The sequence below is a fragment of the Rhinichthys klamathensis genome, unplaced genomic scaffold, assembly GCF_029890125.1.
Source record: "Rhinichthys klamathensis goyatoka isolate OS25496 unplaced genomic scaffold, OSU_Roscu_1.1 h1tg000102l_1, whole genome shotgun sequence".
Lineage (NCBI taxonomy): Eukaryota > Metazoa > Chordata > Actinopteri > Cypriniformes > Leuciscidae > Rhinichthys > Rhinichthys klamathensis.
Window position 1 is genome coordinate 1,351,873 of NW_026606641.1, and position 72,089 is coordinate 1,423,961.

Below are 72,089 nucleotides of genomic sequence, written 5' to 3' on the forward strand. Positions count from 1 at the left end.
CAGGGTTGTAACATTCTTTACCATGATTAATCACATTGCTAGCATGATTTACCATGATACACCATGTAATAATATTATTTACTGTGATTTACCATGTTTCTATCGTGATTTACCATGATTTACCACGTTGCTAGCAATTATGTGAAGCTTCAGAACAGTAAAGTGAATTGAAAGACAAAATATGATTGTTATTATAGTAATTGTCACATAAGGTTATTTTTTAGTGTCTAAATATATGAATGCAAAAGCACATGTGAAAAGACTATTAATAAGTATAATGTCCAGCAGAGGGTAGTAGAAGACCACTTATTGCTATAGTACCACTTTTATTTTGAACTACTTGGTTTAATCAATATTGTGCACTAAAGCAAACCAGTCTTTCAATGTGAATTCCATTGTGCATGCTTACACACACACACACACACACACACACACAATTTTGGGTTATGATATTGTGAAAATCTCTTTTTGTGGTCCTTAAGCATTTCAGATATTTATTTGTGATGTAAAAATATTAAACTTTCTAATAAATCATTATTTAATATTATATTATTTATTACAAATATTATTTCCAACATAATAAATATCTTTAAGCATTTGTTTGTTAGCCATTGCTGAAAACTGGTTAAAAAGATTAAAAACGTCTAATGCTGTTGCTCCCTCTAGTGGACAACAGCGGTTTTACAGCCTACATAAACGGTTGAAATGAATGACGGGAAATTCGTTTTTTTTTTTTTACTTATATCTCGGGAACGAGAAAGTGAAAAAATCTGAAACTCAGAACTTAGATAGGGTTAGAGGAGCTCTGTTGATCAAGACCATTCCGGTGTTGCTGGGTGATTGGGGGCGGGAGTAATGTCCGTTTAAATGCATATCTTTGTGGGCTTATATTTTGGGAATGCCCAGGCCAAATCGCACCAAACTCGAATCGAAGCTAGATGAGGACGGGCCCTTTCCAACAAGAGCCCCCGAGCCCCGCGACGATAGATTTGGATCAAGATCCCCGAGAGGACCTTACCATCAAAATTTGAGCGCGCAGAGACTTTCCGTTTTCGAGTTATGAGTGAATTTGTACTTGGGGGGCGTGGCCCAATGTTTTACTTTCGTTTTGAGGCTTCCTGTGACAATTAATTATAGAGGCAAATTTTGTCTGATTTGTCTGAAATTTTTCAATGCCGTACAGAGTGATATTACACATGTTCTTGACCGTTTTTAAAGAAGATCTGAGCATTCATTTAAGAGATCAGCATTTACAGCCAATACAGGCAATTTACCATAGGAAATGTATGGTTTTAAAGCTTTTTGACAGTTTTAGCGCCAACTATGGTCCGATCTCCATGAAACTTTGCATGCTTCTTCACCATGTTATGACACATATGCTCACCAATTTTTGTTTAGTACTGAGTTTTTATTTATGATTTATAGGCTTTTGTGTGTATTTGACACGCCCCTTTTCTAAATGACCCTGTTATAGCCATACGAAAAATGCAAAAGTTCAACTTTTTTTCAATGATTATTGATCTAGAGAGTCCAGAGAATTGTCCTAGACTGGTCTGGTTCCGATCGGGTGAAAATCCAGGGACTAGTTCACAAAAGTAGGTTTTTAACATATTCGTGAATATTTAATGAACGATTTGATTGACAGCAATGGTTCTAGAGGCAAAGTTGTTCAACCTGAGGAGATGTATCAAATGATATGCATATTTTGGGGATGTGTGCAACACCACGTGATTACAGAGCCGTAAAACTCGTTAGCGCCAACTAGTGGCCAATTTCTTTCAAAACTCTTACAGACCTCTTTGGCCATGAGTCGAACATGCCCATCGAGTTTCGTTCCGATTGGCCTCCGTTAACCTCGTCTAATAGGTGCTCAAATTCATTGGCCGATGGCGGCCATGTTTTTTTAGTTACGCCAATTTCCTCATACACATACATGGCACCTTGGACCAAGACACTGCATACCAATTTTCAAGTCAATCGGACTAACGGTCAGGTTGTCATAGCCCCATTTAGGTTTTTTGTGTGTTATAGCGCCACCTAGTGTTAGGTCGACGCGATTTTTTTACTGTGACCTCAGATTGAACTCATACACATGTGTTCCAAGTTTGGTGAAGATATCTCATTTCTTTCTCGAGTTATAGCCATTTTAGTAAAATAGGCTCCTCCCACAACGATCATTTTACTCCCCCTAGCGACCGTGAATCGAAAATTCAACTTTTTTTCAATGAATATTGATATTCAGACTCCAGAGAACATGTATGCATTTGTCTGGTTTTGATCGGGCAAAAAACCAGGGACTAGTTCGCAAAAGTAGGTTTTTGACAAAATTCAAAATGGCGGAAAAATTTGCATACCGGAAATGAAATCGGAGATATACGTTTTGTTCTTCAGGCCTCCAGCTTTCCAATGATATAAGACACTTGAGTCTACGACATACGGTTTAGGAGTTATGAGCAGTTTCGCGCAATTGATTGCTGTAGCGCCACCTATAGGCCAATCGGGGTCATACTTTCTGAGGCTCTCCTCGATTTTTGTACTACCATCTGACAAAGTTTCAGAGCTCCAGCACTTACGGTTTGTTCTGCACGATGCGTTTTACGGCAGAAGAATAATAATAATAATAATAATAATAAAAATCAGTACAAATACAATAGGTTTTCAGCACTTCGTGCTTGAACACCTAAATATTAAATGTCCCCAACTAAGCAAGCCAAAAGCCAAGGCAACAGTGGCAAGGAACCAAAACTCCATCAGGTGACAGGATGGAGAGAAAAACCTTGGGAGAAACCAGACTCAGTCGGGGGGCCAGTTCTCCTCTGGCCAACGAAGGAACAGTGCATGATTCGGGCAGCATTACAAGTCAGATTGGATCGGAACATTTAAAGTATTTATCCATTTCCATCTTTTGGAAGTCCAAGTAATCACGCCGGTATTAAGACGAGTTGTTGAGGATCAGTGCCGTCCACCATAGAGAGTCCATATCGCCCGTGTTGAGTCGTCACTTCACAGGCTTTGTGATTGGGGCATCTGAAGTCTCCGTGAGAGGCTGGATACAAACTGAAGCTGACGAACGCCATTTTCTCGGGACTCGTGTCCCGAGATAACAGCAGGAAAGCAAAAAGGGAAAATAATTAGTGTAGCTGCTGTTCATAATGATGATTTCAATAACACAGGCGTAAATGATAAAACATGAAGACAGTGACTCTTGCGTCCCAAAATCACCCCCCTCCGTCCCCCACTCAACTCAGCCTTGCTTACTGACCTCTACGTCCCTCCTGCTGCTGAGACCTAACCACAATCTCTCCGCAACCCAACCATACGCGCCAACCCGTTTGACTAAGGCTGTCGAGCCCCACTGGTGCGTTAATGCAGTTTCAGTGGCAACGGTTCCGTATGGCATACCACCTACCGCAACACAATATCTGCCCAACCACCCGTCATTCACGCAATATACACAGGAACGTAATGACTGTAAATACTATGCAACCTATACAAATAACCTACAGTCTCTTCAAGTTTTATAGTATTAAATGCATTTGATCTGATTCAGCAGTGGTATAAAAGGTAAGCATTATGTAAATGCTTGGCTAAAGAGATGCGTCTTTAATCTAGTTTTAAACTGGGACAGGGAGTCAGAGCCTCGAACAATATCAGGAAGGCTATTCCAGAGTTTTGGAGCTAAATGTGAGAACGCCCTCCCTCCTTTAGTGGACTTAGATATCCTAGGAATGACCAGAAGCCTCGAATTTAGTGATCTTAAAGAACGCGATGGATTGTAGGGCGATAGAAGGTCCATTAAATACACAGGAGCTAAACCATTTAGGGCTTTATAGGTCAGTAATAGTACTTTGTAATTGATACGGAACTTGATAGGTAACCAGTGTAGAGATGATAAAATTGGTGTTATATGATCATATTTTCTTGACCTAGTAAGAACTCTAGCGGCTGCATTTTGCACTAACTGTAGCTTGTTTATTGAGGATGCAGGACAACCGGCTAATAAAGCATTACAGTAATCTAGTCTCGAGGTCATGAATGCATGAACTAACTTTTCTGCATCAGAAACAGATAGCATGTTACGTAATTTAGCAATGTTTCTAAGGTGGAAAAAGGCTGTTCTTGTAACATATGAAATATGATTTTCGAAAGACAAGTTGCGGTCTAGTATAACTCCCAGGTCTTTTACCGTAGAGGATAAAGTAACAGGACATCCTTCTATATTAAAGTTGTATTGTAAGTGGTTTTGTGGGTAGTTTTTTGGACCAACAAGTAATACCTCCGTTTTATCTGGATTTAGTAGCAGGAAATTACGCGTCATCCAGCATTTTATATCTTTAAGACACTCTGTCAATTTTGATGAGTTAGTGTTTTCATCTGGCCGTGATGAAATATATAATTGAGTGTCATCAGCATAACAGTGGAAATTAATTCCATGTTTTCTTATAATATTACCAAGTGGCAGCATATATATTGAGAATAGCAGAGGGCCTAACACCGATCCTTGCGGCACTCCATAATCTACTGACGTTATCTTCGATTTTTCCCCATTTAAACAAACAAAATGGTAACGGTCCGATAAGTACGATCTAAACCAGCTTAATGCCTGTCCCTGAACACCAGTGTAGTTTTGTAGTCGATCCAAGAGTATTTTATGATCGATAGTGTCGAACGCAGCACTGAGATCGAGTAGAACTAATATTGAGATACAGCCTTGGTCAGAAGCTAAAAGTAAATCATTTGTAATTTTAACTAGCGCAGTTTCTGTGCTATGATGCTGTCTGAATCCTGACTGAAATTTTTCATATATCTCATTTTCTTGCAAGAAAGAGCACAATTGAGTGGACACAGTTTTTTCTAGTATTTTAGACATAAATGGAAGATTTGAAATGGGTCTGTAATTTGCTAAGTTATTTGGATCTAATTGCGGTTTCTTAATGAGAGGTTTTATTACTGCCAGCTTGAATATTTTTGGAACATGACCTAAAGATAAAGACGAGTTAATAATATTAAGAAGAGGCTCTTCCACTACAGGTAACACTTCTTTCAGAAATTTAGTTGGTATTGGATCTAATAAACATGTTGTTGGTTTAGATGCAATGATAAGTTTATTTAGCTCTTCCTGTCCTATAGTTGTAAAGCGGTGTAGTTGTTCCAGAGGGGCCATAGTTGAGGCTGAATCATAAGACACCATAGAGGATTGTAAATTTACAATTGTGTTTCGGATGCTTTCTATTTTCTCATTGAAGTAGTTCATAAAATCATTACTACTATACTGTAACGGAATATTTTGCTCTGGTGATGTCTGTTTATTTGTTAGTCTAGCCACGGTGTTAAATAAAAACATTGGATTATTTTTGGTTATTTTCTATTAGTTCGCGGAGATGCTCTGCCCTGGCTGCTTTTAGAGCCTTTTTATAACGTGACACACTGTCTTTCCATGCGATTCTAATGACCTCTAAATTAGTTTGTTTCCATTTACGCTCTAGGTTACGAGTTTCTCTCTTGATAGCATGCGTAGCACTGTTGTACCATGGTGCTTTAGTTTTCTCTCTAACCTTTTTTTATCTAATTGGTGCAACAATATCTAATGTACTAGAGAAAATGGTGCTCAAACTGCTAGTCATTTCCTCTAGCTCATCTGTTTGTTTGGGTTCTCTGAGCAGCTGAGATAGATCAGGTAAGCTATTTGAGAATCTATCTATAGTGAGAATCTATCTACACTGTGTGCAGGACCCCTGCGAATCGAGGTGGCCGAGACCTGAACTGTATAGCGTAACTGTTTTCGATCGTTTGCAGGACCCAACGAGATATTTTTGGAAGGCTTTTCCACTCTGCCAGAAAATCTACTAAGGGTACCAGTCTCTCGAGACTGGCCTCTGGAGTATTTTGAACAGCAAACACAGCGCCCTGTAACGGCGCACCAGCAGGGAACAACTGGTTTGACCGCTCTGTGACCCTCCTCAGAGGGAGCGAGCGCCCCTCGGGAAAGCGCTCGCTGGGACTGTCTACGCCCTGGCATAAAGGCAGGGTTGGCAGAGCGGGCCCCTGAGGGCACCGAGAGAGAATGGGCACTGTGTAATGCGGTGAACTCCTTTCTCTCACGGTGGGGACTACCCTCAGCACCAGTGTCAAGACTTCTTCGAAGCCTTCTTAGCGATAAGAACTGTCCTCAGATCAGTTTTACTCTTCGAAGACTTTGCGCCACGCCGCGTCCCATTCTTTCTTTGGGGGAGCGCGAGATGCGACATTCTGTTTCTGCTGCGCCCGATGTGAGGAGCTTGTCGACGGCCGGGACTGCTCCCACCCAGCAGTCCCTGAGACATGAACACGGAGTGGGAGGAATTTCTGGAACGCCGCCGCCTGCTTTTTCTCTTCTTGAAACCTATCGATGTTATCGGAGTTAACTGAGTCACCGAAAAGGCCAGCAGGGGAAAGCGGGGCGTCCAGAAGGAATTTTTTATCTTTTTCTTTGATCCCAGAAAGATTCAACCACAGGTGCCTCTCCGTGGCCACCAGGGCTGCCATAGAACGGCCCACTGACTTGGCCGTCTCCTTGGTGGCACGGAGAGACAAATCTGCTGCCTGACGTGAAGTGTCTCTTCAGCTTTGGGCATCGTCGTGTAACCATGAAGTCTAGCCCCTGAGATGTTAGAATACATAGAGGTCTGGGGACTAAAAATACGGTAGGAAACCGGCTTCTTCCAGGACTTCGACACCTCAGTGTGGAGGTCGGGGAAGAACGGTAAGCACCGGCGTCGAGGTTGCGTGCGGGAAGGCAAAAATCTTTCATCTAATTTAGATTTCACTTTAGACTCCTGCCTAACAGCTGGCCACTCAATGCTTAACTTAGATACTGCATGAGTGAGCACCTCCATCAGCTCCTCACTTTCAGGTGGCAAATCCTCATTATCTCCCACATCAACACTGACAACATCCAGCTCCTCAGAACTGGATAGTTGCAATACTGGGGCCTCAGCCTGGGCGGAAGAAACCGCAGAGCGTGCTTCCGAACCCGGGACTGAGGCACTAGACCTAACAGGTAAAGGCTGAGATAGGGCGGGGCCCGTCTCAAACCCCACTGTTAGATCCATCTGCGATCCCCACGAATGCCGGCGCCGCTCTGCCTCGGCAGAAGCGGGACCCGATCCGCGGGGATCGCGAACCAAACCACTCTCCTCAAAGAGTGCTCGGCGGGAGCAGAGCGTTCTAAGGGAAAAACGCTCGCAATGCTCGCAATGCTCGCAATCAGCTCCCTCGAGAGCTGACTGGGCATGCTGAACTCCCAAACAAACAACACATAGATCGTGTGTATCCCCGCCCGTTAGATAGCGCGTGCAGGGAAGAACACACTTTCTATAGAGCTGTTCGCTGGCCATGTCTCTCAATATATATATATATATATATATATAAAATAGTTTTTTTTTTTTAAATAGTGAAAAACTCCTGCCCAGTGACAACTAAGGACAGACAAAAACACTTGAGACAATGATTCACATATAGCGCTTGCTGAAGGCACAGAAGCTGTCGCGCTTGTGATTTTGGGGTGCTAGTTTCCTGGTTGATGACGTCACCCGCCTATGACGTTCCGTCTCTCCATTGGACTGATTCCATACGTGCTTCAGGACGCACACACGCAGGGGCGTTCCCACATCGTTGACGCAGCTCGAGTTCCCTTGAAAGGGAACTGTTGCCGCATGTTTCATTAAAGCTACAATATGTAATTTTTTTCGCCGCCAGGGCTCGCTAACCTCTTACAATAACAAAGGCGTAGACTGATGACGCATACCGTAAAACTTCAAATAATAGCCCGGGCTTTTATTTTCCCAAATCGCCGAACTGCACCGGCTTGTATTTGAGACAGGCGTCTATATGAGACAGGCCTTTCATTTTAGATAACGATCCAAATAACATAGGCTGATAGACGGAAAGCATGACAGTCGGAGGTTTCCAGTTACCACATTATATTACATTTTATTTATAATTCGAATGTGTTTAACAAATCAGTTAATGTAATGTAAGAATTAGCCTACTACCGTATGTCTAAAGGGAGTCACACACCGGACGAGAAGCGCAGTGATGGCAACGGCTCAGGACCTTGTTCAAAATCCTGCCCCGCCATTTACATAGTTTTATATTAAGTTTACATTTATTTGTCTCAAATCATCGTTATGTATACTGACTTCACCCTGTGCTGCAATATACATTTAGTTTTACATTCATTTACAGAAATCAGCTGGTTGAATGAAAATTGCTGATGTTATCGGATTTTCAAGTGATATTCTCAATTCATTCAGTTAACGGACGCTCTGAGATAAAGTGAATTCAGACAGCAGACTCAGCAACGATTGTAATTAATTGTACAGTAGCCTACAATCATAACATGTACAGACATGATCTTAATTCCATAATGTCCTTAAACTTAACAATATTGCTGGCCATAAACTGACAAAGTGCGCGTCCGGTGTGCGATACCTCGAGTTGTCATAGACGCATAGATGCGCTGCGCTTCTCGTCCAGTGTGCGACCCCCTTTAGATTATTGGCAGCATAAAAAAAAGGAAACGATGTGACAGCCATGGGCTGAACAATACAAGTTACAGGTAATATCCATCGACCCTATGTATGAACTTGTTGCCCGAAAACACATCAACAAGAAAGAATGAAGGCTACCCTGTAAAACAACTGCAATCATATGATACAAAATGACCCTATTCATCACTATCATCATCACCGCGATCCTCAACTACAAGTTCATTGGTGAATTCCTCCTCCTCGTCGCTCTCCTCCACTTCTCCCCCTCCGGCCTCCGCTAACTCTGCCTGCCTTTCTTGCGCTAACAGCTCCCGCCCAGATTTGCAGGGCTCTCTTGCGTGTGCAATCTCCACCATAGAACTGGCTTAAACAGACGATCTGACGGGTTTTAGAAGATTAAATACAATCCGAAACTAAAAATTTGAGACCGACCTTTATTTATCCAAACCTGTAGCCACACCAGGCGTGTAAAAGAGGCAGGCGTCTATTTGGGACTCGGCTATTATTTGAAGTTTTACGGTAAGCGGAATTATGGAACTCGTCGTCATGCTGATGGATCTAATAATGTTTATGGATGAGTGAATACAATGATGTTTTTAACATGACTGTAGTATAAAGCAGGGCATGAAGCAGGTATAAAGCAGGGCAGGGCTTGTTAGTTGCGCCGTATTGGCCCAACCGGACCTGGCTCCCAGAACTGGTGCTCCTCGCGATAAGAGACAGATATCAGCGCCACACGTGAGTCCCGCGGATGACGTGCTACCGGGAGGTGCTACCGGGAGAATGGGGACTCCATCCCCAGGTGGTCCAGCTGATTTTCAGCCGCTTCGGGACAGCACAGGTAGATCTGTTTGCCGCCCCGGACACGTCTCACTGCCAGTTGTTCTATTCCCTGACCCCTACGCAAGTATGCGTTTCCCCCAGTGAGTCTTCTTGCACAGACCTTGTGCAAGGTCAGGGAGGACGAGGAGCAGGTCTTGTTAGTTGCGCCGTATTGGCCCAACCGGACCTGGCTCCCAGAACTGGTGCTCCTCGCGATAAGAGACAGATATCAGCGCCACACTTGAGTCCCGCGGATATAAAGGAATAAGGACATTTCATTCTACCGAACTACCGGGAGAATTCATTCTACCGAACTACCGGGAGAATCGCGACTCCATCCCCAGGTGGTCCAGCTGATTTTCAGGTGCTTCGGGACCGCGCCTGAAATATTCCTAATATTCCTAGATATGGCCATGTAGCTAATTGCTAACGGCAGCTAACGTTTAGTGTAGCCTTTAGTTATCCTTGTTAGCCTACTATCTGTCTGACATGAAAAACACTTCAAGGACCACACCTGCCTTCATACAAGTGTATTTCCAATGATTCATCACTCCAAACGTATCCCTGTAGCAGCATTTATTCTCATATCTATTTCTTTACCTAGCAAGTCCAGTTGAAATTTTCGCAATTTCTCAACTTCCGGTCGAAGCAAAGTGGAAATGTAGGACATAAGATTCTGAGCATTAAAAAAAAAAAAGTCTCTACCCCATTCCTGTGAGGAGTTATGGCCGTCTAAAGAAACCACAGAAATTAGCTAAAACTGCTAAAGCTAGCTAAGTAAACTAGTAGAGAATGAATGCTGCTGCTACAGGGATACGTTTGGGATGAGGAACCATCAGAAATATACTTGTTTGAAGACTGGCGTGGTCCTTTCAGTTAATTACCATTACAATATCCATATTACCATTCTTTTCCTAAAACGCTGGGGCAGACCTACCGGTATTCACTAAAGTCACTGTCACTTACCACAGACAATGATGAGCAGCTTCGAAGTCCGTTGGTAACCGTTGGTTGGTTGTTCCAAACTCATTAAAATAACTAAGATTATGTGTGTGTGGGTGTGTGTCTGTGTGTGTGTGTGTGTGTGCAAGTGTGCCATGATGCTAAATATCCAGCATGTTTTTAAGAATTTTGAGAGTAGTCTAAAATTTTATTGAAGTTCTGAGCCTGTTGATCGCCAACTAGTAGTGAAATCATCACAGATCCATTGATTTTGGTTGGATTTTTATATTTTTTTCTGTGGAATGAGTATAGTGTTTGGTGAAAAGAATGGCATATTGACTGATGTCATAACTTAGGGGGAATAGTTGATTGCCAGTGAAGTAAAGATGAAAATATTGGACAAAAGTGCAAAAACGCCTAATTTCTTTGCATTAAATTGATGTAAAATCATGTAGAAATGTGTTTTAAGAGTTATTTTTTCAGTGGATGTTGTCAGCATATGTGTTCTGTGTATCTGGAATGCATTTATTGACAGCCTACCCAACCCACTAAGGATTTGAGGAAAAACATTTTTTTTTCACATTTTTCTGATAAAAAATAAAGGGTGCATACACTAAAATGGCCACAATTTTTTTTCGCGATATTTCCAGCAGAGCAGACTCTCCAATTATTGGTTCTTAGGGTCAAAATTAACAGAAAAAAACACAAATAAAAAGTATGGCAGACCATGTCAGGTTCATTTTATTGAGCTTTTGTGACTTTGGCTCCCCGACTATAAAGTACATGCAAGAGCGGCGTCTCTGTCAAGTCGAAGTTAGTCACAGATGTGGAGGTCTTGGCCTCTCGAAAACGCCACGCTGATATTGATCCTCATTTTAGTTCGCCCTTTGTCCCAAAGTCTGCTTGCCATGGTCCATAATGTTTGAACGAAACAACAACAGCGTGAGTGTGCCGCTAGACGCAGAGCCGGTCCGAGCCTTTTGGGGGCCCTAAGCAGAATTTGATTTGGGGGCCCCCTCCCACTACGCGGAGTCACATGTGCTTGATGATTATTGACACAAATATCACGCAATAATGATACATTATAAATTAATACAGTGAGGTTATGTATTAATAAAAAATAAATACTTAATAAAAAATAGATAGCCTACTTAAATAAAAAAGTTTTAACTTTTACTTTACTCTTTACTAACTCTTTGAAACTTCTTAAAACAAACTGTCTCAAAACATATCAAATAATTTATTTGCTAAAATAATGACAAAACTGAGAAATCAGAAACATAATAAGAGCAAGGGTTCAACAATGACAATTATTGTTGAAAACTGTAAAAAATATTATTATTTCTCAACTGTCTCAATACAGTGTACGTTTTTTTTTATTATTATTGTAACAGACTTGGTTGGATTGTACATGACAGAATCCAAAAGTCTGTTACTATAATACCGGTATGTACTGGCGCTCGTTGTATGTGTGTATGCAATGTATTTTTCCCCTCGGGGCTTGCCGTAGATAGGAATGGGTCAATTGCTGCACAAAACATACCGTAAATAATCATGCAAATATAGTTTTATCTTGCTCTTTTTTTTCTCCTCCTCTGTCCTTTTCTTCTTTCTATTTTCGGCACCAGAGGGATACTTCCTTTTTTGTTACATGCCTTAACATTACCGTGACTATACGCAGTTGCGCAAGAATTGTCTATACACGCGCGAGGTGTCTAGATTATGCGCATGACTTAAACGCTGGCAGACACAGCAGCAGTTGTAGGCAGGTATATTGATCATGTAATCAGAATTCTCTTGTCTCGAATTATTTGTTCATTCATTCATTCATTCACATTCATTCATTCATTCATTTATGTCACTTGTTTAAGTCATCTAAAAAAAATATTTTTCGATTTTTTGACTCGATTGGGGGGCCCCCTGGTGGCCAGGGGGCCCCAAGCAGCCGCTTAGTTCGCTTATGCCTCGGGCCGGCCCTGGCTAGACCTAACGCAGTTGCCCACGTCTGTCACCATGGTTACTATGGCAGTACGAGCGGAAACCAGGGATAACACAGATATTACGTCTTTGACAGGCGACAATGACCAGGGACGAGCCATTATTTAAAATTGGAATTTCTCTGAAATTAAAAATCTTTGGGAACTTTTGGGATATTGTAAGTACACAACTGCAGAAAATATTTTTGAATATTTTATTATAAAAATCTTACATATTGTACCTTTAATGTTAATTTAAAAAAAAATCACTCTTTCGACTGAATCACTTTTGTATCTTTAATATGAATCAATTTATATCAAATTTCTACAGTGAAGACTATAGAGTGTTTTATATTAAACAGGTGATTATTCAATTTCTGTATTTCTAACTACATGTTAAATAAACCTAGACTACTGTATCTGAAAAACTTAAAGTTTATTTAATTTGTATTTTTTTTAAAATATTGTATTTGTCCTATTGTTTGTAATTTGCTTCTTTGTTCCTATTTTTAATATATAAAAAAATAAATAAAATTGCCTTCCTTGCTTTATTACAGAAGACTGCCAGTCATACATGTATAATGATTCCAGTCAGCTTAATATTAATATTGGGTTGAATAAAATGGGAAGAAAAACTAAATAAATTTCAAGGTTCACGTTTAATTCAGTGGGATTTTTTTCTTCAAGACCTATTAAACTGTCTACCACAGTCAAATAGGAAAAGTAACACAAAACAGTAAATTAGAATTAAATCTATGCATATATCGAATCGAAATTGATTTAAAAATGAGAATCGATTTTTAATCAAATCATAACCTCAAGAATTGACTATGAAAGGAATTTAGTAAGTTAGTCAGAATGCTTAACACCACTGAAAACGCACGTTCAATGCAAGCTGCACGCTCGCGAATCCTTTCATTATAACCAACAAAGTATGCACAATAGAGTCACAATATAAATCATCAAATAAAGACAACTGAAATACACAATCTTTCACTTAGAATCTGCTATGGAGCTTATTTATTATTGACATTTTTTTATTTTACTAATTAATTAGTTTGATGCACAAATTACACAAACAAATAAAATACCGATACAATAAATTATGACTATAACAAAAACAGTCAACTTAAGGTAGCAACAAGTATTATGCAGTTCAATTTTAAAATACTTAATATATCTTACACTAGAGTTGTGTGGGGTGGGTGTAAATTAAGCACAATCTATCCATCACAATAGTGTTGCACTGTGATATATAGAGCTGATTTCGGGTCAAAATTAAGGGGTCGAGGGCCTGTCCATATAAACTTTCGTCCACTTGACACTAGGGTTGTCGCAGTACCAAAATTTCAGTAATCGCTACCAATACCAGTAAAATTGGTAACGCTTCCTTTTACAGTACAGTACTTACGTGTACTTACAGTGTACTTACCTAGAAAGTACTGGCTAATATAAGGTAAGTACATGGGTTAGGGGTAGGTTCAGGGTTAGTACCTAGTTATTACCCAGTAATTGTAATTACTATAATAAGTACATAGTAAGTACATGGGTAACAGGACTGTAAAAGGAAGCGTCACCAAAATTTTGTGGTTCTTGGTACCAATTGGTACAGTCAAAAACTGTTGAATTAAGCACTTTTAAAAACTGTCCTGCAGTTTCCGTTTCAATTGCACATTTAAATACAGTTGTCAATCCAGAAACTTTGCAGCATGGAAAAACTAAACTTGTATTTAGATTGTGAATGCATAATAAACAGAAATCAAGAAAACTTGCAGAAAACAGAAAGCAAGAGAACCGTTCCTTTATAATCACTAAAGCCTGGGCCAGACTACAGGTGTTTCAGGCTGATTTATGCCTGATTTACCCCTCCCCGACAAACATAAAAAAAAAAATCACATCCAGGGAATTGGTTGGTTCCGATGTTCGGCCCAGATTATCTGGCAATGTGAGGCGTTTACAGATCAAATCTTAAACCTCACGATCTGCTCGCAAACACACCGAGGCCGCCCCGACAATATAAAACATGTTTGATATTTAGGATTTAAAATCTGGATGATTACGACTATATGATTACGTCAGTACTTCCACAATAGCCAATGAGAGACAAGTCTACAAGGAGACAGAACTTTGGCAACAACAAGCAGCTGTAACGGAGACGGAGGAACGGCTGGTCGAAATGTGGGAACACGACTGCCTAAATGTCTACTCAAAAGCATATCACAACCCCAGCGATAAAGAGAAGAGCTGGGGAAACATTGCATCGGTTTTGGTTCGTACTGGGTGAGAGTGTAGAAAGTTGCTAGCGCACTACTGCAAACAGATTAAAAAATCGTACCTCCTCCAGTTCTCGATAAGGAACAGACAATCTGTGCTGATCCCGTCTCCCCAACCACTTTCTCATTCGTTTAAGCCGTCGTTTCGTTTATTTCACACATCATCATTATATCATTTACACACAATTTCAGAAGGAACAATGGTCATATGTAGGTCGCGTGAAATGGGGAACCCCAAAGAAGCTACTAAAAGCTTTTAGGAGGGGGCCTGATAACATAAACATACAACATATAATATACAAACCAAAAACTCAATATACCATAGACACAAAATAGACAAATACATAAATACAACAGAAAACAAACACTACAAACAAACAGACGATCCAAGCACAAGTATAACACTTACGGAATGTTCAACAATCATGTTATGAGCAATTTTTCCTTGAAATTTTTCTTGAAAATGGAGAAAGAACGCAACAATTTTAAATTTTCTTCAAGCTCGTTCCAAATTTGCGGTCCCCTACAAAGTACACTCAGGCTCGTACATTTTAGTCGTCTTTTTTTGCCAGTGATTAAATGTTTTTCCCTTGTGTCATTTGCGTGCTGGGGACGACTGATTGGAACAAGCTCACACAATCGGTAATTTAACCTATGAATGACCTGGAATATCGTACAGGCATTATGAAAGACATTATATTCGGTAAGCCTTAATAATCCAAGGCGACGAAACAAAGGACGGAGTGGGGGTATTGGGCTCAGACCACGTTAATACCCGTATAATTTTTTTTTGTAAAGTCTGTATTTTTTTCTGGTGGCTGGTAAAAGTGTTACACCATATGAACAATAGTTTAAATGGGGCTCAAACAAAGTTTTATATAAGGTGAGAAGTGCTGACTGGGGGAGAAAATGTCTTACTTTAAAAAATAGTCTTTAAAATAAAAAATATTTTTTTTTTATTAACTGATCAATATGGCATTTGAAGTGTAAACATTCATCAATAAAGACTCTGAGAAATTTAGTGGTGTTTACTCTTTTATTTTAAGACAAACCAGCTTGTTAGGGCCCAAGCCTTGAAAAGGCGAAGGCCCTATTGTTTTCCTTAGGATTATTATTATTAGGGCCCAAGCCTTGAAAAGGCGAAGGCCCTATTGTTTTCCTTAGGATTATTAGGGCCCAAGCCTTGAAAAGGCGAAGGCCCTATTGTTTTCCTTAGGATTATTATTATTATTATTAGGGCCCAAGCCCTGAAAGGGCGCAGAGTCCTATTGTTCTTCTTAGGATTATTAGGGCCCAAGCCCTGAAAGGGCGCAGAGCCCTATTGTTCTTCTTAGGATTATTTGCTATTCTTCTTTATTAGGGCCCAAGCCTTGAAAAGGCGAAGGCCCTATTGTTTTCCTAAGGATTATTTATTAGGGCCCAAGCCCTGAAAGGGCGCAGAGCCCTATTGTTCTTCTTAGGATTATTTGCTATTCTTCTTTATTAGGGCCCAAGCCTTGAAAAGGCGAAGGCCCTATTGTTTTCCTTAGGATTATTAGGGCCCAAGCCTTGAAAAGGCGAAGGCCCTATTGTTTTCCTTAGGATTATTAGGGCCCAAGCCTTGAAAAGGCGAAGGCCCTATTGTTTTCCTTAGGATTATTATTATTATTATTATTATTATTATTATTTTATCGACTATTCGGGCACTTTTGGGGCTCTTAACGTGCACGAAAACTCTTGAAACTTTGCACACTGGTCAGAACCCGCGGCCATCAGGGCCGGGCTGAAGCTGGTACCCGGGCGTGGCAGGGGGGCTCGACAGCGCCCCCTGGAACGGGGTCCGAAAACTTGGTCCATAAATCAAACACGCTTCCATGTAATAATATGAAACTCGGTACACATATAGATCTCATCGGTTCATATATCCTTTGTACTTTTACTTTTTACCCCAGCCCAACAGGAAGTCGGCTATTATGGTTTGTTTGGAAGCGTATGCCCCTGGAATTCGATATACTCCTCCTAGAGAATTCAACCAATCGCAAGGAAACTCGGTCAGCATGATGTCAAGACATTGAGGATGAAAAATTGCCAGGGGATTTTTGATATCTCGAACGGTTTGGCCGTGGCGAGGAAACGAATTTATGGCGAATAATGGAAACAGGAAGTGTGTTATAACTTCTGCATACATTAACTGATCTTGATGAAACTTCAACAGTGTGTTCGCTGTAAGAGGCCGATCACATGGATGTGACTATTGTGAGTCAAAGTTATAGCGCCACCAACTGGCAGCAGGAAATGTGTCACTTTCTAAATGCTTTTGACAAAAGTGGGGGGGTTAGTTTTATCTACAGTAACAAAACTCGATATGTATATTGTACTCTTCGAGCCGGACAACTTTCTAATTTACCGTAATTAGCTACGACCAACAGGAAGTCAGATATTTTGGTTTGAATGTGGATTTCAGATTCTGAGTTTTTAGCTACTCCTCCTAAGTAGTTTATTTTATTCATGCCAAACTTTTTCAACATGATGAAAATACATTGAAGATGCTAAATTGTGAACAGATATTGAATATCTCAAACGGTTTTGCTATGGTTGAGGGATTCAAGTAATGTCAAAAAAAGAATCAGGGCATGTCTCATATCTTTCTAAACTGTAATTATACACCATTTATTTTTATATAAAATTATACAAATATTAGAACTAAACCCATTTTATTCCTTTTTTTCAATTTAAGAATTATTTTTAAGTTTAAAACAGCCAGAATGGTTGTTTAGTCAAAAATAATAATAATCCAAATCATATATAGTGCTATACTGCCCTCTTGTGTTCAAAATCAGGTAGGCCTATTGAATTTATATATATTTATATATTAGGGATGTTACTATGGGAATATTTTCCCACCGGTTAATCAACGTGTGATTGTGTAAACCAATTGTGTAAACCTCCCGCTGGGGGGTTTAAAAACACTATCTTGAAAGCGAAAGTATAATATGGACGTCCGCACGGACATTGAAATGGTGGCGCTCGAATTAATTCCTATGGAAGTAGAAATTAACTAAACGTTCGCTCTGTTCTGCTCGCTCGTCGCCATGGACGCGCACCGTTATGAATGCCAGTGCAGCCGCATACTTTTTAGTGTCACTAAAATTAGTGCAATTTCGGGGGCCGATTGCTTGAATTGTGAGTTCAATAGTCTATTATTTTTCACGGAAAACACAACAATAAAAGAGTACAATGACAGATTCGCTTAAATAGGCGTTTTTACATAAAATAGCCTATTCCGTCATCATCTTTTCAGTCAGCTCTTCACTCTCGTGATTAATGAAATTTGACTCCTGTTGCTGATATTTGCTGCAACTTTCGTTCAGCTCACAATTTAGTAAGCAAACACGTTTCAAATGTGTTTTTATTTTATTTTTGTGTATGTGTGTGTATATGTATGTATATATATAAATATAGCTTATGTTTCAAATATGAGTTAATTAACAATCGTTGGAAAGAATGATACTTTTAAACATAACACTAAACCGTCATTAGGTGTCGCCAGGCGACCGTCTTAATGAGCGAGTCATTGATTCATTCGTTTGAACGACTGAGTCATTCATGAATGAGATAGATGTTTATGGATTGATTGGTCATTGAATCTTTGAGTCAACCGATTCGTTCAAAATGCTGAATCATTCAGTAATGAGAACGCGTTGCTGTGAGATGCGCGATGGTTCTGCTGTGATCTTTGTTTAACTATTTTCGCTGCTGAAACAGAAAAAAAGTCAATATTGCATCTAAAATGTAAGTGATTTGACATGTGTGTGTGTGTGTGTGTGATTGTGTGTGTGATTGTGTCTGTTACAGTGATAAGAGTTTAACCCTTGTTAAACTTTAGGCCTTGTCTTTTTGGATATATATCTTTTTATATTAAAAAATAGTCATACAACCCATATATTTTAAATGTATTGTTTGCTTTAAATTACATTAAGATTGTATGTTTGGTAATCGAACCTAAATGAATTTTACATGAATGTGCTATATTTCAGATCATATATTTGTTTTCCTTAAAATTTGAACTAACACTAACTTTATTCTCATCTGAATGATAGATTATTTATTTCTGTATAAAATAAAAACACCTTTGATTTTTCTTTTTTAATCAATGTAGAATGTGTAACTGAAAAAATAAACAGATTAGGGCTCTGTTTGATGACAAGAAATGAAAACCAATGCGATATGATGAATGTCCAAAAGATGGCTCCCACAGACTGTTTTTAAATAGGATTGTTTGATATTTTTTGCTTTTAAACTGTGTGTGTGTGTGTGTGTGTGTGTGTGTGTGTAAGAGATTTTGGTTGGGTGACAGTTGTAGTTTACAGTTTGACAAGAGTTTATAGTTTGACAAAAGCACAATGTTGTGTTTTATTGCGAGTGTACACAAATATAAGTAAACACTTTGCAGTTTGAATAATGTCCTGTATGAACAAAAGGACGGAGTATGTCTTTATGTCTACATTGTTCAATTACGCCACACACACACACACACAAACACTATTTTTCTAATCAGATCAGGCAAGTAATATTCTGTCTTGTCTCTTAAAAAAACAATATATATATATTTATGTATATATATATATATATATATATATATATGTGTGTGTGTGTGTGTGTATATATATATATATAAATATAGCTGCGAGCAGCGATGAAAGGGCCAAAGCCGGCGGCACCGCCACCCCGGTTATAGCGCCACCAACTGGCAGCAGGAAGTCTGTCACTTTCAAAAAGCTTTGAAATCACCTGATTGCTTCAAACTTCACTACTATGATGTAAACACACGGCAGATGTAGACCTGGATGTAGACCTGACCTTTCAGAAGGTTGCTCTCGCATACTTTGTGGTTGACATGTGCCCTCAATGCACACTTTTGCAGAGCCCACACTGATACAAGCTCTACAGCACACTTCTTTTCGACAGTCAAAGCAGGGTTACGTTTTTGCACGTCGTGCACAATAACCCTAAAGGCACCAGGGTGGCGGTGCCACCGGCTTTATATATATATATATATATATATATATATATATATATATAAATAAATATAGCTGCGAGCAGCGATGAAGGGCCAAAGCCGGTGGTACCGCCACCCCGGTGTGCCCTCAATGCACACTTTTGCAGAGCCCACACTGATACAAGCTCTACAGCACACTTCTTTTCGACAGTCAAAGCAGGGTTACGTTTTTGCACGTCGTGCACAATAACCCTAAAGGCACCAGGGTGGCGGTGCCACCGGCTTTATATATATATATATATATATATATAAATAAATATAGCTGCGAGCAGCGATGAAGGGCCAAAGCCGGTGGTACCGCCACCCCGGTGCCTTTAGGTAACTAAAGGCACCGGGGTTGCGGTGCCACCGGCTTGGGCCCGTAATCGCTGCTCGCAGCTATATTTATTTATATATATATATATATATTTATTATTATTATTATTATTATTATTATTTTAACGACTATTCGGGCACTTTTGGGGCTCTTAACGTGCACGAAAACTCTTGAAACTTTGCACACGGGTCAGAACCCGCGGCCATCAGGGCCGGGCTGAAGCTGGTACCCGGGCGTGGCAGGGGGGCTCGACAGCGCCCCCTGGAACGGGGTCCGAAAACTTGGTCCATAAATCAAACACGCTTGCATGTAATAATATGAAACTCGGTACACATATAGATCTCATCGGTTCATATATCCTTTGTACTTTTACTTTTTACCCCAGCCCAACAGGAAGTCGGCTATTATGGTTTGTTTGGAAGCGTATGCCCCTGGAATTCGATATACTCCTCCTAGAGAATTCAACCAATCGCAAGGAAACTCGGTCAGCATGATGTCAAGACATTGAGGATGAAAAATTGCCAGGGGATTTTTCATATCTCGAACGGTTTGGCCGTGGCGAGGAAACGAATTTATGGCGAATAATGGAAACAGGAAGTGTGTTATAACTTCTGCATACATTAACTGATCTTGATGAAACTTCAACAGTATGTTCGCTGTAAGAGGCCGATCACATGGATGTGACTATTGTGAGTCAAAGTTATAGCGCCACCAACTGGCAGCAGGAAGTGTGTCACTTTCTAAATGCTTTTGACAAAAGTGGGGGGGTTAGTTTTATCTACAGTAACAAAACTCGATATATATATTGTACTCTTCGAGCCGGACAACTTTCTAATTTACCGTAATTAGCTCAGACCAAGAGGAAGTCAGACATTTTGGTTTGAATATGGTGAGCCTCTCTCTGTCTCTCTCTGAGCCAATATGGCAAGCCGTTTTAACATTTAATCATTTTAACCTACTAGTCTCTATTTTCATGCTACTAGTACTTATTTTTTAGATACTAGTATTTATTCCATTAAGTACTAGTACTTATTCATTAGCGACTAGTGCTTATTCTTTAGTACTAGTGCCTATTCTTTAGATACTAGTGCTTATTCTTTAGATATTCTTTTGAATACGTATTAGTAGCTAATGAATAAGTACTGGTATCTATTTAATAGGTACTAGTATCTAATGACTTAGTACTAGTATTTATTGAATAAATACTAGTAGCTATTAATAGGTACTAGTATCTAAAAGGTCATTTTCTCTTTCTCTCTCTCTGAGCCAATATGGCAAGCCGTTTTAACATTTAATCATTTTAACCTACTAGTCTCTATTTTCATGCTACTAGTACTTATTTTTTAGATACTAGTATCTATTCCATTAAGTACTAGTACTTATTCATTAGTGACTAGTGCTTATTCTGTTTAGAATATTCAAAGTGCTTATTCAATTTTTTTGCTTATTTATATTTTCAGAGCAGAAAATCCGATTTTTCTGCTTATTCAATATTGCATCTAAAAATGTAAGTGACTTCACATGTGTGTGTGTGTGAGAGAGAGAGAGATGTGTCTGTTACAGTGACAAGAGTTTAACCCTTTAAGGCCTTGTCTTTTTGGATATATATTTTTTTTATTAAAAAAAATGTGCATACAACCCATATATTTTAAATGTATTGTTTGCTTTAAATTAAATTAAGATTGTATGTTTGGTAATTGAACCTAAATAAATTTTAAATTAATGTGCTATATTTCAGATCAATATATTTGTTTTCCTTCATTTTAATCAACACTAACTTTATTCTCATCTGAATTATAAAGAATTTATTTCTGTATAAAATAAAAAATCCCGAATAATCCAGACCAACCAGAGCGCACTATTTCTACAACATCATCAGTGCTGAAGCGAAACTACCAGAGCCGTTCGGCAGATAGCGAGCAGATATTTTGTGTCACGTCGTGCACAATAACCCTAAAGGCACCAGGGTGGCGGTGCCACCGGCTTTATATATATATATATATATATATATAAATATAGCTGCGAGCAGCGATGAAGGGCCCAAGCCGGCGGCACCGCCACCCTGGTGCCTTTAGGTAACTAAAGGCACCGGGGTTGCGGTGCCACCGGCTTGGGCCCGTAATCGCTGCTCGCAGCTATATTTATTTTTTTTTTTTTAACATTTTGGGCACTTTTGGGGCCCTTAACGTGCTCGAAAACTCTTGAAACTTTGCACACGGGTCAGAACCCGCGGCCATCAGGGCCGGGCTGAAGCTGGTACCCGGGCGTGGCAGGGGGGCTCGACAGCGCCCCCTGGAATGGGGTTTGAACACTTGTCCATATATCAAACACGCTTGCATGTAATAATCTGAAACTCAGTACACATATAGATCTCATCGGGCTGAACAACTTTCGCCCTCTAAGTTTTACGCCAGCCCAACAGGAAGTCGGCTATTTAGGGTTGTTTGGAAACGCATGCTCAGGAATTTGAAACACTTCTCCTAGGGAATTCCTTCGATCATCGCCAAACTCGCTGTGCATGAAGTCAAGACATTGAGGATGAAAAATTGCCAGGGGATTTTTGATATCTCGAACGGTTTGGCCGTGGCGAGGAAACGAATTTATGGCGAATAATGGAAACAGGAAATGCGTTATAACTTCAGCATACATTAACTGATCTTGATGAAACTTCAGCAGTGTGTTCGCTGTAAGAAGCCGATCACATGGATGTGACTATTGTGAGTCAAAGTTATAGCGCCACCAACTGGCAGCAGGAAGTGTGTCACTTTCTAAATGCTTTTGACAAAAGTGGGGGGGTTAGTTTTATCTACAGTAACAAAACTCGATATGTATATTGTACTCTTCGAGCCGGACAACTTTCTAATTTACCGTAATTAGCTACGACCAACAGGAAGTCAGATATTTTGGTTTGAATGTGGATTTCAGATTCTGAGTTTTTAGCTACTCCTCCTAAGTAGTTTATTTTATTCATGCCAAACTTTTTCAACATGATGAAAATACATTGAAGATGCTAAATTGTGAACAGATATTGAATATCTCAAACGGTTTTGCTATGGTTGAGGGATTCAAGTAATGTCAAAAAAAGAATCAGGGCATGTCTCATATCTTTCTAAAATGTAATTATACACCATTTATTTTTATATAAAATTATACAAATATTAGAACTAAACCCATTTTATTCCTTTTTTTCAATTTAAGAATTATTTTTAAGTTTAAAAACAGCCAGAATGGTTGTTTAGTCAAAAATAATAATAATCCAAATCATATATAGTGCTATACTGCCCTCTTGTGTTCAAAATCAGGTAGGCCTATTGAATTTATATATATTTATATATTAGGGATGTTACTATGGGAATATTTTCCCACCGGTTAATCAACGTGTGATTGTGTAAACCAATTGTGTAAACCTCCCGCTGGGGGGTTTAAAAACACTAACTTGAAAGCAAAAGTATAATATGGACGTCCGCACGGACATTGAAATGGTGGCGCTCGAATGAATTCCTATGGAAGTAGAAATTAACTAAACGTTCGCTCTGTTCTGCTCGCTCGTCGCCATGGACGCGCACCGTTATGAATGCCAGTGCAGCCGCATACTTTTTAGTGTCACTAAAATTAGTGCAATTTCGGGGGCCGATTGCTTGAATTGTGAGTTCAATAGTCTATTATTTTTCACGGAAAACACAACAATAAAAGAGTACAATGACAGATTCGCTTAAATAGGCGTTTTTACATAAAATAGCCTATTCCGTCATCATCTTTTCAGTCAGCTCTTCACTTTCGTGATTAATGAAATTTGACTCCTGTTGCTGATATTTGCTGCAACTTTCGTTCAGCTCACAATTTAGTAAGCAAACACGTTTCAAATGTGTTTTTATTTTATTTTTGTGTATGTGTGTGTATATGTATGTATATATATAAATATAGCTTATGTTTCAAATATGAGTTAATTAACAATCGTTGGAAAGAATGATACTTTTAAACATAACACTAAACCGTCATTAGGTGTCGCCAGGCGACCGTCTTAATGAGCGAGTCATTGATTCATTCGTTTGAACGACTGAGTCATTCATGAATGAGATAGATGTTTATGGATTGATTGGTCATTGAATCTTTGAGTCAACCGATTCGTTCAAAATGCTGAATCATTCAGTAATGAGAACGCGTTGCTGTGAGATGCGCGATGGTTCTGCTGTGATCTTTGTTTAACTATTTTCGCTGCTGAAACAGAAAAAAAGTCAATATTGCATGTAAAATGTAAGTGATTTGACTTGTGTGTGTGTGTGTGTGATTGTGTGTGTGATTGTGTCTGTTACAGTGATAAGAGTTTAACCCTTGTTAAACTTTAGGCCTTGTCTTTTTGGATATATATCTTTTTATATTAAAAAATAGTCATACAACCCATATATTTTAAATGTATTGTTTGCTTTAAATTACATTAAGATTGTATGTTTGGTAATTGAACCTGAATGAATTTTAAATGAATGTGCTATATTTCAGATCATATATTTGTTTTCCTTAAAATTTGAACTAACACTAACTTTATTCTCATCTGAATGATAGATTATTTATTTCTGTATAAAATAAAAACACATTTGATTTTTCTTTTTTAATCAATGTAGAATGTGTAACTGAAAAAATAAACAGATTAGGGCTCTGTTTGATGACAAGAAATGAAAACCAATGCGATATGATGAATGTCCAAAAGATGGCTCCCACAGACTGTTTTTAAATAGGATTGTTTGATATTTTTTGCTTTTAAACTGTGTGTGTGTGTGTGTGTGTAAGAGATTTTGGTTGGGTGACAGTTGTAGTTTACAGTTTGACAAGAGTTTATAGCTTGACAAAAGCACAATGTTGTGTTTTATTGCAAGTGTACACAAATATAAGTAAACACTTTGCAGTTTGAATAATGTCCTGTATGAACAAAAGGACGGAGTATGTTTTTATGTCTACATTGTTCAATTACGCCACACACACACACACACACACAAACACACACACACACACACACACACACACACACACACACACACACACACACACACACACACACACACACACACACACACACACACACACACACAAACACTATTTTTCTAATCAGATCAGGCAAGTAATATTCTGTCTTGTCTCTTAAAAAAACAATATATATATATTTATGTATATATATATATATATATATATATATATATATATGTGTGTGTGTGTGTGTTTGTGTGTGTATATATATAAATATAGCTGCGAGCAGCGATGAAAGGGCCAAAGCCGGCGGCACCGCCACCCCGGTTATAGCGCCACCAACTGGCAGCAGGAAGTCTGTCACTTTCAAAAAGCTTTGAAATCACCTGATTGCTTCAAACTTCACTACTATGATGTAAACACACGGCAGATGTAGACCTGGATGTAGACCTGACCTTTCAGAAGGTTGCTCTCGCATACTTTGTGGTTGATATGTGCCCTCAATGCACACTTTTGCAGAGCCCACACTGATACAAGCTCTACAGCACACTTCTTTTCGACAGTCAAAGCAGGGTTACGTTTTTGCACGTCGTGCACAATAACCCTAAAGGCACCAGGGTGGCGGTGCCACCGGCTTTATATATATATATATATATATATATATATATATATATATATATATATATATATATATATATATATATATATATATATATATATATATATATATATATAAATATAGCTGCGAGCAGCGATGAAGGGCCAAAGCCGGTGGTACCGCCACCCCGGTGCCTTTAGGTAACTAAAGGCACCGGGGTTGCGGTGCCACCGGCTTGGGCCCGTAATCGCTGCTCGCAGCTATATTTATTATTATTATTTTACTACCTTTTGGGCACTTTTGGGGGCCTTAACGTGCTCGAAAACTCTTGAAACTTTGCACACATCTCAGAACCCGCGGCCATCAGGGCCGGGCTGAAGCTGGTACCCGGGCGTGGCAGGGGGGCTCGACAGCGCCCCCTGGAACGTGGTTTGAACACTTGGTCCATAAATCAAACACGCTTGCATGTAATAATATGAAACTCAGTACACATATAGATCTCATCGGTTCATATATACTTCATGCTCTTACTTTTTACCCCAGCCCAACAGGAAGTCGGCTATTAAGGGTTGTTTGGAAAACACATGCAATGGAATGTGAAATACTCCTCCTAGAGAATTCAAACACACGGCACGAAACTCGGTCAGCATGAAGTCAAGACACTGAGGATGAAAAATTGCCAGGGGATTTTTGATATCTCGAACGGTTTGGCCGTGGCGAGTAAACGAAATTATGGCGAGAAACGTGAAACAGGAAGTGTGTTATAACTACTGCATACATTAACTAATCTTGATGAAACTTCAGCAGTGTGTTCGTTGTAAGAGCCCGATCACATGGATGTGACTATTGTGAGTCAAAGTTATAGCGCCACCAACTGGCAGCAGGAAGTGTGTCACTTTCAAAATGCTTTTAAATCACCCTCTTATTTTTACCCGATTTGCTTCAAACTTCATGTGCATAATGTAGACACACGCCAGATGTAGACCTGTGAAAGGATTATTGATATCTTAGATACTGTTGCCATGGCAATGCATCAAACATTAATATTCCTTTTTTTAAGCTTTTTCATGCTTTTTTATGCTTTCGGGCACTTTTGGGGTTCTTAACGTGCTCGAAAACTCTTGAAACTTTGCACACGGGACAAAACCCGCGGCCATCAGGGCCAGGCTGAAGCTGGTACCCGGGCGTAGCAGGGGGGCTCGACAGCGCCCCCTTGAACGGCTCAGACAATTTGGTCCATATATCCAACACGCTTTACCCTATTTGCTTCAAACTTGATGTGTATAATGTAGACACAAGCCAGATGTAGACCTGTGAAAGGATTGTTGATATCTTAGATGCTGTTGCCGTGACAACGCATCAAACTTTCATATTCTTTTTGGATACTTTTGAGATTCTTAGCGCACTTTTGGGGCCCTTAACATGCTCAAAAACTCTTGAAACTTTGCACACGGGTCAGAAACCGCGGCCATCAGGGCCGGGCTGAAGCTGGTACCCGGGCGTGGCAGGGGGGCTCGACAGCGCCCCCTGGAACGGGGTCCGAAAACTTGGTCCATAAATCAAACAGGCTTTACCCGATTTGCTTCAAACTTGATGTGTATAATGTAGACACACGCCAGATGTAGACCTGTGAAAGGATTGTTGATATCTTAGATGCTGTTGCCGTGACAACGCATCAAACTTTAATATTCTTTTTGGATACTTTTGAGACTCTCAGCGCACTTTTGGGGCCCTTAACATGCTCAAAAACTCTTGAAACTTTGCACACGGGTCAGAACCCGCGGCCATCAGGGCCGGGCTGAAGCTGGTACCCGGGCGTGGCAGGGGGGCTCGACAGCGCCCCCTGGAACAGGGTCCGAAAACTTGGTCCATAAATCAAACACGCTTGAATGTAATAATATGAAACTCGGTACACACATAGATCTCATCGATTCATATATCCTTTGTACTTTTACTTTTTACCCCAGCCCAACAGGAAGTCGGCTATTATGGTTTGTTTGGAAGCGTATGCCCCTGGAATTCGATATACTCCTCCTAGAGAATTCAACCAATCGCCACGAAACTCGGTCAGCATGAAGTCAAGACATTGAGGATGAAAAGTTGCCAGGGGATTTTTAATATCTCGAACGGTTTGGCCGTGGCGAGGAAACGAATTTATGGCGAATAAAGGAAACAGGAAGTGTGTTATAACTTCTGCATACATTAACTGATCTTGATGAAACTTCAGCAGTGTGTTCGCTGTAAGAGTCCGATCACATGGATGTGACTATTGTGAGTCAAAGTTATAGCGCCACCAACTGGCAGCAGGAAGTGTGTCACTTCCTAAAGGCTTTGAAATCACCCTCTTATTTTTACCCAATTTGCTTCAAACTTTATGTGTATAATGTAGACACACGGCAGATGTAGACCTGAGAAAGGATTATTGATATCTTAGATACTGTTGCCGTGGCAACGCATCAAACTTTATTATTCTTTGTTGATGCTTTTGAGACTCTTAACATACTTGAAATTGCATGAAACCCGACAGACACATCACATTTGTGACCCGTCACGGAAACCAGGGACACAAGTCGGCAGCACAACTTGCGAGCAAAATGAGAAAGAAGCGTTTTTTTCCAAAATTGGTGATTTCCGCTTTTTTGCAGAATCTGTTAGTTGAGATCATGAAGAAGCCTCTACATGTTTGAGATAACAGTATTGGTATATTTAAAAGCGTACATTTTGAGGTTGAAATCGGCTTGTTTTTCGGAGATTCTAGCATGCAGTAGGGGCGTGTCATTGTCTGTGTGTATTTCCATACTGAATAGCCGCCGGCGCTTTTGCCCCCGCCCCCCAACAGCGTGGCTACTTAATATGCAGCGCTCTGGCCGGCTCTATCTGATATCAAAATTCAATGAAGATGGACGCCGCAAAGATTGTCGCAGACGAGCTGAAGCGTGGCAGTTACACCGAAAATGTTTTCGCCGCACTTTGTGGGCTCGGGAAACTGAACCGGAGGTATGGGCGCGGCGCGCGCGCCCTCGGTGCTTGAATACGGCGGCTCGGCTCGCTGACAGCGGTGGCTAACTGTTTCATATGTGATGTCCCGATTGCTTTGAATGGGGAACGTTTTGTGAACAGGGAACAGACTTAATGGACTGGCAACAATCTCCATAGAACATGAACTGGCACAGAGAATCGAAATAGAGGATGCAGTTAAGACCTTTGCTGCGATGAAGGCCTGCCGTGCGCGTTTCTGAAACGTAAGTTAAGCTTCATTTGCTCTCTAGTCGTTATTTAAGATGCTGAACCTGCTGATGATATAATGTGCTTGCGGACATTTCATTTGTGTGTGTATACGCACATAAGAAAGTGGTGTAAAGAGATTTGCAACAGTAATCTGAGGAGGAAATATGATTATTTGGAAAATTCCTGTCATGACTGCTTAAAGAAAAATGCCAGCAGGAATTTACCTCCTGCATAAACTTTAATATTGTTGACATTTTGGGCACACGCGCGTTGCGCACTATTTGCGTTATATGTAGGCCTATGGCTTATTGGTCTTTGTGTGTTGTTGCTGGTTTTGCGTTATATGTATATGGCATATTGGTCTTTGTGTGTTGTTGCTGGTAAACGTTGCAAATAGAGGGGCAGCACAATTGTTTTTCGCCTAGAGCGGCAGAAGTGCATTCGCCGGTCCTGGGGGTGAGTTTGCATTAAGCATTAAAGTTTGTCGTTTTGTTTTAATTCTAAGAACACGTACATGTTATCTCATGTTTAGTCTGTTTAGACCTTCCCATACCTACCTATTGTTATTAGCTAGCTCAGGAAAGAAAAAAAAGCTGTAAAGCACAGGGGGAGCTTTACAGGGGGTATGGCTTATCTAAATGAGATGTAAATGAGCCCTATTGTCACTCCCAGCAGGAGAGAGAGGTGAGAATGCACAATCTTTTGAGGCCGTTTTCTCCCATTTTACCTTTTTTGAGTTCCTACCTTCAAATGGCCACAACTTCTCCAAATATTATCAGATTTCCACGTGTTACACATCGTTGGAAAGCTTGGAGACTACACTTTCAGAATCTATGAATAACTCAAAATGCTGAAGAACCGACTTGTGTCCCTAGTTTCCGTGATCGGTCACATTTATTAGACAGTAGACATGTGCAGAGTTTCAGAAACGGGCATGGTGAGAGCAATTAGAGAATAATGTTTAAGTTTAAAAACAGCCAGAATGGTTGTTTAGTCAAAAAATTTTTTTTTCCAAATCATACATAGTGTTATACTGCCCTCTTGTGTTCAAAATCAGGTAAAAAGCGAAAGTAAAATAAGGACGTCTGCACAATTCATTAATAATGGTGCAGAGTAGAGTGAGCTTTTTCAATTAATTCCTATGGAAGTAGGAATGAACTAAACAACGTTCGCTCTGTTCTGCTCGTCCCTCACCGTGGGCGCGCAGAGTTATGAATGCCCGTGCAGCCGTGAGCATTTTAGTTTCATTTTAAAATTAGCGCCATTTCGGGGGACGTATTACTTTAATTTATTTAACAAAAACACAATGTTGTGTTTTATTGCGAGTGTACACAAATATAAGTAACACTTTGACGTTTGAATGATGTCCTGTATGAAGAAAATGACGGAGTATGTTTCACTGTTCAATCGCGCTGAGCCACCCAGACCCCCACACACACACTGACACACACACACACACACACACACACACACACACACACACACAAACACACACACACACACACACACACACACAATAATAAAACATTCAACCTAACATATACAAATTACACTGCTATGTTGAAATAGTCAGTAGTACAATTTGTATCATTCACAGTAAGCACCGCTCCACTGTGATTTTTCCAAGCACATTTTTGCACAAGTGAAGAGGATGATTTTTTCCGTCGATATTGGAACGTGAGTGAAGTACAAAGCCTGTAATAAAGAATAGTTTAGCATCCAAATACATCGCAAATGTTGCAACATTTAGATTCTAAAGAGAGATTTACGTGAGCCTAACACCACTTACTTTTACTTTTGTTTTAAATTATTTCATTTTGGCTTTATTATAGTTATTTTTTTATTCGTGTTCTGTTCTGAATATCATTAAATTTAAAGGATTTGTTGTGGAATATTTTGAGTGTATAATCAAATAACACTAAACCGTCACTAGGTGTCACCAGGCGACCGTCTTAATGAGCGGGTCATTGATTCATTCGTTCAAACGATTCGTTTGATTCGCTGTGATCTTTGTTTAACTATTTTCGCTGCTGAAACAGAAGAACAGTCAACATTGCATCTAAAATGTAAGTGACTTGACACGTGTGTGTGTGTGTGTGTGTGTGTGTGTGTGTGTGTGTGTGCGTGTGAGTGCGTGCGTGCGTGCGTGTGTGTGTGTGTGTGTGTGTGTGTGTGTGTGTGTGTGTGTGTGCAATCAATCCCAGGTAAGAGGCATGAATAATGAGAATTGGACTTCTAGGAGTGAGGTTAATATTCCGGAGACGGTTCCCTCGGATTGTGAAAAGGAGGCGGCGCGGGAGTGGCCAGGTATTGCGCTACTTCTGTTTCAAAGTTTAAAACAATGCTAATATCATTTTTTTGAACGATTTCATTACAAATGTTTATTTTATATATTTATAAAATATTATAAAATATAATAACTATGTTTTGTCCTATTAACAAAAGACAGGCAATGTACTATTAACAAATGTTAATAGTTTTTTAAAAGTTAAAATGATACTTTATGCATTTGTTTTGTGTCAGATGATTAACAATATAAATTAAACAAAGCTTAAAACAAACAAAATAATAAAACGAAAACAAAGCTTGAACATTTTATTTAATTGAAAAGCCTTTTTGAAATAAAATGTGTTTTTTTCCCTCTGAAATAGCAAAAGCATCGCACACTTAGCTGTACCTGCTCTAAATAAATAATAGTATTTAAATAAAAATACAAAATCGAAATAAATAAATTATATAAAACAAAATCAAATCAAAGAAAATAAATCTTATTAAAGTTATGCAGGCACACATTTAACAATAATTTTCAAGTGACAAATAAAATGAATCAAAATTCCTTACACATGGAGTTAATCCTGACGATTCCTGAGGCGCCTTTCCTCATGACACTCGCTTTTTTTTTCGAAGATATATTTTCTTTGGTTTGATTTTGTTTTTGTAATAATTTATTTTATTTAGTTCGATTTTGTATTTTTATTGAATTACTATTTTTTATTTAGAGCAGGTACAGCTAGTGTGTGATGCTTTTGCTATTTCAGAGGAAAACAATAATTTTATTTAATTAATAATTTTTGTTTCAGTCCACCATATAATTATGTTGTGTTTGATCTATGGAAAAAAGTTAGTTGTGAAATGGTTGAATATTAACAAAAGTTAATAGTTTTTTACAAGTTAGAATAATACGATATATATATATAAACAAGCCGGTGGCACCGCCACCCCGGTGCCTTTAGGGTTACTGTGCATGACGGGCAATATCGTAACTCCGCTTTGACCTTTGAGAAGATGTGTGCTATAGAGCTTGCATTGGTGTGGGCTCTGCAAAAGTGTGTGTGTGTGTGTGTGAGGCGTGATTGAACAATGTAGACATATATATATATATATAAAGGCACCGGGGTGGCGGTGCCACCGGCTTGTTTATATATATATATATATATATATATGAATATAGCTGCGAGCAGCGATGAAGGGCCAAAGCCGGCGGCACCGCCACTCCGGTGCCTTTAGGTAACTAAAGGCACCGGGGTTGCGGTGCCACCGGCTTGGGCCCGTAATCGCTGCTCGCAGCTATATTTATTATTATTATCATTATTTTATCGACTATTCGGGCACTTTTGGGGCTCTTAACGTGCACGAAAACTCTTGAAACTTTGCACACTGGTCAGAACCCGCGGCCACCAGGGCCGGGCTGAAGCTGGTACCCGGGCGTGGCAGGGGGGCTCGACAGCGCCCCCTGGAACGGGGTCCGAAAACTTGGTCCATAAATCAAACACGCTTCCATGTAATAATATGAAACTCGGTACACATATAGATCTCATCGGTTCATATATCCTTTGTACTTTTACTTTTTACCCCAGCCCAACAGGAAGTCGGCTATTATGGTTTGTTTGGAAGCGTATGCCCCTGGAATTCGATATACTCCTCCTAGAGAATTCAACCAATCGCAAGGAAACTCGGTCAGCATGATGTCAAGACATTGAGGATGAAAAATTGCCAGGGGATTTTTCATATCTCGAACGGTTTGGCCGTGGCGAGGAAACGAATTTATGGCGAATAATGGAAACAGGAAGTGTGTTATAACTTCTGCATACATTAACTGATCTTGATGAAACTTCAACAGTATGTTCGCTGTAAGAGGCCGATCACATGGATGTGACTATTGTGAGTCAAAGTTATAGCGCCACCAACTGGCAGCAGGAAGTGTGTCACTTTCTAAATGCTTTTGACAAAAGTGGGGGGGTTAGTTTTATCTACAGTTACAAAACTCAGCGTGTATATTCTTCTCCTCAAGCCAAACAACTTTCTAATTTAAAGTAATTAGCTCCGACCCTCAGAAAGTCAGATATTGTGGTTTGAATAGGGTCATTTTCTCTCTCTCTCTCTCTGAGCCAATATGGCAAGCCGCTTTAACATTTAATCATTTTAACCTACTAGTCTCTATTTTCATGCTACTAGTACTTATTTTTAGATACTAGTATCTATTCCATTAAGTACTGGTACTTATTCATTAGCGACTAGTGCTTATTCTTTAGTACTAGTGCCTATTCTTTAGATACTAGTGCTTATTCTTTAGATATTCTTTTGAATACGTATTAGTAGCTAATGAATAAGTACTGGTATCTATTTAATAGGTACTAGTATCTAATGACTTAGTACTAGTATTTATTGAATAAATACTAGTATCTATTAATAGGTACTAGTATCTAAAAGGTCATTTTCTCTTTCTCTCTCTCTGAGCCAATATGGCAAGCCGTTTTAACATTTAATCATTTTAACCTACTAGTCTCTATTTTCATGCTACTAGTACTTATTTTTTAGATACTAGTATCTATTCCATTAAGTACTAGTACTTATTCATTAGCGACTAGTGCTTATTCTGTTTAGAATATTCAAAGTGCTTATTCAATTTTTTTGCTTATTTATATTTTCAGAGCAGAAAATCCGATTTTTCTGCTTATTCAATATTGCATCTAAAAATGTAAGTGACTTGACGTGTGTGTGTGTGTGTGTGTGTGTGTGTGTGTGTGTGTGTGTGTGTGTGTGTGTGTGTGAGAGCTAGTGCTTATTCTTTAGATATTCTTTTGAATACGTATTAGTAGCTAATGAATAAGTACTGGTATCTATTTAATAGATACTAGTATCTAATGACTTAGTACTAGTATTTATTGAATAAATACTAGTATCTAGTAAGTATCTAAAAGGTCATTTTCTCTTTCTCTCTCTCTGAGACAATATGGCAAGCCGTTTTAACATTTAATCATTTTAACCTACTAGTCTCTATTTTCATGCTACTAGTACTTATTTTTTAGATACTAGTATCTATTCCATTAAGTACTAGTACTTATTCATTAGCGACTAGTGCTTATTCTGTTTAGAATATTGAAAGTGCTTATTCAATTTTTATGCTTATTTATATTTTCAGAGCAGAAAATCCGATTTTTCTGCTTATTCAATATTGCATCTAAAATGTAAGTGACTTGACGTGTGTGTGTGTGTGTGTGTGTGTGTGTGTGTGAGAGAGAGAGAGAGAGAGAGAGAGAGAGAGAGAGAGAGAGAGAGAGAGAGAGAGAGAGAGAGAGAGAGAGAGAGAGTGTCTGTTACAGTGACAAGAGTTTAACCCTTTAAGGCCTTGTCTTTTTGGATATATATCTTTTTTTATAAAAAAAAATGTGCATACAACCCATATATTTTAAATGTATTGTTTGCTTTAAATTAAATTAAGATTTTATGTTTGGTAATTGAACCTAAATAAATTAATTAATGTGCTATATTTCAGATCAATATATTTGTTTTCCTTCATTTTAATCAACACTAACTTTATTCTCATCTGAATTATAAAGAATTTATTTCTGTATAAAATAAAAAATCCTGAATAATCCAGACCAACCAGAGCGCACTATTTCTACAACATCATCAGTGCTGAAGCGAAACTACCAGAGCCGTTCGGCAGATAGCGAGCAGATATTTTGTGTCACGTCGTGCACAATAACCCTAAAGGCACCAGGGTGGCGGTGCCACCGGCTTTATATATATATATATATATATATATATATATATATATATAAATATAGCTTCGAGCAGCGATTACGGGCCCAAGCCGGTGGCACCGCCACCCCGGTGCCTTTAGGTTTTTTTTTTTTTTTCTCTTTTTTTTTTCTTACGACTATTCGGGCACTTTTGGGGCTCTTAACGTGCACGAAAACTCTTGAAACTTTGCACACGGGTCAGAACCCGCGGCCATCAGGGCCGGGCTGAAGATGGTACCCGGGCGTGGCAGGGGGGCTCGACAGCGCCCCCTGGAACGGGGTCCGAAAACTTGGTCCATAAATCAAACACGCTTGCATGTAAGAATATGAAACTCGGTACACATATAGATCTCATCGGTTCATATATACTTCATGCTCTTACTTTTTACCCCAGCCCAACAGGAAGTCGGCTATTTAGGGTTGTTTGTAAAACGCATGCAATGGAATTTAAAGTACTTCTCCTAGAGAATTCAAAGAAATGCTACGAAACTCGGTCAGCATGAAGTCAAGACATTGAGGATGAAAAATTGCCAGCGGATTTTTGATATCTCGAACGGTTTGGCCGTGGCGAGGAAATTAAATTATGGCGAGAAACGTGAAACAGGAAGTGTGTTATAACTTCAGCATACATTAACTGATCTTAATGAAACTTCAGCAGTGTGTTCGTTGTAATAGGACGATCACATGGATGTGACTATTGTGAGTCAAAGTTATAGCGCCACCAACTGGCAGCAGGAAGTGTGTCACTTTCAAAATGCTGTGAAATCACCCTCTTATTTGAACCCAATTTGCTTCAAACTTCATCTGTATAATGTAAACATACGGCAGATGTAGACCTGTGAATGGATTCTTGATATCTTTGATACTGTTGCCATGGCAACGCATCATACTTTAAAATTATTTTAGGATGCTTTTGAGACTCTTAGCATGCTTGAAATTGCATGAAACTCGACAGACATGTCACATTTATTAGCCAGTAGACATGTGCAAAGTTTCAGGAACGGACGTGGTGCAGGGGCTCAGTAGCGCCACCTTTTGACAAAAGTGAGAGGGTTAGTTTCATAGTTTTACCTGCAATCATAAAACTCGGTAGGAATATTGTTCAGATCAAGCCGGACAACTTTCTAATTTACAGATTTTGGCTCCGAACAAAAGAAAGTCAGATATTTTGGTTTGAATGTGGATGTTTCGGAGTAATCTCTATCCCTCTCTCCCTCTCTCTGCGTACCTCTGTGTCTGTGGGGGGAGCGGGATGTGTCTGTTTGAGTGAAAATGCTTTTAATTATTGTTGTTCAAGGTTTCGGGGGCTTTTGGGGCCCTTAACATCCTCTAAAACTCTTGAAACTTTGCACACGGGTCAGAACCCGCGGCCATCAGGGCCGGGTTGAAGCTGGTACCCGGGCGTGGCAGGGCGGCTCGACAGCGCCCCCTGGACTGGGATTCGAACACTTTTCCATAAGTCAAACACACTTGCATGTAATAATATGAAACTCGGTACACTTATAGATCTCATTGGGTTGAAAAACTTTCGTGCTCTAAGTTTTACGACAGTCCAACAGGAAGCCGGCTATTATGGTTTGTTTGGAAACGCATACCCCTGAAATTCGATTTAATTCTCCTTGGGAATTGATCGGATTCCAACCAAACTCGGTCAGCATGAAGTCAAGACATTGAGGATGCTAAATTCCAGACGGATTTTTGATATCTCGAACGGTTTGGCCGTGGCGAGGAAATGAATTTTATGACTAAAAAAGGACACATAAAGTGTGTTATAACTTTGCTCGTTTTACCTACAGTTACAAAACTTGCCACGGATATTGTTCTCATAAAGCCGATCAATTTTCTAATTTAAAGTCATTAGCTCTGAGCAACAGAAAGTCAGATATTGTAGTTTGAATGGATTTCTTGTGCCCCCTGCCATTCTCTCTGTGTGTGTGTGTGTGTCTGTGTGGGGAGGGGAGCAGAGGGGAGGGGAGGGAGGGAGCGTTGGTGTCTGTGTTTATGTGTGTGTGTGTGTGTGTGTGGCTGGCTGTATGATTTTTCCTGCATTAAAGGATAAAGAAATCTCTAAGTCCTTGTCTTTTCGCATAACAATTTTTGTATTTTTTTTTAAATGACAAAATATGCATATAACCCCCATCTTTTAAATGTATAGTTTGCTTTAAATAAAAGTAAGATTGTTTTGGTAATTGAAGCTGAATGAATTTAAAATTCATGTGCTATATTTCAATATATTTGTTTTCCTTAAAATTTTAAATTTTTATATTGAATAAATACTAGTATCTAGTATCTAAAAGGTCATTTTCTCCCTCTCTCTCTCTGAGCCAATATGGCAAGCCGTTTTAACATTTAATCATTTTAACCTACTAGTCTCTATTTTCATGCTACTAGTACTTATTTTTTAGATACTAGTATTTATTCCATTAAGTACTAGTACTTATTCATTAGCGACTAGTGCTTATTCTGTTTAGAATATTCAAAGTGCTTATTAGTTTAACCCTTTAAGGCCTTGTCTTTTTGGATATATATCTTTTTTTTATAAAAAAAATATGTGCATACAACCCATATATTTTAAATGTATTGTTTGCTTTAAATTAAATTAAGATTGTATGTTTGGTTTTTGAACCTAAATAAATTTAAAATTAATGTGCTATATTTCAGATCAATATATTTGTTTTCCTTCATTTTAAACAACACTAACTTTATTCTCATCTGAATTATAAATAACTTATTTCTGTATAAAATAAAAAATCCCGAATAATCCAGACCAACCAGAGCACACTATTTCTACAACATCATCAGTGCTGAAGCGGAACTACCAGAGCCGTTCGGCAGATAGCGAGCAGATATTTTGTGTCACGTTGTGCACAATAACCCTAAAGGCACCAGGGTGGCGGTGCCACCGGCTTTTTATATATATATATATATATATATATAAATATAGCTGCGAGCAGCGATATAAATATAGCTGCGAGCAGCGATGAAGGGCCAAAGCCGGCGGCACCGGCGGCACTTTAGTTACCTAAAGGCACCGGGGTTGCGGTGCCACCGGCTTGGGCCCGTAATCGCTGCTCGCAGCTATATTTATTATTATTATTATTATTTTACTACCTTTTGGGCACTTTTGGGGGCCTTAACGTGCTCGAAAACTCTTGAAACTTTGCACACATCTCAGAACCCGCGGCCATCAGGGCCGGGCTGAAGCTGGTACCCGGGCGTGGCAGGGGGGCTCGACAGCGCCCCCTGGAACGGGGTTTGAACACTTGGTCCATAAATCAAACACGCTTGCATGTAATAATATGAAACTCAGTACACATATAGATCTCATCGGTTCATATATACTTCATGCTCTTACTTTTTACCCCAGCCCAACAGGAAGTCGGCTATTAAGGGTTGTTTGGAAAACACATGCAATGGAATGTGAAATACTCCTCCTAGAGAATTCAAACACACGGCACGAAACTCGGTCAGCATGAAGTCAAGACACTGAGGATGAAAAATTGCCAGGGGATTTTTGATATCTCGAACGGTTTGGCCGTGGCGAGTAAACGAAATTATGGCGAGAAACGTGAAACAGGAAGTGTGTTATAACTACTGCATACATTAACTAATCTTGATGAAACTTCAGCAGTGTGTTCGTTGTAAGAGCCCGATCACATGGATGTGACTATTGTGAGTCAAAGTTATAGCGCCACCAACTGGCAGCAGGAAGTGTGTCACTTTCAAAATGCTTTTAAATCACCCTCTTATTTTTACCCGATTTGCTTCAAACTTCATGTGCATAATGTAGACACACGCCAGATGTAGACCTGTGAAAGGATTATTGATATCTTAGATACTGTTGCCATGGCAATGCATCAAACATTAATATTCCTTTTTTTAAGCTTTTTCATGCTTTTTTATGCTTTCGGGCACTTTTGGGGTTCTTAACGTGCTCGAAAACTCTTGAAACTTTGCACACGGGACAAAACCCGCGGCCATCAGGGCCAGGCTGAAGCTGGTACCCGGGCGTGGCAGGGGGGCTCGACAGCGCCCCCTTGAACGGGTCAGACAATTTGGTCCATATATCCAACACGCTTTACCCTATTTGCTTCAAACTTGATGTGTATAATGTAGACACAAGCCAGATGTAGACCTGTGAAAGGATTGTTGATATCTTAGATGCTGTTGCCGTGACAACGCATCAAACTTTAATATTCTTTTTGGATACTTTTGAGATTCTTAGCGCACTTTTGGGGCCCTTAACATGCTCAAAAACTCTTGAAACTTTGCACACGGGTCAGAAACCGCGGCCATCAGGGCCGGGCTGAAGCTGGTACCCGGGCGTGGCAGGGGGGCTCGACAGCGCCCCCTGGAACGGGGTCCGAAAACTTGGTCCATAAATCAAACAGGCTTTACCCGATTTGCTTCAAACTTGATGTGTATAATGTAGACACACGCCAGATGTAGACCTGTGAAAGGATTGTTGATATCTTAGATGCTGTTGCCGTGACAACGCATCAAACTTTAATATTCTTTTTGGATACTTTTGAGACTCTCAGCGCACTTTGGGGGCCCTTAACATGCTCAAAAACTCTTGAAACTTTGCACACGGGTCAGAACCCGCGGCCATCAGGGCCGGGCTGAAGCTGGTACCCGGGCGTGGCAGGGGGGCTCGACAGCGCCCCCTGGAACGGGGTCCGAAAACTTGGTCCATAAATCAAACACGCTTGAATGTAATAATATGAAACTCGGTACACATATAGATCTCATCGATTCATATATCCTTTGTACTTTTACTTTTTACCCCAGCCCAACAGGAAGTCGGCTATTATGGTTTGTTTGGAAGCGTATGCCCCTGGAATTCGATATACTCCTCCTAGAGAATTCAACCAATCGCCACGAAACTCGGTCAGCATGAAGTCAAGACATTGAGGATGAAAAGTTGCCAGGGGATTTTTGATATCTCGAACGGTTTGGCCGTGGCGAGGAAACGAATTTATGGCGAATAAAGGAAACAGGAAGTGTGTTATAACTTCTGCATACATTAACTGATCTTGATGAAACTTCAGCAGTGTGTTCGCTGTAAGAGTCCGATCACATGGATGTGACTATTGTGAGTCAAAGTTATAGCGCCACCAACTGGCAGCAGGAAGTGTGTCACTTCCTAAAGGCTTTGAAATCACCCTCTTATTTTTACCCAATTTGCTTCAAACTTTATGTGTATAATGTAGACACACGGCAGATGTAGACCTGAGAAAGGATTATTGATATCTTAGATACTGTTGCCGTGGCAACGCATCAAACTTTATTATTCTTTGTTGATGCTTTTGAGACTCTTAACATACTTGAAATTGCATGAAACCCGACAGACACATCACATTTATTAGACAGTAGACATGTGCAGAGTTTCAGAAACGGGCGTGGTGAGGGGCTCAGTAGCGCCACCTTTTGTCAAAAGTGGGGGGATTGATTTTATCTACAGTAATAAAAATCGGTATGTGTATTGTTCTCCTCCAGCCAGACAACTTTCTAATTTACACTCAATAGCTCCAACCAACAGGAAGTCAGATATTTTGGTTTGAAAATTGTCATTTTATGTCTCTCTCTCTCTGAGCCTACGTCTATGTGTGTGTGTGTGTGTCTGTGAGTGTGGGGAGGGGGAGGGGGGCTAGATTAACCATTTGACTGCTGTGTGGTTTGGCCTGCATTAAAAAAGAAAAAAAAATGTCTTACGCCTTGTATTTTTTAAATAAGTTGTATTAATAAGTAAAGGCATATAACCAGTTGAATTGTAGTGCATTGAAAATAGTTTTATATAATTAGTTTATTAATTAAATTAACTTGGTCAGAAAATTTGGTCCATAAATCAAACACACTTGCATGTAATATTATGAAACTCTGTACACATATAGATCTCATCGGGCCAAACAACTTTAAGCCAGCCCAACAGGAAGTGGGCTATTTTGGTCTTAATGTGGATGTTTTGCAAAACCAGGCTCTACATTTTTACCCACTCCTCTTAAGTGGTTTATTTTATTCCCACCAAACTTTTTCAACATGATGAAAATACATTAAAGAAGCATAATTGTGAATATCTATTGAATATCTCTAATTGTTTTGCTATGGCGAGGGATTAAAGTCATGTAAAAAAAAATAAACACTAAAAGCCTCATATCTTCTAAAAATTTAATTATACACCATTTATTTCTAGATAAAATTATACAAATATCAGAACTAAACCCATTTTATTCTTGTTTTCAATTTAAGAATAATGTACAAGTTTAAAAACAGCCAGGATGCACTATTCAGTTAAAAAATAAATATATCAAATAATACATAGGGCTATACTGCCCTCTTGTGTTCAAAATCAGGTAGGCCTGTTGTATTTAAATATAGGTAGCTGCTATGTGACTCCGAGAATTTTTTCTCACCGGTTATTTGACGTGTAACACCGGGGGCTTTTATATCGCTAAGTTAAAAGTGAAAGTAAAGTAAGGACATTTATAGTGGTGGCGCTCACAGTGCGCTCGAATGAATTTCTATGGAAGTAGAAATGAAAAAACGTTCGCTCTGTTTTGCTCGCTCGTCGCCATGGACGCGCACCGTAATGAATGCCACTGCAGCCGCATACTTTTTAGTGTCACTTTAAAATTAGTGCAATATCGGGGGCCAATTGCTTGAATTGTGAGTTCAATAGTCTATTATTTTTCACGGAAAACACAACAACAAAAGAGTACAATGATAGATTCGCTTAAATAGGCGCTTTTACATAAAATAGCCTATTCCGTCATCATCTTTTCAGTCAGCTCTTCACTCTCGTGATTAATGAAATTTGACTCCTGTTGCTGATATTTGCTGCAACTTTCGTTCTGCTCACAATTTAGTAAGCAAACACGCTTCAAATGTGTTTTTATTTTATTTTTGTGTGTATATATGTGTGTATATATATATATATATAGCTTATGTTTCAAATATGAGTTAATTAACAATCGTTTGAAAGAATGATACTTTTAAACATATCACTAAGCCGTCATTAGGTGTCGCCAGGCGACCGTCTTAATGAGCGAGTCATTGATTCATTTGTTCGAACGATTCGTTCGAACGGCTGAGTCATTCATGAATGAGACAGATTATGGATTGGTCATTGAATCTTTGAGTCAACCGATTCGTTCAAAATGCTGAATCATTCAGTAATGAGAAAACACGTTGCTGTGAGATGCTCGATGGTTCTGCTGTGATCTTTGTTTAACTAGTTTCACTGCTGAAACAGAAAAAAGTCAATATTGCATATAAAATGTAAGTGATTTGACTTGTGTGTGTGTCTGTGTGTGTGTGTGTGTGTGTGTGTGTGTGTGTGTGTGTGTGTGTGTGTGTGTGTGTGTGTGTGTGTATGATTGTGTCTGTTACTTTTTGGATATATATCTTTTTATATAAAAAAAAATAGGCATACAACCCATATATTTTAAATGTATTGTTTGCTTTAAATTACATTAAGATTTGTATGTTTGGTAATTGAACCTGAATGAATTTTAAATGAATGTGCTATATTTCAGAGTTTTCCTTAAAATTTGACCTAACACTAACTTTATTCTCATCTGAATGATAGATTATTTATTTCTGTATAAAATAAAAAAGAGATTTTGGTTGGGTGACAGTTGTAGTTTACAGTTTGACAAAAGCACAATGTTGTGTTTTATTGCGATTGTTCACAAATATAAGTAAACACTTATGAGATAGATGTTTATGGATTGATTGGTCATTGAATCTTTGAGTCAACCGATTCGTTCAAAATGCTGAATCATTCAGTAATGAGAACGCGTTGCTGTGAGATGCGCGATGGTTCTGCTGTGATCTTTGTTTAACTATTTTCGCTGCTGAAACAGAAAAAAAGTCAATATTGCATCTAAAATGTAAGTGATTTGACTTGTGTGTGTGTGTGTGATTGTGTGTGTGATTGTGTTTGTTACAGTGATAAGAGTTTAACCCTTGTTAAACTTTAGACCTTGTCTTTTTGGATATATATCTTTTTATATTAAAAAATAGTCATACAACCCATATATTTTAAATGTATTGTTTGCTTTAAATTACATTAAGATTGTATGTTTGGTAATCGAACCTAAATGAATTTTACATGAATGTGCTATATTTCAGATCATATATTTGTTTTCCTTAAAATTTGAACTAACACTAACTTTATTCTCATCTGAATGATAGATTATTTATTTCTGTATAAAATAAAAACACCTTTGATTTTTCTTTTTTAATCAATGTAGAATGTGTAACTGAAAAAATAAACAGATTAGGGCTCTGTTTGATGACAAGAAATGAAAACCAATGCGATATGATGAATGTCCAAAAGATGGCTCCCACAGACTGTTTTTAAATAGGATTGTTTGATATTTTTTGCTTTTAAACTGTGTGTGTGTGTGTGTGTGTGTGTGTGTGTGTAAGAGATTTTGGTTGGGTGACAGTTGTAGTTTACAGTTTGACAAGAGTTTATAGTTTGACAAAAGCACAATGTTGTGTTTTATTGCGAGTGTACACAAATATAAGTAAACACTTTGCAGTTTGAATAATGTCCTGTATGAACAAAAGGACGGAGTATGTCTTTATGTCTACATTGTTCAATTACGCCACACACACACACACACACAAACACTATTTTTCTAATCAGATCAGGCAAGTAATATTCTGTCTTGTCTCTTAAAAAAACAATATATATATATTTATGTATATATATATATATATATATATATATGTGTGTGTGTGTGTGTATATATATATATAAATATAGCTGCGAGCAGCGTGAAAGGGCCAAAGCCGGCGGCACCGCCACCCCGGTTATAGCGCCACCAACTGGCAGCAGGAAGTCTGTCACTTTCAAAAAGCTTTGAAATCACCTGATTGCTTCAAACTTCACTACTATGATGTAAACACACGGCAGATGTAGACCTGGATGTAGACCTGACCTTTCAGAAGGTTGCTCTCGCATACTTTGTGGTTGACATGTGCCCTCAATGCACACTTTTGCAGAGCCCACACTGATACAAGCTCTACAGCACACTTCTTTTCGACAGTCAAAGCAGGGTTACGTTTTTGCACGTCGTGCACAATAACCCTAAAGGCACCAGGGTGGCGGTGCCACCGGCTTTATATATATATATATATATATATATATATATATATATATATATATATATAAATAAATATAGCTGCGAGCAGCGATGAAGGGCCAAAGCCGGTGGTACCGCCACCCCGGTGCCTTTAGGTAACTAAAGGCACCGGGGTTGCGGTGCCACCGGCTTGGGCCCGTAATCGCTGCTCGCAGCTATATTTTATTATTATTTTTTATCAACCTTTCGGGCACTTTTGAGGCACTTAACGTGCTCAAAAACTCTTGAAACTTTGCACACTGGTCAGAACCCGTAACCATCAGGGCCGGGCTGAAGATGGTACCCGGGCGTGGCAGGGGGGCTCGACAGCGCCCCCTTGAACAGGGTCCGAAACCTTGGTCCATAAATCAAACATGCTTGCATGTAATAATATGAAACTCGGTACACATATAGATCTCATCGGTTCATATATCCTTCGTGCATTTACTTTTTACGCCAGCCCAACAGGAAGTCGGCTATTTTAGGTTGTTTGGAAACGCATGCAATGGAATTCGAAACACTTCTCCTAGGAAATTCGTCCAATCGCCACCAAACTCGGTGTGCATGAAGTCAAGCAATTGAGGATGAAAAATTGCCAGCGGATTTTTGATATCTCGAACGGTTTGGCCGTGGCGAGGAAACGAAATGATGGCGAATAATGGAAACAGGAAGTGTGTTATAACTTCTTCATACATTACCTGATCTTGATGAAACTTCAGTAGTGTGTTCGTCGTAAGAGGCCGATCACATGGATGTGACTATTGTGAGTTAAAGTTATAGCGCCACCAACTGGCAGAAGGAAGTGTGTCACTTTCAAAATGCTTTGAAATCACCCTCTTATTTTAACCCGATTTGCTTCAAACTTCACTACTATAATGTAAACACACGGCAGATGTAGACCTGTGAATGGATTCTTGATATCTTAGATACTGTTGTCGTGGCAACGCATCAAACTTTAATATTCTTTTTTTATGCTTTTGAGACTCTTAGCATACTTGAAATTGCATGAAACTCGACAGACACATCACATTTATTAGCCAGTAGATATGTGCAAAGTTTCAGAAACGGGCGTGGTGAGGGGCTCAGTAGCGCCACCTTTTGTCAAAAGTGGGGGGATTAATTTTATCTACAGTAATAAAAATCGGTATGTGTATTGTTCTCCTCTAGCCAGACAACTTTCTAATTTACACTCAATAGCTCCAACCAACAGGAAGTCAGATATTTTGGTTTGAAAATTGTCATTTTATGTCTCTCTCTCTCTGAGCCTACGTCTCTGTGTGTGTGTGTCTGTGAGTGAGTGTGGGGAGGGGGAGGGGGGCTAGATTAACCATTTGACTGCTGTGTGGTTTGGCCTGCATTAAAAAAGAAAATAAATGTCTTACGCCTTGTATTTTTTAAATAAGTTGTATTAATAAGTAAAGGCATATAACCAGTTGAATTGTAGTGCATTGAAAATAGTTTTATATAATTAGTTTATTAATTAAATTAACTTGGTCAGAAAATTTGGTCCATAAATCAAACACACTTGCATGTAATATTATGAAACTCTGTACACATATAGATCTCATCGGGCCAAACAACTTTAAGCCAGCCCAACAGGAAGTGGGCTATTTTGGTCTTAATGTGGATGTTTTGCAAAACCAGGCTCTACATTTTTACCCACTCCTCTTAAGTGGTTTATTTTATTCCCACCAAACTTTTTCAACATGATGAAAATACATTAAAGAAGCATAATTGTGAATATCTATTGAATATCTCTAATTGTTTTGCTATGGCGAGGGATTAAAGTCATGTAAAAAAAATAAACACTAAAAGCCTCATATCTTCTAAAAATTTAATTATACACCATTTATTTCTAGATAAAATTATACAAATATCAGAACTAAACCCATTTTATTCTTGTTTTCAATTTAAGAATAATGTACAAGTTTAAAAACAGCCAGGATGCACTATTCAGTTAAAAAATAAATATATCAAATAATACATAGGGCTATACTGCCCTCTTGTGTTCAAAATCAGGTAGGCCTGTTGTATTTAAATATAGGTAGCTGCTATGTGACTCCGAGAATTTTTTCTCACCGGTTATTTGACGTGTAACACCGGGGGCTTTTATATCGCTAAGTTAAAAGTGAAAGTAAAGTAAGGACATTTATAGTGGTGGCGCTCGCAGTGCGCTCGAATGAATTTCTATGGAAGTAGAAATGAAAAAACGTTCGCTCTGTTTTGCTCGCTCGTCGCCATGGACGCGCACCGTAATGAATGCCACTGCAGCCGCATACTTTTTAGTGTCACTTTAGAATTAGTGCAATATCGGGGGCCAATTGCTTGAATTGTGAGTTCAATAGTCTATTATTTTTCACGGAAAACACAACAACAAAAGAGTACAATGATAGATTCGCTTAAATAGGCGCTTTTACATAAAATAGCCTATTCCGTCATCATCTTTTCAGTCAGCTCTTCACTCTCGTGATTAATGAAATTTGACTCCTGTTGCTGATATTTGCTGCAACTTTCGTTCTGCTCACAATTTAGTAAGCAAACACGCTTCAAATGTGTTTTTATTTTATTTTTGTGTATATATATGTGTGTATATATATATATATATATATATATATATATATATATATAGCTTATGTTTCAAATATGAGTTAATTAACAATCGTTTGAAAGAATGATACTTTTAAACATATCACTAAGCCGTCATTAGGTGTCGCCAGGCGACCGTCTTAATGAGCGAGTCATTGATTCATTTTTTCGAACGATTCGTTCGAACGGCTGAGTCATTCATGAATGAGACAGATTATGGATTGGTCATTGAATCTTTGAGTCAACCGATTCGTTCAAAATGCTGAATCATTCAGTAATGAGAAAACACGTTGCTGTGAGATGCTCGATGGTTCTGCTGTGATCTTTGTTTAACTAGTTTCACTGCTGAAACAGAAAAAAGTCAATATTGCATATAGAATGTAAGTGATTTGACTTGTGTGTGTGTCTGTGTGTGTGTGTGTGTGTGTGTGTGTGTGTGTGTGTGTGTGTGCAGGGGTTAAATTGGGATTTATTATGTGGGGGTGCTCTCCCTAGGGGGGTCGGGGGGCACCATTAAATAGCACTTTCTGGAGAGTTTTGTGCAAAGAAATGGAGAAATTGAGTATTACATGATATGTGAAAAACTGCAAGGTTAAGAGCATCTACTTTGCAACAGGTATTAGGACATTTAGCATTACTGTTAATCAGTCATCACTTGATTACACGTTGTATTACCTTGTTATGATATAGTGAGTGACCCATACAATGTGCCAAACATAATGTGCCACATGGAGAGACAGTGCAGCATATGACAGTAGCAACAGCTGAGAAGATTTGGGTCTGTGGTGACCAGGTCCACCTCATACAAACTTCCTTCTCCCATTCTCTCTCTTTACTACGACAACACACACACACACACACACACACACACACACACACACACACACACACACACACACACACACACACACACACACACACACACACACACACACACACACACACACACACACACACACACACACACACACACACACACACACATAAAAAGGCAAAGTTTTGATTTCTGGCTCCAGTGGTTGCCTCATTACACAACCCATGTAAAGTTGATAATTCCGCGAATAACTGCAATTGCAGATTTCGAACAGAGATGGCGAAAACTGCGGACTGCAGCTTTAAGATATCAAAATGATGATAACACTGGTTAGTTTTACAATCAACATTTGAATTTATTTGTGTTTTACCTTTGTAATTTAATTTTGATTTTACATTTAATTTCATACACATTCTTAGTTGGAGAATAAATGGTTGATTTAATTTTCATTAACCACAGAGCTTGTAGCTAAAAGTAACTTAGGTCTAGCAAGTCTTATATTTCTGTAATTCACACAGATCAAGTACAAATATGCTGACTGAATAGATTGCTAGTTTATTTTAAGTAGCCAGCTAACGTTAAATTAGCAGTTCTATTGGCAGTTTGCTGATAATCGGTATCTGAAGTAAAATGCTCAAAACATCTCCTGAGAAAAATCACATGGTCAACCTAGTCCTGGTTATTTAATTTTGATTTAGTCTTATTTTCCTTACCTTGTCATTCAAGGCCAGGGCACTTTTTTTTGACATTTCTGGAACATCCACATCCCGCGCAACCACGGTCTCCCAGGAACATTCATTATTGCTGCATTTATCCGTGTCAGATGCGTATGCGCGAGCGGTGCGCGATCATGGTCGACTGACAACGAGATTAAGCAGCTGAACAAAAATACGGCCGTGTTCCGATTGTTCTCATCTCAGCTCCGCCGAGAAAAAAATAGACATGCCATTTCAAAAATCTTTTATTTATTGTCAGAAATATGTTTTCAAAAGCATCACTTTCATCAAATTGTTTGTGACATAATTTCCAGTAGGCAACTGACTGCAAACGAGCAGGCTTATGTGCCGGGGCTGAGCCCCGGAGAGCCCCGGCCCAATTTAACCACTGTGTGTGTGTATGATTGTGTCTGTTACTTTTTGGATATATATCTTTTTATATAAAAAAAATAGGCATACAACCCATATATTTTAAATGTATTGTTTGCTTTAAATTACATTAAGATTTGTATGTTTAGTAATTGAACCTGAATGCATTTTAAATGCATTTTAATTTCCTTAAAATTTGACCTAACACTAACTTTATTCTCATCTGAATGATAGATTATTTATTTCTGTATAAAATAAAAAAGAGATTTTGGTTGGGTGACAGTTGTAGTTTACAGTTTGACAAAAGCACAATGTTGTGTTTTATTGCGATTGTTCACAAATATAAGTAAACACTTTGCAGTTTGAATAATGTCCTGTATGAACAAAAGGACGGAGTATGTTTTTATGTATACATTGTTCAATCACGTTTCACACACACACACTTTTTTTCTAATCAGATCAGGCAAGTAATATTCTGTCTTGGCACAATTGATTTAACTTTCATAACTTACTTATTTCATGTGTCCATTAAGTCCATGAGACCGTAGGGTGTCTCATTTTTCATTTTAGGTTTCAGAAGGTTGCTCACGCATATGATATGTGCCCTCAATGCACACTTTTGCAGAGCCCACACCAATGCAAGCTCTACAGTACACATCTTCTCAACAGTCAAAGCGGGGTTAAGTTATTGCCCGTCATGCACAGTAACCCTAAAGGCACCAGGGTGGCGGTGCCACCGGCTTGTTTATATATATATATATATATATATATATATATATATATATAAATATAGCTGCGAGCAGCGATGAAGGGCCAAAGCCGGTGGCACCGCCACTCCGGTGCCTTTAGGTAACTAAAGGCACCGGGGTTGCGGTGCCACCGGCTTGGGCCCGTAATCGCTGCTCGCAGCTATATTTTATTATTATTCTTATTATTTTTCTGCTACCTTTTGGACACTTTTGGAGGCCTTAACATGCTCAAAAACTCCTGAAACTTTGCACACATGTCAGAACCCGCGGCCATCAGGGCCGGGCTGAAGATGGTACCCGGGCGTGGCAGGGGGGCTCGACAGCGCCCCCTGGAACGGGGTCCGAAAACATGGTCCATAAATCAAACACGCTTGCATGTAATAATATGAAACTCGGTACACATGTAGATCTCCTCGTTTCATATATACTTCACACTCTTACTTTTTACCCCAGCCCAACAGGAAGTCGGCTATTTAGGGTTGTTGGTAAAACACACGCAATGGAATGTGAAATACTCCTCCTAGAGAATTCAAACAAACGGCACGAAACTCGGTCAGCATGAAGTCAAGACATTGAGGATGAAAGTTTGCGAGGGGATTTTTGATATCTCGAACGGTTTGGCCGTGGCGAGGAAACAAAATTATGGCGAGAAACGTGAAACAGGAAGTGTGTCATAACTACTGCATACATTAACTGATCTTGATGAAACTTCAACAGTGTGTTCGTTGTAAGAGCCCGATCACATGGATGTGACTATTGTGAGTCAAAGTTATAGCGCCACCAACTGGCAGCAGGAAGTGTGTCACTTCCTAAATGCTTTGAAATCACCCTCTTATCTTTACCCGATTTGCTTCAAACTTTATGTGTATAATGTAAACACACGGCAGATGTAGACCTGTGAAAGGATTATTGATATCTTAGATACTGTTGCCGTGGCAACACATCAAACTTTAATATTCTTGTTTGATGCTTTTGAGACTCTTAGCATGCTTGAAATTGCATGAAACTCGACAGACACAGGTATGCATATGGTTCAGATCAAGCCGGACAACTTTCTAATTAACTGTCATTAGCTCAGACCAAGAGGAAGTTAGATATTTTGGTTTGAATGTGGATGTTTCTGAGAATTTTCTCTCCCTCTCCCTCTGACAGAGAGAATGCACCCTGCCATTCGTGTGTGTCTGTGTCTGTGTCTGTGTTGGGAGGGGGGGAGGGGCTCTTTTAGTTTAAACACAAAATTATACATAGGGCCATACTGCCCTCTTGTGTCCAAAATTATATTTATATATACATTATACATATATTTGGTATGTGACTGAGGACCAAGAGCTTTTAAATACGGGACATTGATAATGGCCACGTGCAGAGCGCTCGAGGGAATTCCTATGGAAGTTCTGCTCGCTCATCGCCGTGGACGCGCACCGTTATGAATGCCAGTGCAGCCGCATACTTTTTAGTGTCACTTTAAAATTAGTGCAATAACGGGGCCGATTGCTTGAATTGTGAGTTCAATAGTCTATTATTTTTCACGGAAAACACAACAACAAAAGAGTACAATGATAGATTCGCTTAAATAGGGGCTTTTACATAAAATAGCCTATTCCGTCATCATCTTTTCAGTCAGCTCTTCACTCTCGTGATTAATGAAATTTGACTCCTGTTGCTGATATTTGCTGCAACTTTCGTTCCGCTCACAATTTAGTAAGCAAACACGCTTCAAATGTGTTTTTATTTTATTTTTGTGTATATATATGTGTGTGTATATATATGAGTGTATATATATATATATATATATATATATATATAGCTTATGTTTCAAATATGAGTTAATTAACAATCGTTGGAAAGAATGATACTTTTAATATCACTAAACCGTCATTAGGTGTCGCCAGGCGACCGTCTTAATGAGCGAGTCATTGATTCATTCGTTCAAACGATTCGTTCGAACGGCTGAGTCATTCATGAATGAGACAGATTATGGATTGGTCGTTGAATCTTTGAGTCAACCGATTCGTTCAAAATGCTGAATCATTCAGTAATGAGAACGCGTTGCTGTGAGATGCTCGATGGTTCTGCTGTGATCTTTGTTTAACTATTTTCGCTGCTGAAACAGAAAAAAAGTCAATATTGCATCTAAAATGTAAGTGATTTGACGTGTGTGTGTGTGTGTGTGTGTGTGTGTGTGTGTGTGTGTGTGTGTGTGTGTGTGTGTGTGTGTGTGTGTGTGTGTGTGTGATTGTGTCTGTTACAGTGATTGTTTAACCCTTGTTAAAGTTTAGGCCTTGTCTTTTTGGATATATATCTTTTTATATAAAAAAAATAGCATACAACCCATGTATTTTAAATGTATTGTTTGCTTTAAATTACATTGAGATTTGTATGTTTGGTAATTGAACCTGAATGAATTATAAATGAATGTGCTATATTTCAGATCATATATTTGTTTTCCTTAAAATTTGAACTAACACTAACTTTATTCTCATCTGAATGATAGATTATTTATTTCTGTATAAAATAAAAACACATTTGATTTTTCTTTTTTAATCAATGTAGAATGTGTAACTGAAAAAATAAACAGATTAGGGCTCTGATCGAGGACAATAAATGAAAACCAATGCAATATGATGAATGTCCAAAAGATTTTTTTTGCTTTTAAACTATGTGTGTGTGTGTGTGTGTGTGTGTGTGTGTGTGTGTGTGTGTGTGTGTGTGTGTGTGTGTGTGTGTGTGTGTGTGTGTGTGTGTGTGTAAGAGATTTCGGTTGGGTGACAGTTGTAGTTTACAGTTTGACAAAAGCACAATGTTGTGTTTTATTGTGATTGTACACAAATATAAGTAAACACTTTGCAGTTTGAATAATGTCCTGTATGAACAAAAGGACGGGGTATGTTTTTATGTCTACATTGTTCAATCACGCCTCACACACACACACACACACACACACACACCAACTATTTTTCTAATCAGATCAGGCAAGTAATATTCTGTCTTGGCACACTTCATATAACTTTCAAACTTGTGTACTTATTTCATGTGTCCATTAAGTCCATGAGACCGTAGAGTGTCTCATTTTTCATTTTAGGTTTCAGAAGGTTGCTCACGCATACTTTGTGGTTGATATGTGCCCTCAATGCACACTTTTGCAGAGCCCACACCAATGCAAGCTCTACAGCACACATCTTCTCAAAGGTCAAAGCGGAGTTACGATATTGCCCGTCATGCACAGTAACCCTAAAGGCACCAGGGTGGCGGTGCCACCGGCTTGTTTATATATATATATATATATATATATATAAATATAGCTGCGAGCAGCGATGAAGGGCCAAAGCCGGCGGCACCGCCACTCCGGTGCCTTTAGGTAACTAAAGGCACCGGGGTTGCGGTGCCACCGGCTTGGGCCCGTAATCGCTGCTCGCAGCTATATTTATTATTATTATTCTTTTTCTATCAATCTTTCGGGCACTTTTGGGGCCCTTAACGTGCTCAAAAACTCTTGAAACTTTGCACACGGGTCAGAACCCGCGGCCATCAGGGCTGGGCTGAAGATGGTACCCGGGCGTGGCAGGGGGGCTCGACAGCGCCCCCTGGAACGCGGTCCGAAAACTGGGTCTATAAATCAAACACGCTTTCATGTAATAATTTGAAACTCGGTACACATATAGATCTCATCGGTTCATATATCCTTCATGCTCTTACTTTTTACGCCAGCCCAACAGGAAGTCGGCTATTTAGGGTTGTTTGGAAACGCATGCTCAGGAATTTGAAACACTTCTTCTAGGGAATTCCGCCGTTCGTCTCCAAACTCGGTGTGCATGAAGTCAAGAAATTGAGGATCCCAAATTGCGAACGGATTTTTGATATCTCGAACGGTGTGGCCGTGGCGAGGAAACGAATTTATGGCGAATAATGGAAACAGGAAGTGTGTTATAACTTCTGCATACATTGACTGATCTTGATGAAACTTCAGCAGTGTGTTCGCTGTAAGAGGCCGATCACATGGATGTGACTATTGTGAGTCAAAGTTATAGCGCCACCAACTGGCAGCAGGAAGTGTGTCACTTTCAAAATGCTTTGAAATCACCCTCTTATTTTTACCCGATTTGCTTCAAACTTCACTACTATAATGTAAACACACGCCAGATGTAGACCTGTGAATGGATTCTTGATATCTTAGATAATGTTGCCATGGCAACGCATCAAACTTTAATATTCTTTTCTTATGCTTTTGAGACTCTTAGCATGCCTGAAATTGCTTGAAATTGCATGAAACTCGACAGACAGATCAGATTTATTAGCCAGTAGACATGTGCAAAGTTTCAGAAACGGGCATGGTGCAGGGACTCAGTAGCGCCACCTTTTGACAAAAGTGGGGGTGTTAGTTTGATAGTTTTACCTACAATCATATAACTCAGTACGCTTATTGTTCAGATCAAGCCGGACAACTTTCTAATTAACTGTCATTAGCTCAGACCAAGAGGAAGTCAGATATTTTAGTTTGAATGTGGATGTTTCTGAGAATTTTCTCTCCCTCTCCCTCTGACAGAGAGAATGCACCCTGCCATTCGTGTGTGTCTGTGTCTGTGTCTGTGTGGGGAGGGGCTCTTTTAGTTTAAACACAAAATTATACATAGGGCCATACTGCCCTCTTGTGTCCAAAATTATATTACATTATACATATATTTGGTATGTGACTTGAGGACCGAGAGCTTTTAAATACGGGACATTGATAATGGCCACGTGCAGAGCGCTCGAGGGAATTCGAGGGAAGTAGGAATTAACTAAAGTTCTGCTCGCTCATCGCCGTGGACGCGCACCGTTATGAATGCCCGTGCAGCCGTTAGTTTCATTATAAAATTAGCGCCTTTTCTGGGGCCGATTGCTTGAATTGTGAGTTCAATAGCCTATTATTCTTCATGGAAACCACAACAACAAAAGAGTATAAAAGTTTGGTGTGAACGCAGCATAATGAACAAGCTGCGATCTCAAGATTGCAATGCTGGAGTGTGTGTGTGTGTGTGTGTGTGTGTGTGTGCGTGTGAGAGAGAGGCGCGGGCGAACTGTGTGTGTGTGTGTGTGTGTGTGTGTCTGTGTGGGGAGGGGGGGAAGGGCTCTTCGAGTGATAGTTAGTTTAAACACAAAATTATACATAGGGCCATACTGCCCTCTTGTGTCCAAAATGATATTTATACATATATTTGGCAAGCATGTGACTGAGGACCGAGAGCTTTTAAATACGGACGTCCACACGGACATTGATAAGGGTTGCGCTTGCAGAGCGCTTGAGGGAATTCCTATGGAAGTAGGAATGAACTAAAAAACGTTCGCTCTGTTCTGCTCGCTCGTCGCCATGGACGCGCACAATTATGAATGCCAGTGCAGCCGCATACTTTTTAGTGTCACTTTAAAATTAGTGCAATAACGGGGCCGATTGCTTGAATTGTGAGTTCAATAGTCTATTATTTTTCACGGAAAACACAACAACAAAAGAGTACAATGATAGATTCGCTTAAATAGGGGCTTTTACATAAAATAGCCTATTCCGTCATCATCTTTTCAGTCAGCTCTGCACTCTCGTGATTAATGAAATTTGACTCCTGTTGCTGATATTTGCTGCAACTTTCGTTCCGCTCACAATTTAGTAAGCAAACACGCTTCAAATGTGTTTTTATTTTATTTTTGTGTATATATATGTGTGTATATATATATATATATATATATATATATATATATATATATATATATATATATATATAAACCCATTTTATTCCTTTTTTTCAATTTAAGAATTATTTTTAAGTTTAAAAACAGCCAGAATGGTTGTTTAGTCAAAAATAATAATAATCCAAATCATATATAGTGCTATACTGCCCTCTTGTGTTCAAAATCAGGTAGGCCTATTTAATTTATATATATTTATATATTAGGGATGTTACTATGGGAATATTTTCCCACCGGTTAATCAACGTGTGATTGTGTAAACCAATTGTGTAAACCTCCCGCTGGGGGGTTTAAAAACACTAACTTGAAAGCGAAAGTATAATATGGACGTCCGCACGGACATTGAAATGGTGGCGCTCGAATGAATTCCTATGGAAGTAGAAATTAACTAAACGTTCGCTCTGTTCTGCTCGCTCGTCGCCATGGACGCGCACCGTTATGAATGCCAGTGCAGCCGCATACTTTTTAGTGTCACTAAAATTAGTGCACTTTCGGGGGCCGATTGCTTGAATTGTGAGTTCAATAGTCTATTATTTTTCACGGAAAACACAACAATAAAAGAGTACAATGACAGATTCGCTTAAATAGGCGTTTTTACATAAAATAGCCTATTCCGTCATCATCTTTTCAGTCAGCTCTTCACTCTCGTGATTAATGAAATTTGACTCCTGTTGCTGATATTTGCTGCAACTTTCGTTCAGCTCACAATTTAGTAAGAAAACACGTTTCAAATGTGTTTTTATTTTAGTTTTGTGTATGTGTGTGTATATGTATGTATATATATAAATATAGCTTATGTTTCAAATATGAGTTAATTAACAATCGTTGGAAAGAATGATACTTTTAAACATAACACTAAACCGTCATTAGGTGTCGCCAGGCGACCGTCTTAATGAGCGAGTCATTGATTCATTCGTTTGAACGACTGAGTCATTCATGAATGAGATAGATGTTTATGGATTGATTGGTCATTGAATCTTTGAGTCAACCGATTCGTTCAAAATGCTGAATCATTCAGTAATGAGAACGCGTTGCTGTGAGATGCGCGATGGTTCTGCTGTGATCTTTGTTTAACTATTTTCGCTGCTGAAACAGAAAAAAGTCAATATTGCATCTAAAATGTAAGTGATTTGACTTGTGTGTGTGTGTGTGATTGTGTGTGTGATTGTGTCTGTTACAGTGATAAGAGTTTAACCCTTGTTAAACTTTAGGCCTTGTCTTTTTGGATATATATCTTTTTATATTAAAAAATAGTCAAGTCAAGTCAAGTCACATTTATTTATATAGCGCTTTTCACAATACAGATTGCATCAAAGCAGCTTCACAGTGATAACATGAAAGTAGTACAACACAGTTCAATAATATTGTTGAATATTAAATATCCCCAACTAAGCAAGCCAAAAGCAAGGCGACAGTGGCAAGGAACCAAAACTCCATCAGATTGGATGGAGAAAAAAAACCTTGGGAGAACCCAGGCTAGTCAGGGGCCAGTTCTCCTCTGGCTAACAATCATAGGGTTTTAAAGAAGCTTTACAGTAAGTGCATATCAGAGAGTACCTGGAAAAAATACATTTAGTTAATCATGTAATATTTAGGGGATAACATATCGCCGGCGTTGAGTCGTCTCTTCGCAGGCGTTGAGTCGTCTCTTCACAGGCGTTGGTCTTCTCATCACAGGCGTTGAGGCATCCGAAATCCCCGTGAGAGGCAGGATACCAAACTGGAGCCTACGAACGCCATTTTTCTCGGGACAAGCGTCCCGAGATAACAGCAGAAAGGCAGATGGGAAATAATTAGCATAGCTGATGTTCATAATGATTTCCATTACACGGGAGTAGGTGTTAGAAAACCATAATCTCACAACTCTCCGCAACCCAAACTCTACGCAACCCAACCGCAACCATACGGACCGACCCGTTTGTCTATAAGGCTGTCGAGCCCCACTGGTGCGTTAAGCAGTTTCAGTGGCAAACGGTTCCGTATGGCATAGCAGAGGACTAAAAGGTAAGCATTATGTGAATGCTTGACTAAAGAGACACGTCTTTAGTCTAGTTTTAAACTGTGTCAGCGAGTCAGAGCATCGGACCGTATCTGGAAGGCTATTCCAGAGTTTTGGAGCTAAATGCGAGAATGCCCTCCCTCCTTTCGTGGACTTCGATATCCTAGGAATGACCAGAAGCCTTGAATTTAGTGATCTTAGAGAACGCGGTGGATTGTAGGGCGAAAGAAGGTCCGTTAAGTACATAGGAGCTAAACCATTAAGGGCTTTATAGGTCAGTAGTAGTACTTTGTAATTGATACGGAACTTAATAGGTAACCAGTGCAGAGATGATAAAATCGGTGTTATATGATCATATTTTCTTGATCTAGTAAGAACTCTAGCGGCTGCATTTTGCACTAACTGTAGCTTGTTTATTGAGGATGCAGGACAACCAGCTAATAAAGCATTACAGTAATCTAGTCTCGAGGTCATGAATGCATGAACTAACTTTTCTGCATCAGAAACAGATAGCATGTTACGTAATTTAGCAATGTTTCTAAGGTGGAAAAAGGCTGTTCTTGTAACAGATGAAATATGATTTTCGAAAGACAAGTTGCGGTCTAGTATAACACCCAGGTCTTTTACTGTAGTGGAAAAAGTAACAGGGCATCCTTCTATATTAAAGTCGTATTGTAAGAGGTTTTGTGTGTAGTTTTTTGGACCAATAAGTAATACCTCCGTTTTATCTGAATTTAATAGCAGGAAATTACGCGTCATCCAGCATTTTATATCTTTGAGACATTCTGTCAATTTAGATGAGAACGCGTTGCTGTGAGATGCGCGATGGTTCTGCTGTGATCTTTGTTTAACTATTTTCGCTGCTGAAACAGAAAAAAGTCAATATTGCATCTAAAATGTAAGTGATTTGACTTGTGTGTGTGTGTGTGATTGTGTGTGTGATTGTGTCTGTTACAGTGATAAGAGTTTAACCCTTGTTAAACTTTAGGCCTTGTCTTTTTGGATATATATCTTTTTATATTAAAAAATAGTCAAGTCAAGTCAAGTCACATTTATTTATATAGCGCTTTTCACAATACAGATTGCATCAAAGCAGCTTCACAGTGATAACATGAAAGTAGTACAACACAGTTCAATAATATTGTTGAATATTAAATATCCCCAACTTACCCAGTAATTGTAATTACTATAATAAGTACATAGTAAGTACATGGGTAACAGGACTGTAAAAGGAAGCGTCACCAAAATTTTGTGGTTCTTGGTACCAATTGGTACAGTCAAAAACTGTTGAATTAAGCACTTTTAAAAACTGTCCTGCAGTTTCCGTTTCAATTGCACATTTAAATACAGTTGTCAATCCAGAAACTTTGCAGCATGGAAAAACTAAACTTGTATTTAGATTGTGAATGCATAATAAACAGAAATCAAGAAAACTTGCAGAAAACAGAAAGCAAGAGAACCGTTCCTTTATAATCACTAAAGCTTATAAAGAAAAAACTTTCGGGCACTTTTGGGGCCCTTAACGTGCTCAAAAACTCTTGAAACTTTGCACACGGGTCAGAACCCGCGGCCATCAGGGCTGGGCTGAAGATGGTACCCGGGCGTGGCAGGGGGGCTCGACAGCGCCCCCTGGAACGCGGTCCGAAAACTGGGTCTATAAATCAAACACGCTTTCATGTAATAATTTGAAACTCGGTACACATATAGATCTCATCGGTTCATATATCCTTCATGCTCTTACTTTTTACGCCAGCCCAACAGGAAGTCGGCTATTTAGGGTTGTTTGGAAACGCATGCTCAGGAATTTGAAACACTTCTTCTAGGGAATTCCGCCGTTCGTCTCCAAACTCGGTGTGCATGAAGTCAAGAAATTGAGGATCCCAAATTGCGAACGGATTTTTGATATCTCGAACGGTGTGGCCGTGGCGAGGAAACGAATTTATGGCGAATAATGGAAACAGGAAGTGTGTTATAACTTCTGCATACATTGACTGATCTTGATGAAACTTCAGCAGTGTGTTCGCTGTAAGAGGCCGATCACATGGATGTGACTATTGTGAGTCAAAGTTATAGCGCCACCAACTGGCAGCAGGAAGTGTGTCACTTTCAAAATGCTTTGAAATCACCCTCTTATTTTTACCCGATTTGCTTCAAACTTCACTACTATAATGTAAACACTGCCAGATGTAGACCTGTGAATGGATTCTTGATATCTTAGATAATGTTGCCATGGCAACGCATCAAACTTTAATATTCTTTTCTTATGCTTTTGAGACTCTTAGCATGCCTGAAATTGCTTGAAATTGCATGAAACTCGACAGACAGATCAGATTTATTAGCCAGTAGACATGTGCAAAGTTTCAGAAACGGGCATGGTGCAGGGACTCAGTAGCGCCACCTTTTGACAAAAGTGGGGGTGTTAGTTTGATAGTTTTACCTACAATCATATAACTCAGTACGCTTATTGTTCAGATCAAGCCGGACAACTTTCTAATTAACTGTCATTAGCTCAGACCAAGAGGAAGTCAGATATTTTAGTTTGAATGTGGATGTTTCTGAGAATTTTCTCTCCCTCTCCCTCTGACAGAGAGAATGCACCCTGCCATTCGTGTGTGTCTGTGTCTGTGTCTGTGTGGGGAGGGGGGGAGGGGCTCTTTTAGTTTAAACACAAAATTATACATAGGGCCATACTGCCCTCTTGTGTCCAAAATTATATTACATTATACATATATTTGGTATGTGACTTGAGGACCGAGAGCTTTTAAATACGGGACATTGATAATGGCCACGTGCAGAGCGCTCGAGGGAATTCCTATGGAAGTAGGAATTAACTAAAGTTCTGCTCGCTCATCGCCGTGGACGCGCACCGTTATGAATGCCCGTGCAGCCGTTAGTTTCATTTTAAAATTAGCGCCTTTTCTGGGGCCGATTGCTTGAATTGTGAGTTCAATAGCCTATTATTCTTCATGGAAACCACAACAACAAAAGAGTATAAAAGTTTGGTGTGAACGCAGCATAATGAACAAGCTGCGATCTCAAGATTGCAATGCTGGAGTGTGTGTGTGTGTGTGTGTGCGTGCGTGTGAGAGAGAGGCGCGGGCGAACTGTGTGTGTGTGTGTGTGTGTGTGTCTGTGTGGGGAGGGGGGGAAGGGCTCTTCGAGTGATAGTTAGTTTAAACACAAAATTATACATAGGGCCATACTGCCCTCTTGTGTCCAAAATGATATTTATACATATATTTGGCAAGCATGTGACTGAGGACCGAGAGCTTTTAAATACGGACGTCCACACGGACATTGATAAGGGTTGCGCTTGCAGAGCGCTTGAGGGAATTCCTATGGAAGTAGGAATGAACTAAAAAACGTTCGCTCTGTTCTGCTCGCTCGTCGCCATGGACGCGCACCATTATGAATGCCAGTGCAGCCGCATACTTTTTAGTGTCACTTTAAAATTAGTGCAATAACGGGGCCGATTGCTTGAATTGTGAGTTCAATAGTCTATTATTTTTCACGGAAAACACAACAACAAAAGAGTACAATGATAGATTCGCTTAAATAGGGGCTTTTACATAAAATAGCCTATTCCGTCATCATATTTTCAGTCAGCTCTGCACTCTCGTGATTAATGAAATTTGACTCCTGTTGCTGATATTTGCTGCAACTTTCGTTCCGCTCACAATTTAGTAAGCAAACACGCTTCAAATGTGTTTTTATTTTATTTTTGTGTATATATATGTGTGTATATATATATATATATATATATATATATATATATATATATATATATATATATAAACCCATTTTATTCCTTTTTTTCAATTTAAGAATTATTTTTAAGTTTAAAAACAGCCAGAATGGTTGTTTAGTCAAAAATAATAATAATCCAAATCATATATAGTGCTATACTGCCCTCTTGTGTTCAAAATCAGGTAGGCCTATTGAATTTATATATATTTATATATTAGGGATGTTACTATGGGAATATTTTCCCACCGGTTAATCAACGTGTGATTGTGTAAACCAATTGTGTAAACCTCCCGCTGGGGGGTTTAAAAACACTAACTTGAAAGCGAAAGTATAATATGGACGTCCGCACGGACATTGAAATGGTGGCGCTCGAATGAATTCCTATGGAAGTAGAAATTAACTAAACGTTCGCTCTGTTCTGCTCGCTCGTCGCCATGGACGCGCACCGTTATGAATGCCAGTGCAGCCGCATACTTTTTAGTGTCACTAAAATTAGTGCACTTTCGGGGGCCGATTGCTTGAATTGTGAGTTCAATAGTCTATTATTTTTCACGGAAAACACAACAATAAAAGAGTACAATGACAGATTCGCTTAAATAGGCGTTTTTACATAAAATAGCCTATTCCGTCATCATCTTTTCAGTCAGCTCTTCACTCTCGTGATTAATGAAATTTGACTCCTGTTGCTGATATTTGCTGCAACTTTCGTTCAGCTCACAATTTAGTAAGAAAACACGTTTCAAATGTGTTTTTATTTTAGTTTTGTGTATGTGTGTGTATATGTATGTATATATATAAATATAGCTTATGTTTCAAATATGAGTTAATTAACAATCGTTGGAAAGAATGATACTTTTAAACATAACACTAAACCGTCATTAGGTGTCGCCAGGGGACCGTCTTAATGAGCGAGTCATTGATTCATTCGTTTGAACGACTGAGTCATTCATGAATGAGATAGATGTTTATGGATTGATTGGTCATTGAATCTTTGAGTCAACCGATTCGTTCAAAATGCTGAATCATTCAGTAATGAGAACGCGTTGCTGTGAGATGCGCGATGGTTCTGCTGTGATCTTTGTTTAACTATTTTCGCTGCTGAAACAGAAAAAAGTCAATATTGCATCTAAAATGTAAGTGATTTGACTTGTGTGTGTGTGTGTGATTGTGTGTGTGATTGTGTCTGTTACAGTGATAAGAGTTTAACCCTTGTTAAACTTTAGGCCTTGTCTTTTTGGATATATATCTTTTTATATTAAAAAATAGTCATACAACCCATATATTTTAAATGTATTGTTTGCTTTAAATTACATTAAGATTGTATGTTTGGTAATTGAACCTGAATGAATTTTAAATGAATGTGCTATATTTCAGATCATATATTTGTTTTCCTTAAAATTTGAACTAACACTAACTTTATTCTCATCTGGATGATAGATTATTTATTTCTGTATAAAATAAAAACACATTTGATTTTTCTTTTTTAATCAATGTAGAATGTGTAACTGAAAAAATAAACAGATTAGGGCTCTTTTTGATGACAAGAAATGAAAACCAATGCGATATGATGAATGTCCAAAAGATGGCTCCCACAGACTGTTTTTAAATAGGATTGTTTGATATTTTTTGCTTTTAAACTGTGTGTGTGTGTGTGTGTGTGTGTGTGTGTGTGTGTGTGTGTGTGTGTGTAAGAGATTTTGGTTGGGTGACAGTTGTAGTTTACAGTTTGACAAGAGTTTATAGTTTGACAAAAGCACAATGTTGTGTTTTATTGCGAGTGTACACAAATATAAGTAAACACTTTGCAGTTTGAATAATGTCCTGTATGAACAAAAGGACGGAGTATGTCTTTATGTCTACATTGTTCAATTACGCCACACACACACACACACACACACACACACACACACACACACACACACACACACACACACACACACACACACACACAAACACTATTTTTCTAATCAGATCAGGCAAGTAATATTCTGTCTTGTCTCTTAAAAAAACAATATATATATATATGTATATATATATATATATATATATATGTGTGTGTGTGTGTGTGTGTATATATATAAATATAGCTGCGAGCAGCGATGAAAGGGCCAAAGCCGGCGGCACCGCCACCCCGGTTATAGCGCCACCAACTGGCAGCAGGAAGTCTGTCACTTTCAAAAAGCTTTGAAATCACCTGATTGCTTCAAACTTCACTACTATGATGTAAACACACGGCAGATGTAGACCTGGATGTAGACCTGACCTTTCAGAAGGTTGCTCTCGCATACTTTGTGGTTGACATGTGCCCTCAATGCACACTTTTGCAGAGCCCACACTGATACAAGCTCTACAGCACACTTCTTTTCGACAGTCAAAGCAGGGTTACGTTTTTGCACGTCGTGCACAATAACCCTAAAGGCACCAGTGTGGCGGTGCCACCGGCTTTATATATATATATATATATATATATAAATAAATATAGCTGCGAGCAGCGATGAAGGGCCAAAGCCGGTGGTACCGCCACCCCGGTGCCTTTAGGTAACTAAAGGCACCGGGGTTGCGGTGCCACCGGCTTGGGCCCGTAATCGCTGCTCGCAGCTATATTTATTATTTTTCTTTTAACATTTCGGGCACTTTTGGGGCCCTTAACGTGCTCGAAAACTCTTGAAACTTTGCACACGGGTCAGAACCCGCGGCCATCAGGGCCGGGCTGAAGCTGGTACCCGGGCGTGGCAGGGGGGCTCGACAGCGCCCCCTGGAATGGGGTTTGAACACTTGTCCATATATCAAACACGCTTGCATGTAATAATCTGAAACTCGGTACACATATAGATGTCATCGGGCCGAACAACTTTCGCGCTCTAAGTTTTACGCCAGCCCAACAGGAAGTCGGCTATTTAGGGTTGTTTGGAAACGCATGCTCAGGAATTTGAAACACTTCTCCTAGGGAATTCCGCCGTTCATCTCCAAACTCGGTGTGCATGAAGTCAAGACATTGAGGATGAAAAATTGCCAGGGGATTTTTGATATCTCGAACGGTTTGGCCATGGCGAGGAAACGAATTTATGGCGAATAATAGAAACAGGAAGTGTGTTATAACTTCTGCATACATTAACTGATCTTGATGAAACTTTAGCAGTGTGTTCGCTGTAAGAGGCCGATCACATGGATGTGACTATTGTGAGTCAAAGTTATAGCGCCACCAACTGGCAGCAGGAAGTGTGTCACTTTCAAAATGCTTTTAAATCACCCTCTTATTTTTACCCGATTTGCTTCAAACTTTATGTGTATAATGTAGACACGCCAGATGTAGACCTGTGAAAGGATTATTGCTATCTTAGATACTGTTGCCATGGCAACACATCAAACTTTAATATTCTTTTTGGATGCTTTTGAGACTCTTAGCATGCCTGAAATTGCTTAAAATTGCATGAAACTCGACAGACAGATCACATTTATTAGCCAGTAGACATGTGCAAAGTTTCAGAAACGGGCGTGGTGCAGGGACTCAGTAGCGCCACCTTTTGACAAAAGTGGGGGGGTTAGTTTTATAGTTTTACCTACAATCATAGAACTCGGTACGCATATTGTTCAGATCAAGCCGGACAACTTTCTAATTAACTGTCATTAGCTCAGACCAAGAGGAAGTCAGATATTTTGGTTTGAATATGGTCATTTTCTCTCTCTCTCTCTCTGAGCAATATGGCAAGCCGTTTTAACATTAATCATTTTAACCTACTAGTCTCTATTTTCATGCTTCTAGTACTTATTTTTTAGATACTAGTATATATTCCATTAATTACTAGTACTTTTTCATTAGCGACTAGTGCTTATTCTTTAGTACTAGTGCCTATTCTTTAGATACTAGTGCTTATTCTTTAGATATTCTTTTGAATACGTATTAGTAGCTAATGAATAAGTACTGGTATCTATTTAATAGGTACTAGTATCTAATGACTTAGTACTAGTATTTATTGAATAAATACTAGTATCTATTAATAGGTACTAGTATCTAAAAGGTCATTTTCTCTCTCTCTCTCTCTGAGCCAATATGGCAAGCCGTTTTAACATTTTATCATTTTAACCTACTAGTCTCTATTTTCATGCTACTAGTACTTATTTTTTAGATACTAGTATCTATTCCATTAAGTACTAGTACTTATTCATTAGCGACTAGTGCTTATTCTGTTTAGAATATTAAAAGTGCTTATTCAATTTTTATGCTTATTTATATTTTCAGAGCAGAAAATCCAATTTTTCTGCTTATTCAATATTGCATCTAAAATGGAAGTGACTTGACGTGTGTGTGTGTGTGTGTGTGTGTGTGTGTGTGTGTGTGTGTGTGTGTGTGTGTGTGTGTGTGTGTGTGTGTGTGTGAGAGAAAGAGAGAGAGATTGTGTCTGTTACAGTGACAAGAGTTTAACCCTTTAAGGCCTTGTCTTTTTGGATATATATCTTTTTTTATATAAAAAAAAAAAAGTGCATACAACCCATATATTTTAAATGTATTGTTTGCTTTAAATTAAATTAAGATTGTATGTTTGGTAATTGAACCTAAATAAATTAAAAATTAATGTGCTATATTTCAGATCAATATATTTGTTTTCCTTCATTTTAAACACTAACTTTATTCTCATCTGAATTATAAATAACTTATTTCTGTATAAAAAACAAAATTCCGAATAATCCAGACCAACCAGAGCGCACTATTTCTACAACATCATCAGTGCTGAAGCGGAACTACCAGAGCCGTTCGGCAGATAGCGAGCAGATATTTTGTGTCACGTCGTGCACAATAACCCTAAAGGCACCAGGGTGGCGGTGCCACTGGCTTTTTATATATATATATATATATATATATAAATATAGCTGCGAGCAGCGATATAAATATAGCTGCGAGCAGCGATGAAGGGCCAAAGCCGGCGGCACCGCCACCCCGGTGCCTTTAGGTAACTAAAGGCACCGGGGTTGCGGTGCCACCGGCTTGGGCCCGTAATCGCTGCTCGCAGCTATATTTATTATTATTATTATTATTTTACTACCTTTTGGGCACTTTTGGGGGCCTTAACGTGCTCGAAAACTCTTGAAACTTTGCACACATCTCAGAACCCGCGGCCATCAGGGCCGGGCTGAAGCTGGTACCCGGGCGTGGCAGGGGGGCTCGACAGCGCCCCCTGGAACGGGGTTTGAACACTTGGTCCATAAATCAAACACGCTTGCATGTAATAATATGAAACTCAGTACACATATAGATCTCATCGGTTCATATATACTTCATGCTCTTACTTTTTACCCCAGCCCAACAGGAAGTCGGCTATTAAGGGTTGTTTGGAAAACACATGCAATGGAATGTGAAATACTCCTCCTAGAGAATTCAAACACACGGCACGAAACTCGGTCAGCATGAAGTCAAGACACTGAGGATGAAAAATTGCCAGGGGATTTTTGATATCTCGAACGGTTTGGCCGTGGCGAGTAAACGAAATTATGGCGAGAAACGTGAAACAGGAAGTGTGTTATAACTACTGCATACATTAACTAATCTTGATGAAACTTCAGCAGTGTGTTCGTTGTAAGAGCCCGATCACATGGATGTGACTATTGTGAGTCAAAGTTATAGCGCCACCAACTGGCAGCAGGAAGTGTGTCACTTTCAAAATGCTTTTAAATCACCCTCTTATTTTTACCCGATTTGCTTCAAACTTCATGTGCATAATGTAGACACAGGCCAGATGTAGACCTGTGAAAGGATTATTGATATCTTAGATACTGTTGCCATGGCAATGCATCAAACATTAATATTCCTTTTTTTAAGCTTTTTCATGCTTTTTTATGCTTTCGGGCACTTTTGGGGTTCTTAACGTGCTCGAAAACTCTTGAAACTTTGCACACGGGACAAAACCCGCGGCCATCAGGGCCAGGCTGAAGCTGGTACCCGGGCGTGGCAGGGGGGCTCGACAGCGCCCCCTTGAACGGGTCAGACAATTTGGTCCATATATCCAACACGCTTTACCCTATTTGCTTCAAACTTGATGTGTATAATGTAGACACAAGCCAGATGTAGACCTGTGAAAGGATTGTTGATATCTTAGATGCTGTTGCCGTGACAACGCATCAAACTTTAATATTCTTTTTGGATACTTTTGAGATTCTTAGCGCACTTTTGGGGCCCTTAACATGCTCAAAAACTCTTGAAACTTTGCACACGGGTCAGAAACCGCGGCCATCAGGGCCGGGCTGAAGCTGGTACCCGGGCGTGGCAGGGGGGCTCGACAGCGCCCCCTGGAACGGGGTCCGAAAACTTGGTCCATAAATCAAACAGGCTTTACCCGATTTGCTTCAAACTTGATGTGTATAATGTAGACACACGCCAGATGTAGACCTGTGAAAGGATTGTTGATATCTTAGATGCTGTTGCCGTGACAACGCATCAAACTTTAATATTCTTTTTGGATACTTTTGAGACTCTCAGCGCACTTTGGGGGCCCTTAACATGCTCAAAAACTCTTGAAACTTTGCACACGGGTCAGAACCCGCGGCCATCAGGGCCGGGCTGAAGCTGGTACCCGGGCGTGGCAGGGGGGCTCGACAGCGCCCCCTGGAACGGGGTCCGAAAACTTGGTCCATAAATCAAACACGCTTGAATGTAATAATATGAAACTCGGTACACATATAGATCTCATCGATTCATATATCCTTTGTACTTTTACTTTTTACCCCAGCCCAACAGGAAGTCGGCTATTATGGTTTGTTTGGAAGCGTATGCCCCTGGAATTCGATATACTCCTCCTAGAGAATTCAACCAATCGCCACGAAACTCGGTCAGCATGAAGTCAAGACATTGAGGATGAAAAGTTGCCAGGGGATTTTTGATATCTCGAACGGTTTGGCCGTGGCGAGGAAACGAATTTATGGCGAATAAAGGAAACAGGAAGTGTGTTATAACTTCTGCATACATTAACTGATCTTGATGAAACTTCAGCAGTGTGTTCGCTGTAAGAGTCCGATCACATGGATGTGACTATTGTGAGTCAAAGTTATAGCGCCACCAACTGGCAGCAGGAAGTGTGTCACTTCCTAAAGGCTTTGAAATCACCCTCTTATTTTTACCCAATTTGCTTCAAACTTTATGTGTATAATGTAGACACACGGCAGATGTAGACCTGAGAAAGGATTATTGATATCTTAGATACTGTTGCCGTGGCAACGCATCAAACTTTATTATTCTTTGTTGATGCTTTTGAGACTCTTAACATACTTGAAATTGCATGAAACCCGACAGACACATCACATTTATTAGACAGTAGACATGTGCAGAGTTTCAGAAACGGGCGTGGTGAGGGGCTCAGTAGCGCCACCTTTTGTCAAAAGTGGGGGGATTGATTTTATCTACAGTAATAAAAATCGGTATGTGTATTGTTCTCCTCCAGCCAGACAACTTTCTAATTTACACTCAATAGCTCCAACCAACAGGAAGTCAGATATTTTGGTTTGAAAATTGTCATTTTATGTCTCTCTCTCTCTGAGCCTACGTCTATGTGTGTGTGTGTGTGTCTGTGAGTGTGGGGAGGGGGAGGGGGGCTAGATTAACCATTTGACTGCTGTGTGGTTTGGCCTGCATTAAAAAAGAAAAAAAAATGTCTTACGCCTTGTATTTTTTAAATAAGTTGTATTAATAAGTAAAGGCATATAACCAGTTGAATTGTAGTGCATTGAAAATAGTTTTATATAATTAGTTTATTAATTAAATTAACTTGGTCAGAAAATTTGGTCCATAAATCAAACACACTTGCATGTAATATTATGAAACTCTGTACACATATAGATCTCATCGGGCCAAACAACTTTAAGCCAGCCCAACAGGAAGTGGGCTATTTTGGTCTTAATGTGGATGTTTTGCAAAACCAGGCTCTACATTTTTACCCACTCCTCTTAAGTGGTTTATTTTATTCCCACCAAACTTTTTCAACATGATGAAAATACATTAAAGAAGCATAATTGTGAATATCTATTGAATATCTCTAATTGTTTTGCTATGGCGAGGGATTAAAGTCATGTAAAAAAAAATAAACACTAAAAGCCTCATATCTTCTAAAAATTTAATTATACACCATTTATTTCTAGATAAAATTATACAAATATCAGAACTAAACCCATTTTATTCTTGTTTTCAATTTAAGAATAATGTACAAGTTTAAAAACAGCCAGGATGCACTATTCAGTTAAAAAATAAATATATCAAATAATACATAGGGCTATACTGCCCTCTTGTGTTCAAAATCAGGTAGGCCTGTTGTATTTAAATATAGGTAGCTGCTATGTGACTCCGAGAATTTTTTCTCACCGGTTATTTGACGTGTAACACCGGGGGCTTTTATATCGCTAAGTTAAAAGTGAAAGTAAAGTAAGGACATTTATAGTGGTGGCGCTCACAGTGCGCTCGAATGAATTTCTATGGAAGTAGAAATGAAAAAACGTTCGCTCTGTTTTGCTCGCTCGTCGCCATGGACGCGCACCGTAATGAATGCCACTGCAGCCGCATACTTTTTAGTGTCACTTTAAAATTAGTGCAATATCGGGGGCCAATTGCTTGAATTGTGAGTTCAATAGTCTATTATTTTTCACGGAAAACACAACAACAAAAGAGTACAATGATAGATTCGCTTAAATAGGCACTTTTACATAAAATAGCCTATTCCGTCATCATCTTTTCAGTCAGCTCTTCACTCTCGTGATTAATGAAATTTGACTCCTGTTGCTGATATTTGCTGCAACTTTCGTTCTGCTCACAATTTAGTAAGCAAACACGCTTCAAATGTGTTTTTATTTTATTTTTGTGTGTATATATGTGTGTATATATATATATATATAGCTTATGTTTCAAATATGAGTTAATTAACAATCGTTTGAAAGAATGATACTTTTAAACATATCACTAAGCCGTCATTAGGTGTCGCCAGGCGACCGTCTTAATGAGCGAGTCATTGATTCATTTGTTCGAACGATTCGTTCGAACGGCTGAGTCATTCATGAATGAGACAGATTATGGATTGGTCATTGAATCTTTGAGTCAACCGATTCGTTCAAAATGCTGAATCATTCAGTAATGAGAAAACACGTTGCTGTGAGATGCTCGATGGTTCTGCTGTGATCTTTGTTTAACTAGTTTCACTGCTGAAACAGAAAAAAGTCAATATTGCATATAAAATGTAAGTGATTTGACTTGTGTGTGTGTCTGTGTGTGTGTGTGTGTGTGTGTGTGTGTGTGTGTGTGTGTGTGTGTGTGTGTGTGTGTGTGTGTGTGTGTGTATGATTGTGTCTGTTACTTTTTGGATATATATCTTTTTATATAAAAAAAAATAGGCATACAACCCATATATTTTAAATGTATTGTTTGCTTTAAATTACATTAAGATTTGTATGTTTGGTAATTGAACCTGAATGAATTTTAAATGAATGTGCTATATTTCAGAGTTTTCCTTAAAATTTGACCTAACACTAACTTTATTCTCATCTGAATGATAGATTATTTATTTCTGTATAAAATAAAAAAGAGATTTTGGTTGGGTGACAGTTGTAGTTTACAGTTTGACAAAAGCACAATGTTGTGTTTTATTGCGATTGTTCACAAATATAAGTAAACACTTATGAGATAGATGTTTATGGATTGATTGGTCATTGAATCTTTGAGTCAACCGATTCGTTCAAAATGCTGAATCATTCAGTAATGAGAACGCGTTGCTGTGAGATGCGCGATGGTTCTGCTGTGATCTTTGTTTAACTATTTTCGCTGCTGAAACAGAAAAAAAGTCAATATTGCATCTAAAATGTAAGTGATTTGACTTGTGTGTGTGTGTGTGATTGTGTGTGTGATTGTGTTTGTTACAGTGATAAGAGTTTAACCCTTGTTAAACTTTAGACCTTGTCTTTTTGGATATATATCTTTTTATATTAAAAAATAGTCATACAACCCATATATTTTAAATGTATTGTTTGCTTTAAATTACATTAAGATTGTATGTTTGGTAATCGAACCTAAATGAATTTTACATGAATGTGCTATATTTCAGATCATATATTTGTTTTCCTTAAAATTTGAACTAACACTAACTTTATTCTCATCTGAATGATAGATTATTTATTTCTGTATAAAATAAAAACACCTTTGATTTTTCTTTTTTAATCAATGTAGAATGTGTAACTGAAAAAATAAACAGATTAGGGCTCTGTTTGATGACAAGAAATGAAAACCAATGCGATATGATGAATGTCCAAAAGATGGCTCCCACAGACTGTTTTTAAATAGGATTGTTTGATATTTTTTGCTTTTAAACTGTGTGTGTGTGTGTGTGTGTGTGTGTGTGTAAGAGATTTTGGTTGGGTGACAGTTGTAGTTTACAGTTTGACAAGAGTTTATAGTTTGACAAAAGCACAATGTTGTGTTTTATTGCGAGTGTACACAAATATAAGTAAACACTTTGCAGTTTGAATAATGTCCTGTATGAACAAAAGGACGGAGTATGTCTTTATGTCTACATTGTTCAATTACGCCACACACACACACACACACAAACACTATTTTTCTAATCAGATCAGGCAAGTAATATTCTGTCTTGTCTCTTAAAAAAACAATATATATATATTTATGTATATATATATATATATATATATATGTGTGTGTGTGTGTGTATATATATATATAAATATAGCTGCGAGCAGCGTGAAAGGGCCAAAGCCGGCGGCACCGCCACCCCGGTTATAGCGCCACCAACTGGCAGCAGGAAGTCTGTCACTTTCAAAAAGCTTTGAAATCACCTGATTGCTTCAAACTTCACTACTATGATGTAAACACACGGCAGATGTAGACCTGGATGTAGACCTGACCTTTCAGAAGGTTGCTCTCGCATACTTTGTGGTTGACATGTGCCCTCAATGCACACTTTTGCAGAGCCCACACTGATACAAGCTCTACAGCACACTTCTTTTCGACAGTCAAAGCAGGGTTACGTTTTTGCACGTCGTGCACAATAACCCTAAAGGCACCAGGGTGGCGGTGCCACCGGCTTTATATATATATATATATATATATATATATATATATAAATAAATATAGCTGCGAGCAGCGATGAAGGGCCAAAGCCGGTGGTACCGCCACCCCGGTGCCTTTAGGTAACTAAAGGCACCGGGGTTGCGGTGCCACCGGCTTGGGCCCGTAATCGCTGCTCGCAGCTATATTTTATTATTATTTTTTATCAACCTTTCGGGCACTTTTGAGGCACTTAACGTGCTCAAAAACTCTTGAAACTTTGCACACTGGTCAGAACACGTAACCATCAGGGCCGGGCTGAAGATGGTACCCGGGCGTGGCAGGGGGGCTCGACAGCGCCCCCTTGAACAGGGTCCGAAACCTTGGTCCATAAATCAAACATGCTTGCATGTAATAATATGAAACTCGGTACACATATAGATCTCATCGGTTCATATATCCTTCGTGCATTTACTTTTTACGCCAGCCCAACAGGAAGTCGGCTATTTTAGGTTGTTTGGA